The sequence below is a fragment of the Peromyscus leucopus genome, chromosome 15 (genome assembly GCF_004664715.2).
Source record: "Peromyscus leucopus breed LL Stock chromosome 15, UCI_PerLeu_2.1, whole genome shotgun sequence".
In the NCBI taxonomy this organism is placed as follows: Eukaryota; Metazoa; Chordata; class Mammalia; order Rodentia; family Cricetidae; genus Peromyscus; species Peromyscus leucopus.
This window is the reverse complement of record NC_051076.1, coordinates 56,786,950-56,857,137: the sequence shown is the minus strand read 5'-3', so window position 1 is coordinate 56,857,137 and position 70,188 is coordinate 56,786,950. Positions and strand designations below refer to the sequence as shown.

At 50.2% G+C, this 70,188-nt stretch overlaps 1 protein-coding gene and 1 long non-coding RNA gene across 3 annotated transcripts; both read left to right on the top strand.

Moving 5' to 3' along the window:
* The first annotated feature begins 10,536 nt into the window (after window positions 1-10,536).
* On the top strand, window positions 10,537-19,600 carry LOC119089163. The gene is made up of 2 exons (XR_005093029.1): window positions 10,537-10,667; window positions 14,362-19,600. It is a non-coding gene; the product is annotated as an uncharacterized LOC119089163 (long non-coding RNA).
* A 14,049-nt stretch (window positions 19,601-33,649) lies between these two features.
* Window positions 33,650-66,072, top strand: Lemd1 (LEM domain containing 1). Of its 2 annotated transcripts, XM_037211064.1 has the most exons (7): window positions 33,650-33,732; window positions 35,270-35,377; window positions 35,968-36,168; window positions 39,520-39,590; window positions 47,317-47,400; window positions 64,363-64,436; window positions 65,648-66,072. In XM_037211064.1, the coding sequence occupies exons 2-7, from the start codon at window positions 35,296-35,298 to the stop codon at window positions 65,880-65,882; spliced, it is 747 nt and encodes a 248-aa protein (XP_037066959.1). In that variant the 5' UTR covers window positions 33,650-33,732; window positions 35,270-35,295; the 3' UTR covers window positions 65,883-66,072. The 2 variants fall into 2 exon arrangements, with proteins under 2 accessions (XP_037066959.1, XP_037066960.1); XM_037211065.1 differs by lacking the exons at window positions 64,363-64,436; window positions 65,648-66,072 and adding an exon at window positions 47,726-47,968.
* The last annotated feature ends 4,116 nt before the right edge of the window (window positions 66,073-70,188 follow it).

Sequence of the window (70,188 nt, the reverse complement as noted above, 5' to 3'; positions counted from 1 at the left end):
ACACACACACACACACACACACACACATTTCCTGACAATTAGCGAGCACACCTTGGCCGCGCGGCCTCCGGCAGCGCCGCCGCTTTTGTCTCCCGCCCGCCGGGCGCAAAGTTGCCGCTGCGCCGCGCTGCTCCGGCTGCCAGCCGCCCGCCGCCGTCGGGGGGCGCGGAGGGCGGGTGGGCCGGGCGCCGGCCCGGGGCTAGGGGGCCGCAAAAGAGAAGCGGAAGAAAAGTAAGGCAGCGCTGGCCCCTTCCTTTGTTACAGCCTGAGTGTGAGCGGGCGTGAGCGCGCGCGGGAGTGCCGATGCGCGCCAGGCGGTGCGTGTTGAGTGTGCGTGTGTGCGCGCGCGTGTGCAAGGGCCGCGCGTGTGTGTATGTGTGTGTTTGTGTGTGCGTGCGTGTGCGCGCCCGCGGGTCGGGACCCAAAGGCGCGAGGCGGCCGCGCGGGCAGAGAGCGGACCCGCTTCGCGGTCTTTCTCGGCCGCGCAAGAACTCGGGCGGGCGTGCGGGCAGGTAGCCGGCCCGCTCCGGCTCTTCCCGGGACGGACGCAGCTCCCGGCTGCTCTCAGATGGAAACCCCACCCCGGCCGGGACCCGGCGGTCTGCCGGCCGAGGACTGGAGGGAGCGGCCCGCCAGGGTCTGCCCCGCCGCAGGGGGCGCCGGAGGTGCGGCGAGTTCCGGGAGGAGCCGGCGACGGTCCCTGCGAGCCCCGGAGGGCGCGGGGCTTGGGAGGTGGTTTGTGGGGCCAAGGTGCGAGCGGGAGGGGGGCGGGGGCGAGACGAAGTCTGTCTAAATGCCAGTTCCCTGAAGTTCAGCGCGTCGGTTGTCATTTCATCCCTTAATGCATATTTATGCCATGCCGAAATAGGCTTCATAATTAACTCCTGGAGTCATCCGCAGAGGTTAAAGGGACCCCGAAGATTTGTGCATTGATTGGGTACCCGGGCAGTGTGTGTGTGTGTGTGTGTGTGTGTGTGTGTGTGTGTGTGTGTGTACGCGCGCGCGCCCCGTGCGAACCCATTGAGAAGAATAATTATTTTTCTCCGCTGGAAGCTACAGCCGAGAATCAGACGAGGAGGGAAGAGAGAGGTTGGAGAGGGAGAGGGAAAGAGGGAGACAAAGGAAGTGAGTGCGAGAGAGGAGCCGGCTCAGCATCCGAACTGTGAGTACTGAGCAGAGAACAGGCAGAAAGTGCTGGGAGTCTGGCGACCCCTCTGCGGGCCGGGTTGGGGGGCCGGGAACCGCCGAGGACTGGCGCCTCTCTGCTTTGGGTTGGGCGGGCCCCCTCCACCTCCGGCAAGGCTCACCTGGAAGCCAGATCGGATCCGCTGCTGCCTGTGCCAACCCCTGCCCTGGCTAGGCAGAGAGGAAGCCCCCCACCCAGGCTCGGTGGCCTTTGTTCCTTCTAAAGGATTTCACAGTTAGTGGGCTTCAGGAGGGAATGTGAGGGAGCTCGCCCTCCCAAGCTGAGTCTACCTCCCCTGGCTGAGTGAAAGCCACTCGGAGTGAACGCTTCCCTCTGTCCTTCCGCTGCTGCTGCGTGGTGGAATGCGGTGAAGAAGGGGCTGTGACTGACTGAGGCAGGGACCAGGACTTTGCGGCACCTGTGCGTTTGTTTGGCACCTAGAAGGGGAGAAACAGCGGTGTCTGGTACCCCAAGAGCAGAAAGAGGTCCTGGAAGCCCTTGTGGAGGAGGCCGTGAGGAGCCATGTCCAGTGCAAAACCAACTCCAGCAAATGTGAGGCGAACATGCACCCGGGAGGAGGGAGATACAGCTGCTTCATTCTCCCTCCGACCCTCTCCAGTCACTGTGGTTTGGGGGTCTGGTAGGACCTCTGAGCCCTGAGCTTCCTCCCAGCCCTCGTCCCCTTTGAGGGCCCTTGCATACCTAACAAGGGCCGGAGAGAAGCCACCCAGGAACCCTGGCTGTGGTAGAGGCCCGGCTAGGCAGCCTTGAGAGGATACTCCCCTTCCTGAGAAAGGGTCCCTGAACACGCAGAGTGCCCCCAAAGGAAGGCCCCTGCCTCTCCAGAACTGATCAGGAGAGGGCGCCAGGGGGCCAGAGGGAGAGCCCTCCTTCCTAGCCAACATTCCACAGCCTCCCCTTGGAAGCACCCGGGGTTCAACCCTCAGTCTTCGTTAGCAGGAGTCTTCCCTCCTGATCTGATTTAATTTTTCCCTGCTGAATTTGCAAAGGTACTTTCCTCTGCCGGTGAACAACTTAGTTCAGGGCGAACTTAGCAGGGGACATCAGCTCCTTGGTGAGTGGGTTCGCCTTGAGAGAAGAGGATGGTCCTCCAAGAAGTCCCCATGGTGCCGGGTTGTGGACTTAGGCCTTCAAGGGTGCCCCAGCTGAGGCACAAGGCTGGACACAGCTTTTGCTTTTCAGATTGTCCAGTTCCATCAGGGCTGTCTCAGATGCAGGCTCTTAGACTCACCCCTTCTCGGGCTTCCTCCAAGGGGTTACTGAGCACTTCTTCCAGCCTCTGCCTTCTTACCACACATACAAAGATATGACTCTCCGGGATGCAGGCTTCAGAAGCAGGGTCATTCTCCTAAGAGCGTGCTGAGGACACGGAGACCTGAGAGTAGGTGTGGTCAAGTCTGGCCGGTCCCTTGGGAGTCATGTCACAAAACTGATTGGTGGAGGGACCTAGAGCAGCTCTGCCTTAAAGTCATGGTCAGTGGCTTGTCCTTCGCTGGTACAGCCATGAGTCCCATCCAAAGGTCTTACACGGTGTTTGGCTCATTGTATATACTTAACGAACATTCTCTGAAGGGGTAGCTGTCCCCATTCATCTCATCATCTTTGGAGGATTAGGGGACATGGTTAAAAGGGCAGCACTAGTCCTGGGCAGAGATGAGAACCATTTGATATTTACTCATGGTATTCTCAGGCAAACTGCATGCAGATTTGCCAGTGGATCCTTATCATGTTTTTCTCCAGCAGCGTGGCTGACTGGGAACCAAAACTGTAGCCTGCGTTCTGTGCTCGGGGAGCTTGAACTCCGGTGACGGAAGCCTCCTCCTTGTACTCTTCCTCCTATAACCCAGGCAACAGCTTAGTAAGGATGGCAGGCTGGTGGTACCAAGGTTGGGGAGACTTGTCCCCCATCTCCTCTACTATGATTCGCCTGAGACTACTATCAGGCTGCTGTTGCCTCCTCCTCCTTCTCCTCCTCTTCCTCTTCACCCTTCTTCAAGATCCCAAGGACCTGCTAGGTTAGAAATTGCCTCCCTTTGCCTGGAAATGTTCTAAAAGGTCAACTGGAGAAGCCCCTGGGCAAAAGAAAATTTATGCCTGACTTCACTGTGATTTCCTGTTCGATGGATGAGCATCCGCCTCCGCTGGGGGGTGGGGGGGGGCTCTCAAAGTGTTGGTGAGAGAGAACCTGAGCTGTTCAAGCTTTGGGGTAGAAATGGAGGGTGAGCATGTCAGACTCCAACCATGGGAAAGGCTTCCTAGTCTAGGCCTAGAGAGAGGGAGGCCATGCTGTCCTCTGTGGTAATTCCTGATCTGTTTCTGGTCTGGAGGACAGTGTATAGGAGCCTACAGGTCCTTCAGGACCTAGTCTGGGTCTGTGCTGGGCCAAGGCTGTACTCACAGATCCATCCCAAGCACAGTTCCAAATTGGGAGGTCTATTTGGAGCAGAGGCAACAGATTGAATCTCTTGAGGATCCTTTGAACCTTCAGCAATGCCTCCCACCATGGTGGGTGGAATCGGATTGCTATATTGCTCCTCATCACATCCCACAGCCTGGGACCTACAAGCATGCAGGCTGGTGACAGCAAGTGCCTTAGTATCGTCCCAATGTCCCCTTGCTCTGCCACCATGGGCGGAGGAGGCAGGTCTCCTGGGCCCCAAGTACCCCCAGAAGACACATAGGTTGAGAAGAACCTCTGAGAATCAGTTCCATTGTGGACTCTTGAATCTTGATGGGACCATAGGTTTGGTTAATTGAACTTATGAAAGACTTCCACACAAGCATCCCGTTTACTATGGGCCTATTGAGTGTCTCCAGTGTGGATCTGGAGAATGTTTATGCACATGTGCTTGGCTGTTTCTGGGAACACTGAGTCCCCACCCGCTGTGGGGAGGATGCCATTCTACTATCCTTGGGCTAAGCCCCGTCTGTCCCTGGCCCTTCTCTCTTGTGGAGAGTGGTGTTTTATTGGCATCTCCCCACCTCTCTCCTTTGAGAGGCCTGCTCTGCTTGGCTTATCTTTAGTTGGAACCATCAGTAAGTCCAAGACCCAGAAGTAACCTGAGGCCCTTGAAGGGAAGTGTTTTGAGAGGTAGTTCCTAAAGAGCTAAAGAGCTAGCAGGCTTTAGTTCTAGCTCGACCTGGGTTCTCCAGTATGTGCAGAGTTTGTGAGGAAAGGGCACCTCACTGGCGCTCAGTGTCTGCTTTCCCAACAGGCAGTGGGCTCCTGAGGGAATGGCCAGGGGTCAGGGACACTTGAGGCCTGTGTGCTGGGCCCTCTTCCTCAGTCTACGCAGGCTCCCTCACTCTTCTGCTTCCCTAGCTCTCTCTAGTGCCCTTCAGCTCTCAGCTTCAGCATCCCCTACTTCCACGTGTTTTCCTCTTTCCCCCTCACCCTCCATCCCCTTCCCCTCTTCCCCTACCACACACCCCTCTAGCAAAAGAGAAAAAAAAGTCTAGAAAGCCTCCGTTTTCTTAGCTGTAACTGTGATGTTAACATTACTGGGCGTAATTAATAGACGGTGGGCGGGTGCGCGCACGAGACTTTCCACTCAAAAAAAGGAGACGTTCCTTTTGCTGGTGGAAGATGTTCTAACTTTTCCATGTACCTTCCCCTCCATCCCCCGCAGTTTCCCTCAGTGATTCCACAGAACAGTGATTCTGTTCCCATGCTACCATTTCCTCCACCCATCCCGCCTCCTGCCCTTGGCCCCCATCTCTTTCCTCTTTCCTGCCTTCTTTCGGCCCCTGCCCGCCCTCCCCCAGCACCTGCCGCAGGCCACAGGGTTATCTGCCAAGGGCAGGGCAAAGCCGATGTCTCAGCTTCTCATCAGAGGCCCAAGAATGTGTGGAGTCATGAGGGACTGAGAGCCAGCCACAGGAAGAATGGGGCCTCTGTTGGGACAGCTTTCCCCAGGCCTGAGCTTAGCAGAGTAGCACACCTGAGAGCTCCCGCGGCGTAGACGCTCTCCGCCTAAGGTTGCAGAGAGGTGACGAGACAGGATGCAGAACTTCAAAAATTCCATTTATATTTTTGGTGAGCGTGTATGTGTGTGGGCATGTGATCCCTAGCGTACATGTGGAGGTCAGAGGACGGCCTGGAGACCAAACTCTAGACTTGGTGACGAACAGCTTTAACTACTGAGCCTTCTCCCCAGCCCGGGTTTGGGCTCTTGAGTCATTTCCCTGAAATTCTTAGAACGCTGGAGAGACAGACCAGAGGCTGTGATGGGACAGGGAGACGCTGCCGTGGCCCCGACAGAGGTCCCTAGGTACAAAGAATGTGCCTTTGGGAACCCAGGCTCAGGCCCCCACCACCAGCAGAGCCGTGGGTTTAGGACTGGATCAGAGGGTGGAAATGGCGTCTGTGTGAAAGGCTGACTCCTTGGGGTCTCACAGAACTGTGGTCTTGTACTGCCTTGGGGTCAGAAAACAGACTTGAGGACTCAGGGTTTTCCTGGCCAAGGGAAGTGGGACCCACTTGACCTGCGTGTTCTTCCTCCGTATTTCAGGTGAGGTCCAGCCGGGCCAGAGCCTGAGACCAAATGGCTGTTACCACCCCCCCCCTCCAGCCCTGCTAGGCCTTGGTCTTAGAAATAGCTTAGGGAGCACCCCCATTCTAGAGCTTTCTTGGTGGTTGTTGGATGTGCTGGGTCTGGCAGTCAGGACAGACTTCGATGGCCAGGAATTGGAGGCCACACTTGAGCTGTCTGAAGAAGGAACAGGGTTGACCTGTGCTGACCCGGGTTTTCTGAGGCAGGGGAATAAGTGGGAGCGGGGTGTATGGTGAGGAGTGAAAAGAGGCAGGGGGGTGGGGTGGGGTGGGGGGCTGCAGGGAGCTGCCTCAGGTCTCCTGCCAAAAATTAAACCATTAAAAAAAGAAAGAAAGCTGGAGAGGAGTGGCCGAGGAGGCAGGGACCGAACATCCCCTCCACACCAATAGCCCGGCAGGGGATGTGAGTAATACTCGGCTGGTTCTGAGGAGTGAGATCAAAAGCAGGGAGATACAAGAGGTTTGTGCTTCGCCGACCAGACAGCCAGAGGCTCAATGAGACCTTTGTTAACCCAGGCCCAAGTCGGAATTGAAGGAATACCTGACTGCCCGCCCACTGCCCGCCCGCCCCCACCAGTCGGCTAGGGGGAGAGGCGGGTCACCAGAGAGTCAAGGCAAGTTGGGCACAGCTAGGCCTGGCCAAGAGTGGGTGGAGGAGGGAGGAGGCCTGGGCCAGGCCCGGAGCTTGGAGTGAGCCGAGGAGTGAGTGAGTAGCTGCCTGGGAGGCCGGAAGTGGCTCTTCTGGAATTTATAAAGGGAACTGTGGGGGCCCACCCGGTGAACCTGCCATCCCAGCCCCTGGCCACTGTTCCTTGGAGGGGACTGTGGACATTTGGCCGGAGCATACAGCTTCCTGTCGGTCTCAGGGCTGGGGTTCTAGGGATCAGTCGAAAGGATTGAGATGAGAGGCTACCGAGCTGAGGGCTGGTGACTTCAGGTGTGAGGCTGGGTGACGCTTCATTAAGGTAGGCTGAGTTTGGTGTGCGTGTGTGTGTGTGTGTGTGTGTGTGTGTGTGTGTGTGTGTGTGTGTGTGGTGGTGGTGGTGCATGCTGGGAGTTCAGTTAAGAGGACTGCTTCACCATGCCTCCTGCAGAGAGCTACCCCAGCTTGCTTGCCCCCGGCACAGGTTGGGGTTGGGGCTAAAGGAGGGTGCAAGCTACTTCTTGAAAGAGTCAGGTTCTGATCTGGGCTGGCCTCCCCCCCATTGGGGGTCCCTGGGAGAGGTTCAGACTGAGTCTGGAGGTCTGAGTCCCCTGAGGCCTTCCTGGTTTTGGATGAGAAGGCGCCTTTGGGGGCCCACGCTTTCATGGCAGATGCCTACCGCGGACCCATAGTGGGAGAGAGAAGAGGAAATTAACTTGTATTTAGGACGACACACTTTCCCCAGGGTCCCCAGACCCCTCCCTCCAACTCACCGGATGGATTGCTCAGAGCTGGCTGCCCTCGGCTGATGGGGATTTCGGCCCAGACTTTTCCTCACCTGTCAGTCTAGAGCAGCAGTTCTCAACCTGTGGGTCTCGACCCCTTTGGGGAGGCTGCATATCAGATACCTAAATTACGGTTCATGACTAGCAGAGTTACGGTTATAAAGTGGCAACAAAATAGTTTTATGGCTGGGGGGCGGTCACCACGGTATGAGGAACTGTATTAAAGGGTCGCAGCGTTAGGAAGGTTGAGAACCCCTCGTTTAGGAGAATGGTGCAAGTCCCTGTACCAGTTTGGGAAGCATGAGACACCCCCAAACCGGGGGGAGCGCAACCCTTGCTCCTCCTCTAAACGAAGCACACTGCTGTATTGGAAAGGGTTAATTAAGCCTGACCAAAAAAAGAAAAAAAGAAAAAAAAAAAAAAAGGAGCCCACTATGGGGCCTGGACATCTTGAAAAGACTGCCCTTATTTGGAGGGAGAGGGTAGTTAGGGACCTGGGAAGGGGCTGGATGCTAATTAGGGGAATCTGAGGAGGTCCTTTATGGCCAGGAAGCCGCACCTCCCCATACCCACCACGAGGGCCATTGTGTGGGGCCTTTGAAGGGCTACCCTGGAAACTCATTACTGCCGTAGCTTTAGTATTCTTGGGGCCCACCAGGTGGTGGGGGGTGGTGAGAGAACGCAATGGTGGGGGTGGGGAGGAGGGAGGTGGGAGATTCCCCAGTTTCCTGCTCTTTGAGATGGCCGCCGCCGCCGCCGCCGGACCCCTCAGCTCTGCTGTGGCCTATGGCTTTTCATTCCTATGTGATTGCTGTTCCGAACTCATGTAGGGCTAAAAGCCATGGGCTACAGTGAGGGGCAAGCTCCTCCTGCACCACCACACTCCCTAAGGACCGGCCCCAGGGGGCCCCAGAGCGGGGAGCGGTCGGCACATTAGTAACTCTGGATTTGGGGCTAGGCTGTGTGACCTTGGCCACGTCACTTCCCCTCCTGAGTCCGGTCCCTTCGTTCTGAAGGGTTAGGCCCCGGGAAGAAGCGTCACGTTGCTCGAAGGCCTTACTGAGGAGTCGGTTCCCTCTTACGGAGCTACGGAGGCCTGGGTTAGTGGAGATGCGGGGGATGCCTTCAGCCTTAAGGTCTCGGGCCTGTTCCTCTGTCCAGCTGTGCTCTGCTTTGTAGTCTTGGTCTTTTATTTCTCCTCCAGCTTGACATCCTGAGCTGCTCTGTCCCGACGCTTAGGGCTCTTTTGAGGCTGAAATGGGAGCATTCGGGCCAGCTACGCTGCTGCTGCTGGTGGTGGTGGTGGTGGTGGTGGTGATAGCATGTTGCAGAATAAACCTGGGAAGGCCATAGCTCCCCAGGGTACCATGCTGGAACCCTGAGTCCCTAGCTTCTGGTTCTTCCTTTGCCCCTCTGCTGGGCTCCTAGAGGGCAACGCCTTCCCTGCTTCCTCCACCAAGCTGGTTCTATTCGCACTCTGAAAACTGGCTGATTAGAGCCTCCCATTCCCCAACTAGCATTTACCAAGTGCCTAGTTACCACAGTTCTAGCCGACTTACCTATATTAACCTGTTTGGTCTCCAAGACAGCCCTGTTTATTATTAGCCCATTTTATTGACGGGAAATCTAAAGGCTAAGGGAGCTGGAAAACTGGCCCAGGGCATGTGGCTAGTAAGGAACCGAGATGGGAATTGAACCCAGATTGTCGGGTGCCAAGAACCTTGATCTTACCCCCTGCTGGAGCTTTTGTGGGAGTCAAACCAGTACCAAGCACGCTATCACTTCGTTCCTGGCGGTCTCTAGGGGATGCATGGCCCTAAATTTCACTCCGTTCTCTCACTCTTGAGCAATCACTGACTTCCTTTATTCAGTGTGGGCAGAGGGCTAAATCAGAGCAACAGAGAGAAAGCGAAAGCCCAGCTGGAGTTCTGCTGTGGCTCAATCAAGCTCCTTGCCCTCTTGGCTAGGCTTAGCGGAAGGACTCAGGGGTGATGGCTAGCCTGAGCCAGTCCCCTCCCGGAGTCGCTGACCAGACGCCTGAGTTGGCCTGGTGTTTTGTTCAGCTCTAGGAACCTCCTCACTGGAAAGTTGGAGCAGAACAGTCAGCTCCCCGCTGCCCTCTGCCTCTGGGCCTGTCTCACGAACCCCCTTTTCCAGTTTGCCCAGGAAGACCCCAGCACCCAGGTAGGGGGCAAGTGAATAGCTTCAAGAGTTTCCTCTTGTAGACTGTACAATAAATATTAATGGAAGGAACGGTGAGCTGGGGAAAAGGTGAGGGATGGCCCCCTGTAGCCTGGGGCTGGGGGTTGGGCGCTGCCCTGGGATCACAACCTTGTCCTCCTTTGCTTGCAGCCTTGGTGCCTAGCCACTATGGGTGGGGCTGGCTTGGAGAAGATCTGCAATGGCGTATCTCCGTAATTGTTGAGATCTCTGAATAGGCAAGCTGGCCTCGTGCCCTCTTTCCCTGAGGATTCTACAGAGCAGCCCTGCGTCTGTCCTGTCCCTGCCTGCAGACAGCCGAAACCCAAAATATCATAACTGAGCAATCTAAGTCTCCGAGACAGTCATCAGCTCAACCCAGCATGAGGCTTCCCTAGGGAGACAGGTCCATGTTTAACTACATGGAGACAGGTCCATTTCTCTGGTGGTATTTGCCCGTGTCTAGTGGGAATGGAGCTTGATTGCTAAGCTTCACTTCTACATGCAAAGGAGATCGGGGACGGCTGCTGCTTCCCTCTTTCTAGGGGACAACACCTTCTGGTGGGAGTCGTCTGCCTCAGGTGCCTGGCTCCGCCCTGCCGGCAGTCAGGGGTAAGCTGCGGAGCCCCTTCCACAGGGTGCAAAGACATTGTTACTGAAGAGTATTGCCTGTCTCACTCTAGCTCCCAGCTACTGTTCCCTCCAAGTCCGTCAGAACCACTCTTAAATCCTTTGCTGTCCTTGTAGTCCTGAGGAGGGGGCTTTCCCTCTTTTTCTGTAGGTAGACAATCAAGGCACTTAAGGGGGGGCGGGGGGAAGGCACTGCGGCCTCTACAGGCCGTGGAAGGCAGAGAGGCTTCCAGGTCCACGGAGCTCCTTCCCGAACAGCCCAAGAAGGGGTTAACTTCCAAGGAGAACACAGACTTCTCCAGACGAGTGCCCTGTGCCCGGCTTGGCGGACGGCAGCCCCGGGAAGAGGCCCTGGGATCTGTAGTTTGTGCTCCCACCCACCCCGGGGCTGCCTGTTTATCAACACTGCCGCGCAGACTACAGTTCCCAGAAACCTGGAGGCCAGGCTTTGGGGGGAAGGGGTGGGTGTGAAGCTGGGAGATGGCTGGGGAGGGGAGAGGAGAGGGAGGAGGTGGGAGAAAACCCAGTTCACCCCCTTCCTTTTGAATTCTTTCTGGTGTGTCTGCTGCACCGCCCGAGCTAATCCCCAAATCCGGTCTCCTAAGCCGCAGCTGCTTCCCTTTGCAGGGATGAACGGCTCTGGGAGGGAAGGTGAATTCATATTTTAATTACTGAGGCTCGGGTGCGGAGGGCACAGGGGAGGGGTGGAGGGTTCGGCATTGTCTCCCCGGGGCTTAGGGCACCCTCCTCACTGAGTCACTTCTGCTGGTTACCTGGGGTGGGTCTTGCTGGATATGCCTCTTCTCCTGCCTCAGGGTTGGGGTGGAAGAAACAATTGTCAGAGATTCCTGGCTTGTCCCAACACTCAAGTCTCATATACCCCCCTTACCGCCCACTTTGGTGGAGGGCATTGCCAACATTCGAGAGACACTGAAGAATTTTAATTCTGCCAGCCTGAAGCCCCGGCTTCCTCCCTCCTCGTTTTAGAAGTGTTTTCTTGCCCCTTGGTTCCTGCACATGTTCAGATTGTCCCCTTGAGGTGGGAGGGTCCGAGGAGAGCGAGGTCAGACAGAGAATGTGGTGTGAGGGTCAAAGGCAGGCGGGGATGAGTCGTGAGGCTGGGGGGGCGGGGGTCTATCGTTGGCTTGGAAGGAAGGGTGTCTGTGACTTGGCATCTCTTCTGTTTGGCTCCCAGGAAGCAGGCTTGGCAGAGGGACATCTTGGTCATTAGACCCTAGACCATTCTAAACTGAGCTAAAAAAGCCAGGTGGAGCTGAGGGGGGCGGGGACAGGAGCATTGGCCAGTGTCAGCCCCCGTCTTCATTTGGGAGTTTTCGATGGCCGTTTGTCCATTGCTTACCCACTCTTGAACGGTGGCTTGGGTGAGGACGGGGTGGGGGTGGGGGTTCCCACCGGAGCATAGATGAAGCGGGGTATTCCAGGATCTATATGACCCAGTCGGTGGGGGGTCATGGGATCTGACTTCTCCAGGAGGCCTCCAGCCCATGTTGAAAGTAAAGCCTAACTACCAAGTGTGGAAGGATGCAGGCAGGGAAGGGCGTACATGCCTGCCAGGGCAGAACAGGGGTGCAGAGATTTGGCAGTGGGGATCTCAGGGCCCCTGCTGGTGGGGCCTGGGGGGGAGGAGGAATGAAGCCACAACACTCAGACACACCGATTGGAATTCTCTGCCCCATGCGTCACCCACTTTGGGGACTAAGTCCAGTGGCCTTCGTGCCCGGGCTTCCAGGGTTATACCCTGTATGAGACTCCTAGCAAGGATGAGAAGGAGAAGCTGCAGGACTTGAAGGCCAATATTTGGGCAGAGTAGCCTGGCTCTCTGCCTTGATCTCGCTGCCTTTGGGAGCAAAGAACCCAGGAGTCCCACTGAGCGGCCGTATGCAGCTCAGCTCCTGAGGGGCTCCCTCCCTGTGACCCATAAACCCTTGTTCCTCCTATACCTGCCCCGACTTTCTCCACAGGGGGTGGGTAAAAACTAGTGTTTTCATCATCCCCTAAGGACTCTGGGCAAGAACAGGCATTAAAGGGGAAGAGGAAAGAGGGTCCTGGTGTCCTGGGACTGAGAGACTCTAGACCGGCCTTGGGGCGGGGGCGACACGTGGTTTCAAGAGTGGGTTTCCTCCTTAGGCATCCTTGTGGTGTCCTCCATGGTGTGTGTCCGTTTCTGTTTTTTTTTTTTTTTTTTTTTTTTTTTTTTTTTTTTTTTTTGTTGTTGTTCTGGTGACTTGAGAGGCTTTCTGGATAATACCCTTCACCTGCACCCCAGCATGGAGTGTGTGCATTAGTTACCGATGACAAGGGACCCCACTGGCTCTCTCCCTCCCCTCCAGATCAAGGTAGGACTCCCAGGGCCCCACGTATTCCCTCAGGTTTGGGCTGTAAATGTCAAGCCTTGACTAGCCCCCCGGTATTCAGAAAGAAAAAAAAAAAGACTGGAGGCCCAGAGAGGTCTATGCCCACCTCAGCGTCAAGAATAGGACCTTGCGTGGACGGCCCCCACCCCTGCTTTGTCATGAGGGGGATCCGGAGATTGCCGCAGTCGGTAGATCTAGAAATATAGTAGTTGTGTCTCGGTTCTGTCTATATATATCCGAGAGACTTCTCTGCTCACTATATATACTCCGCCAGAGTGGGTGTGTAAGTGGTGCTGGAAAGCAGGTTATTAAATAGCAGGCTGCCTCCCTACCCATGCTGACTCAAGCTGGGCCTCCTGCCCATCCAGCTGGTCACTGGAAATGCAGTATCCCTATTAATTACAGCGATTGGATGTATTACCCGGGACTGGGGGTGGATCCTGACCGGACCAGCTCCACAGCAGACATTCCTCTGTGCAGGACAAGCACGTTGGAAGTCTGTCCTGAAGGAGTTCCCCAGGAACTGTCCAGACCGTCACCACAAGGGTCGGGACTGGTTGGTTCCTCAAGAGACCGACCGGAAAGCTACTCCACAGGTGTGCCTTGAGCGAGCAGGGTACCAACTGTACCATCTCTGCAGGAGATGAGGGGGAGGCCGGTGCCTTGAGCTTCCGCATTCCAAACGCTGTGTCCTCCTTCCTGCCCTCACTGGGTTTTGCTCTCGGGCTTTCTCCCGGTGTTCTTCCTAAGGAGAGAAGCCGTTCCCAGCAGGCCTGTGGTGCCGGCCTGACCTCTGGGTAGGATGCCTACCTTCCTGTTCCAAGCTGACTGGAAGGCATCTCTTTCCCCCTCACAGCAGGATTGTTTAGGGACAGGATGGGCAGAGCCGTGAAAGGGGGAGGGGGAGAAGAGGGGGGACGACGACCATGCGGATGAGTAACACAAGGAGAACTGAAATGAGTGGATAAAGAGTAGGCTTCCCCAGCCTGAGCCCATAACCCCGGCCAGACTCCTGTGTTCCACCTCAGGCCTCCCCAGCCTCCACCTTCACCTCAGACTGACCCTTTTATCTGGGGAAGGGAAGGTAGGCCACCCTCCCGGCCCTTTGTGTGGTGCAGGAACTAAATGCAATGCCTGTTAGTTGGAACACACACACACACACACACACACACACACACACACACACACACACACACCACTCTCTGCACCCCACACTGACCAGGACAGCATCAGAGGGATTGTTTGCTGCCTCCTGGCCCTTGTAGGGGTCTCTAAGAGTTTCAGACAACTTGGGATTGTTAGGGGAGGACAGAATCTGAGACTCCATTCTAGATCCGTAAGTAGAGGCTTCTTCGGCCTGTAAACTCCCGCACCTGGAGTGTTGGATGTGTGATCTCAAGAACCCAGTGGACATCCCACCCCCACCCCCATGTGATATTGGAACCTGCATGAAATGGCGTGTCCAGAGACTGTTTTAAGCCTGCTTGCTTCCTGTTCCCCAGCTGCAGCTGTGTGGGGATGAGGTGAGGCGGAAGGCCAGGGACAACACAGGTAGCAGCTGGCTGGCCTTCCTGGTTTGCTTTTTTTTCTTTTTTCTTTCTTTTTTTTTTTGGTTTTGGTTTTTTTTTTTTTCCCCCCCAAGGTTTCTGGGTTTCTCTGTGTAGTTTTGGTGCCTGTCCTGGATCTCACTCTGTAGACCAGGCTGGCCTTGAACTCACAGAGCTCTGCCTCCCGAGTGCTGGGATTAAAGGCGTGCGCCATCACTGCCCGGCTGGCCTTCCCCTGAAGGTGATGCCAGTTCCACGCGTAGCAGGAAATGAGAAGCTGTGGTTGGTGGCAGAGCTCCCTTACTTGATGACAGGACAGGCAGCAGCCTCAGGGAGCCCCAAGGGTTCTGGGAACGATAACCCCAGCTTGCTTCTCTTTCTTCTTGCCTCTCTCCTACTCTCCTACCCTGCCTTTCCCTACAGATATCTGGTGAGCATTCCCCTCCTGGCCCAGGGCATGCCCCAGTTCACTTTCGCCTGTTTCTGTGGTCTTCACGGCTTCTGCAAGATGAAGAGGAAGAAGGAAGACGTCCACAGAGAGCGGGAAACAGCGGTGTGAGCAGAACCAGGGCCTTTTGTCAGCTCCCAGTGACTCCAGGCCCGAGGCTGCTCACTGTTATGGAGCTCAGTGCCTGTGCCTTCGTCTTCATCCAACGGGAGTCTGCCTACCGTGAGGGCATCCGCCTCTTGAGCCTTCTTATGGCTACCCCTATTAGCTCCCAGTCTTCTGTGCTCCTGGAGTGAGGCCTCAGCTACACAGAGGGATTTCCAGGACCCACCACTTGCCTTCTTCACCAGACTGGGCAAGGAATGAGGTTCCCAGGCTCGTCTCAGGGCTGCGTCTCCCATGAGGCTAATGTGGCCTTGGGCGAGGGAAGTAGCTGTTCTTACAAACGCCTTGAAGAGTTTGATGTTTGAGACACTACCTCCAAGCACAAGATGGAGTCTCTGCTGGGGCCCCAAGGTCTCTGTCCCCTCCCTGCATCCTCTTGGGCCAGCTGGGCCAGGACGGAGGTTGGAGGCCAGAGTTAGACATTTGAGGGGCCAGGCAGTGGGTGACTCTTCTGTGTGTCACAGGCCAGTCTTCCCTCAGTTCTGGTTCTGGATCACCAGTTCCGTATAGTCCTCACTTCTTTTGGGAGCACATAGATGTGGGGAGACCTCTCCCCAGGTACTAAGCCCCTCAGGGACTGTCCCCAGATCTAGGCCGGACCACTGCCCCCATTTTGTTCATCCCTCCCCTCCTTATCCTCTCCTCTCCTTGGGAAGCTGGAGAAGGCATTATGCTGGCATGTGGCACCTTCAGAGGACTCTTGAATCAGGGAACCCTAGGATTTCCCTTGACTTTTCCCCTCATCTTCCCAGTGCGCTGTCAATCTCCTGCTTCAGGGTCTTGTGTCCCATATTCATCTCTAGGACTTCAGAAGCAAAGTCGAAAGCATTTCCTTTCTTCCCCTTCCTCTCTCCTCCCTTCTCCTTCCTCCCTGGCCTTGGCCTTGTGCCTGGATCTCTCAGGTGCTAGAGGGAGAGCTGGGACTTAAGAACGAACTCTAGCAGTAGACATCCTTTCTGTAGCTTCTGGTCCGCTAGCCGGCCGCTCTCCTGATGGGAACAGTTAGTTCAGCACAGAAAGGAGTCACATTCCCACCACCATCTGGGACAGAACAGATAAACAAAGGCCTGGCCGGAGGAGGAGGAGGGTCCGAGATGAAGGAAGGCCTGAACTCAGTGAGGGCCTCTGAGCAAATAGAGAAGGGCTGTTTCTTTGGCTTTGTGCATAATCACTGGCATCAAGGTTGTCTTGGTAGAGCCTGAGCATAGCCAAGAGGCTTCTCTCTCCTCCATCGACTTCTCACGTCTTCCTTCCCACCTGAGCCACCCTACTGTCTGTTATTTTCTGTCATATTCAAAGAATCCTGAACAAATCCTTCCCTCAGGGGAACAGCAAGCCTCTGCATCAAAGGCCAAGTGAGGTCACAAGGAACAAAGCAAAGATCCAGTTTCCTCTTAGACAGTGGAGTCCTTGGGTGAGGCAGAGATGGCGGAAAAGTTTTTGGAGGCATACTTTGCTATTGAAGCCACAGATCCCTCCCCGAGTGTTGCTAGCTGCGACCTGCCTTCCAGGCTGCAATCAGAGAAGCCTCTCTGGAACTGGAGGATGAAATCATATCCTCAGTACGAAGAGGCGTTGGGTGTTATGTCCCGACCACATAGGCTCACCCAGAGGACAGGTCAGAGAATGGAGAACTTAGGTCTGGGAAGGGTAAGGAGGGGGGCAGCTCTCTGGTGCTCGCTTCACAGCCCTTGGCCGGGAGGCAGCCCCAGGGGTTGGCAGAGAGCTGGCTCAGAGAGCTGCTTACCCCACAAAAGTGCCCTTGGTGTGGGAGAGACATTGGATATCTCGAGCCCTTACTATAGGACCCTGGGTGGTTCAAGGTTCTTGGAGTGTACGAGCCCTGCTGCTTGCAGACAGCTGGCTGTCCTTGCTCCCTACATGCCCGGTGAGGTGAGGGTAGGCATGCCGCAGAAGACGTGGCTTGAGGAGGCGGTGGTAGCAGCGTCTAGCAAACGCACACTTCTTATTTTGACCGTTTTCTCAGGGAGATGGGGAGTCTGTCCCTCTCAGCATCTGGGAAGCAGCCGGAAACCTGTTCCCAATTCAGCTTCTGGCTGGGCTCAGTCAATTTTGTGTTTTCTGCTTAATGTTTCCTTCGCTCTGCCTGAGGGAAGGCCAGCCCATGGGTCTTTTTAGACTCTACTGAGGTCCTCTGCTCTCAGGGTGAGGCACACCTTTCATTCCTACGGTGCGGTGCTCATCTTCCCTACAGGATGGGTTCTGCGTTCCCCCTCTTGGGCTATGGAACTAGTCAGTGGAAAGTGTGTGTATATAAATGGCTGTTGAGGATTTTAGGACTTGAATGCCCTCTGAGACCCTGGCCCAGGACCCCAAGGGCTTCTTGTCTTAGGTTCAAAATAGTTCATTAAAATGTTATTTCCATTCTCTGCTCCTAAGGGAGGTAGGCGTTTGAATGTAGTATATGGATCCATAGAAATATATAAAGAAGTTGTTCATTTTTAGATGAAAATAAAAAGCAATAATTTAACTGAAAAAGATATATGAGATGCAAAGAGCCCTGAGCCAAAAGCCGGTTTCCTGGGTTCTAGCCTTGCTTGAGTACCAGTGATCCTGTGACCTTGGATGAATGAGTCAGGCCTTATTTCCGGGACTGGTTCTTCAAGGATAGAAGGGATTGCACCGATGTATTCTGGAGTCCAGGCTTTGTGGGGTTTCAGGTGTCCTGTGCCCCAGGGGATGTGTTCTGAGGACAGCGTAGTGAAGAGGGCAGGCTGGAGTCCCAGGCAGATCTGAGAAGTGCTGGAGTGTGAGGGGAAGCCCCAGCCCCAGCTTCTTCTAGAATGTTCCTCCAGTGAGGGCTGGGACACCAGACCCTGTGTGGGCCACGACTGTTGCCATCTTTGTGCTCCTATGGCACACATGCTGAAGAGATTCAGAAGGGCCTAACATCTGCTTGAGTTCGCTTTGTGTAGCTGCCCATGGCCCATCTCTAAGACGACGGAGCCTTCCTCCCCACCCCACCCACCCCGTCCCTCAGGCCGGGTTTGTACAGCAGTGGGTAGGAGAGGAGGCACTGGTGCCCTTTGTGTGGGGAGTTACAGTTTTCCCGCTTCCCCTGGGGTTCCTCCACTGACTCCTGACCATAGAAACTGCTTCCTCTCTCCCACGGATGAGTCCCACACCTGCCTTCCCTACCCAACATGAAGAGCACCTTGTATTGGATGTAGCCAGACATGGCTGAAACTTGGAGATGGACCCTTGGTTCCCAGCTTCACCGGGAGAGGGAGTCCGAACGGATGCATTCAGTGGCCTCCTAGCTGCTGCTCTTCACTCATCCTGGAGGTTACAGCCCCCCAGGAACCAAGAAGTAGAGTCTTCCCTAGGAATGACCCTGCTGTATCTTTAACACACAGGAAGAGCAATCGTAGCCATCACCACCTGCTCACTCCCAAAAGCTTCAAAGTACATGTCGCTAAACAATCCAGGACCAGGGTGCCTGGCTTGTCAGAACACACCCTCTGGTCCCCTAGGCCAGCTCTGGAGTAGTTAGTGCCCACCATGCGGGAGTTGCGGCATAGGCCCCTTTTCTAGATTCCTGTGGGCTTAGAACCTCACGTGGAAAGCAGACTATCCACAGGGAGCTGCTCAGAACAGCCTTACACCAAAGAAGACATTTCAGTAGCAGGGGCCCTGTAACATGGGCAGTCTGGGCCCTGGCTGACGCACCCAGGCTCTGAAGTTTTCCCAGTGGGCTTCCAGTCAGCCCCCTTCCCTGCTGGGGCGGCCTCTCTCCTCCCTCCCTTCATTCCTGCATTCCATCTGAGGGGTGGGAGGGATGCCAGCGGGGGAGATGGCAGGACCTAGACACATCCTCAGGACTCTCCCAGCCTCCCTTGCCATGGCAACGCTGCTATTTTTATCCTGTTGTTCATGATGCTCAAAGCTCTGACTTTCTCTGTTCCAGAGAGCCCAGCTGCCTTCTGCCCTCACCCCTCAGCGTAGCACCTTCTCGAAGAGGCCCGAGGAGGGAAAGGAATGCTGAGGGGAGGGGGCACATCTAAGCCATCCCTTAACCAAGGGGACCTATTTGGCTTGCTGGCTTCAATAATCAGTTTTGTGTTTCCTGGGAGGTCAGAACTATGGTCAACCCGGGTGACCACCATCCAGATGTCTCCTCAGTGAGCCAAAACACACACTGCTGCCTCTGTTGGGGACACCCAGTCTCCTGAGGACTCTCCTGTTGGCACAAGCAATATATAAAGAACCCTGCTTGGCTGGTTACGGCAGTCAGATAACTTGATGTTGCTGTGGAATTTAAATGACTTCCCTTCTGTCCCTCTACCAAAGAGCTAGGACAAATGCATCTATGTCTTTGTCTAGTCATTTTGCCCAAAGCAAGACAGCATATACTCCCCAGGCTAGAAAAGCAGACTCCCTCTAATTTAGTCATATTCCCTTCAGGAAATCGAGGTCCCTCTTCCATACCCCTGCAAGGTGCTGGGGACGAAGCCCAAGGCCTCAGGACCACTGGACAAGTGTTCTCCTGATGAGCTGCATCTTTACCCTGTAGCGTAATGATGTTCTTGAAGGCAGCATTTAGTGAGAGGTGTTCTTAGCTGTTTCTTCTGCCTCTCCTCCAACGCCTCTGATTGTCTTCCTGTGTCCCGAATTTCACCACAGTGGCAGGGAATCCCTGAGAATCATTGGTGCTAATGGTCTCCATCTATATGCTCCTCTGTCAGTCGGTGAGATGTGAACTCAGCATGTGGGGTGGCTGGGTTATGGGGTACATTCTATGTATGTCCCCCAATACATTGATCCTGGAAACAGGTCCAGATCTTAATCCAACGGACCGCAATCTACATCTTGTTAACCTCTGCTTCATTTGAGTTGACTCCTGAACGGTTCTTCTTCCTAGGGTGACTGAGACCCATTTACCAAGTCTCGTTGAGTTTCGTTCTGGCCCTAGCTGCACGGTTTCCGACATCTCTGCATCTGGAGTAAGCACTTTTCTGGTTGCCCCTGGAAAGCATGCTGGCAGATTCTGCGCCGATAATTGCTGTAATAAACACACTTTATTACGTCCCTTTGCAGCGAGTGAATTATGTTGTCAAGGCATGTGGGGCATCCGCGTTGGCTTCACACTACAATACACAGCAGCAGAAGTCAAACGTGTCTCTGCTGATCGGAGAGGAGGGAGAACAGAGCTGGGTGGCAAAGTCGGGAAGGTATACACAGGGGATGAGAGCTGGGGGAGCACTGGGGGACACCCGAGGCGCTGAGCCTTTGTGCTATCTGTAAACTGAGGGAAAGCCAGCCTCCTGCCTCCTAGCGTCTCAGGGAACTAGTGGGTCACACTGACTGGTGCTGGAAAGGGCAAAGGGGCCGTGGTTTAGAATTGCACTAGGATCTCATGGCTTACAGCTACTTCAATATAAACTAAAGATCTTTACTTGGGCTTCTCAGAACTATTGACAGGATGCACGACTGTCAGTCTTGCAAGGAAAGAAAGATGGAGGCACATTCGTAACCAAGGTTACCAGGTGGTATGAATTGTGTGTCAATAGAGCTGTAAAAAAGAATTATTGCATCGAGAGTCCACTTGGATTGAGGGGCCAGTGCAGAGATTCTACTACTGTGAAGAAATGGGGCCCTAAGAAGGGACAGAGAGCCGGGGCCATCAGCCCTAACCTCAAAGCCCGTCTCCTGTAAGGAAGGAACAGCTGTAGTTGAATTGATTAACTCGGGTCTCCCGACAGCTGGGGATTACAGGCGATGTGCGGTTTTTGTACAGCAGTGTGCACTGACTGTTCATGGCCAGGGTGGCTCTCTTCTCCCAGGTCAGTTTCCTTAATGCCTGGCACAAACTATTCACAAAGTGTTCCTAGGCTTGCCAGGAACAGGCCTACATCCTGTGCTTTTGGTTCAGGCGTCTTCTTGCATGACGGCCCCAGCCCCTCCGTTATCTGCATCCCAGCTCTTACCCTGAGGAAATAAAGTGTGCTGTTGTCCCCTGAATTCATTAAGTCAGTATTGAGTCCTGACCCTGAGCAGAGCGCCGTGGGAGCCACTGCAGGAGGAACGGGAAGTCAGCCAGCGCCCCCACCCCTTAGGAGCTTCAATATGACAGAAAGCAACAGGACAAGGCTCAAAGAATGCAGGATCCTCTAGGCAGAGTTCAAGCAAAGTGCTTGAGAGCCCGGAGAGGCCTCTCGGAGGGGACGGATGGAGCTGAGCCTGGGAGGCCAGATGCACAGGCAAAAATCCAGCAGGATCTTGCCGTCAGGTGCTGTGGGGACCTCTAACATCACAGGTGGGTCCTGTTGTTCCCAAGTTCCTCTCCTCTCCCTAAGCCTGCCTCTTGGCCTCTCCTTAGTGCTTTCACACAAAGCTTTGACCCCATGGGGCTAGACTCCAGGAGGGAGGTGAATGCTGAATGGCTGACAGACATTTATTCCAGCATCAGTGACTGCATCAGAGGTTCTGGGACAGGGTTTGCTAGGAAGGAGAGAAAGAACCCGAGAGCAGGGCCGGGGAGATGGTGCAGTGGTTAAGAGCACCCATCGCTCTTGCAGAGGACCTGGGTTCAGTTCCCAGCCCCTGCAGGGGGCAGCTCATAACTGCCTGTAACTTCCAGGGGATCCAGCACCCCCTTCTGGCCTCTCGGGCACATGCATGCACACGGTGCTCATAAAGTACCTGAGAACATCAGTAGACACTTAGCCGAGGGTATAGGGCACTGTCTGCACAGGGAAGGGGGCACGGACCAGCTGGCTGGACTCTGAGCACGAACACGCTCTGAGAATTGTACCTGGCTGGGCCACTAACACCCGAACACAGGCGTGTTTACTCTCTAGTCCGCTTCCTCCTTGCTTTCACTCACCCCTCTTTGAAAGAGAGAGTTTGGAACTCTCTAGGACATCATACACTCCCCCCCCCTTACCCTCTATTGCCCGACAAGAAAGGGAGTAAGACAGCAGGTTGGCACACCAAAGTGTCCTTGATGGCCCTGGCTTTATCTTAGATGAAACACTGGTGTTCAGAGAGACAGACCTTGATGTTATCCGCCCCGTTCCCTACCTCTGGAGAGAGTGACTGCTGCTCTTCCCTTCACAAGGTTGGTGAGGACGAGGCTCCCCAGGTCCCGTCTGTCTCAGTGTTCGACTGGCCGTGGCAGCCCACTGAAGTCACTTCATGTCCCACACCTCTGCTACTCACCTGGAGAAGGAAGGCAGACAGTAACGCCAGCCCCTTGAGTGTTTGTGAGGACCATCAGGTTATGCGCGCGCGGGCGGGTGCTTCCTTAGCTTACAAATCTGTTCCGCTGCAGCTAGCACAGTGCTGGGTGTAGAGAGACTCAATGAGCACAGGCCAAACTGAGCGGAGGACAAATAGGTATGGGGGTGTGAGGACAGCTGTGCACCTCTCTTAATCCCAGCACTGGGGAGGCTGACACAGAAGGATTGTGAATTCAAGGGCAGCTTGTGGTAACTAGCAAGATCCATCTCAAAACAACAGCAAACGCAAGAGTAGCTAAACAACCTCCTTTGTCAGGTAATAGACAAAGACATAGTGTATAAACACATTTGCCTCCAACTGCAAGGTGATGGCGGTGTGCTAAGTTGAAAGGGAATTCTTCCGCTGCAGTGCGCCTAGTGCCCTGCAGGAGGCGCTCTCGTCATCTCAGCCTCCGCGGAGCAGGGGCTAGGATTGGCACCGAGGATGGGGGGAAGCACGTAGGAAAAACAGCCCCACGCGTCACTCACATATTTACATCCCAACTGTCAAAATAGTTATTTTTAAGTCGAGTTCCGTCTGCTACAAGTTTAAAATCAAGCTGTGCGGGGGCGGCCTAATGAGCGTGCGCAGAGCCTGGGACCAAGGAGGGTGGCGCCTGGGCTTTGGAGGGGTGTGTGCGTGCATGTAGCAGCTCTTCTTATGGCCACTTTAGTCTTGGCTCTGGAAGCTGCAGACACCCAGCTCCTGCATTTCCAAGATGATGGACAGGTCGCTCCTGTCCCAAAGGAACCAACCGCACACGCCTGCAAGGACAAGAGGAAAATCTACCCGGTCTTCACTCCCTCTGGTCTTGTCCATGCGGCCCTGGTCCCTGACAGCCCCCCCCCCACCCCCGTAAGATGTCCGCAACCCTACTCTTCGAGCTACAACGTGGGTCCATGTCCATCTCCAAGAAAGCCTCTTTGTCGGAGCCTGAAGGCGAGGACCAGGCATGGCCCACAACCACTGGCCCCATGAACCCTTCCTTGGAGGGCAAAGCTCCTCTCTGCATGAATTCTGTGTGGGCTGGTCAGCACTGGGGTGGGCCTGAAGCTAAGGACCCTTGGGTCCGCAAGGAGCAGAAAGAATGTCTTGCTCCTCAGTGTCAGGCCTGTCGAGAATTCGTTTTTCTCTGCAAAGAGAGGGGCCGGTGGGTGGGTTTGACACTCAGGATGCTTCTGTCTCTTGCTCACTCCTCGGGGGCCGTGGGATTTGAGACAGACGCTGGCTGGCCCTGCTGCCATCAATATGTGTCCCAGCCCTGTCCAATGTCTGCTCTGTAATGAGGAGTGCTTCGGAATGTCACCTCCACTAATGGGGAATCGACACCTGTGCACAGCCAGAGCCACCTCTCTGTCTTCATTAGGCGGTCCCCGGCCTAGCTGCAGGCTGCTCTGGCTGGGTGACAGATGACAGGCAGAGGAGCCAGAGCAGCACACTCCTGCTGTCCAGGATGCATTTGCAGACAATGACCCCAAATGCCCCCTCCCCCAACCAACACCAAAATAGACAGCTGAGAAAAATGTCCTTCAAGAACGAGGCGCGGCGACAAGGACAGCTAATGGCTGGAAAGCAGGCTAGAGAGAACAGAAGAGCCGATTCCTGGGACGGGCGCCTCTCCTTGCCACTGATCTTCCATTTGGGTTGTGTTGGGGGTGGGGAGGTGTCTCTGCCTCCTTATGGTCCCAGCTATCATCACAGGCCGCTTTTTTTTTTTTTTTTTTTTTTTTTTTTTGGCCTCTTCTAATAAATCTGTCTGCTACGCCAGTCACAGCATGAGCTGAGAACATGTTCTGATTCTAGACTTCTCTCCAGCCCAGGCCTACCCGTAGCCTCCCAGCAAAACCCTGCTCCCTTTAATTCTTGGCATTCTTGTCCTCCTGACATAATGGGACAGCAGCATAAGCCGTGACACAGAATGGCAGCAGACACTGGCCTGGCTTCAGAGTACCCCTTTCCTCTTGTAATCTGTCCTTTAAAAAAGGCCAGCAGGAAAAGACCAGTGTCGGGACTGGAGAGCTGGCTCAGCAGTTAAGTGCACTGGCTGCCCTTTCAGAGGACCCTGGTTCAATTCCCAGCACCCACAAGGCAGCTCACGGTTTGTCTGTAACTCCAGTCCCAGGGGATCCAACACCCTTCCCTCACACAGACACCAATGCACATAAAAAATATTGGAAGGAAGGAAGGAAGGGAGGGAGGGAGGGAGGGAGGGAGGGAGGGAGGAAGGAAAGGCCAGCATGTTGGCACCTGACTACAATGGGAGCACTCAGAAGTCTAAGCAAGATGATACAGAAGTCCCAGACAGCCTGGACTGTGTAGTGATACCCCTGTCTCAAAAAAAAACCAACAGGGATCTGGAGACCAGAATTTGAATCTCAGATTCCACATGGTGTCTCAACTGTCTGTGACTCCAATTGCAGATGATTTGATGTCCTCTTCTGGCAAGTTATACATGCAGGCAAAACACCATACCCATAAAATAAAAATAATTTAAAAAAATGAAGCAGGGCCTGAGCTGTGCAAGCCTAAGAACGTGAGTTGCATGCCCAGGGCCTGTGTAAAAGCCGCCTGTGTCCCAGCGCTGGGGAGGCATAGACAGGAAGGTACCTGGACCGCATTGACCATCACTCTAGCTGAATCGGTGGACTCCAGGTTCATTGAGAGACTGTCTCGAAAAATAAAGAGGGCTGGGGAGATGGCTGAGCAGCTGAGAGTACTCGACGCTCCTGCAGAGGACCTGGGTGTGACTCCCAGCACGTCCTGGCAGCATACAACCCTCTCAGACTCTGGTTCCATCCCCACCTGGCCTCCGTGGGAACAAGGCGACCATGCCGTACACACAGTATATTTACATAGATGCAGACAAAACAGTCATACGCATAAAATAAAAATAAATAGTTTAAAAAATAATGTGAAGAGGCAGGGCTTCTGATATGCTTTCCCAGAATCCCCGGAAGACCCCTGACATCGGCTGCTGACTTCTCACTCCACACACGTGAGCAGATGTGCATGTGTGCCTGCACTTACATGTGCACACACCCATCTGAATGCATGTATATATCATACAGAGAGAGAGATTACATGTGCACACACCCATATGAATTGTGAGCTTGAATGCAGCTGGGCTACCCTGTGGTTTTCAGGTTAGGCTAGGCTACAGTGTGAAACTCTGCCTAAGAAGAGGATTGCAAAGATAGTTTATGAGGAACTGAGTTTGATCTCCAGAATCCACATGTAAAAACTGGGAGTGGTGGTACATATGTGTGGTTGTGATCCCAGTGCTGGGAATACAGAGACTCTGGGGTTCCTTGGCCAGCCAGCCTAGTATAGCTGACCCTGACTCAAACCAGGTGATGGAGCATGCTTTTAATCCCAGCACTCGAGAGGCAGAGGCAGGCAGATCTTTGTGATTGAGGCCAGCCTGGTCTACAGAGTGAGTTCTAGGACAGCCAGGGCTATGAAGAGAAACCCTGTCTCACAAAAACAAACAAACAGGGGGCTGGAGAGATGGCTCAGAGGTTAAAAACACTGACTGCTCTTCCAGAGGTCCAGAGTTCCATTCCCAGCAACCACATGGTGTCTCACAATCATCTGTAATGAGATTTGGTGCCCTCTTCTGGCCTGCAGGGATATATGCAAGCAGATCACTGTAGACATAATAAATAAATAAAAATTTCAAAACAAAGGAGAAAAAGAGACCCTGACTCAAACATTGGGTGTGGTAGTGCACATCTGTAATTCCAGCACTTGGTAGGTAGAGGCAGGAGAATCTTTGTACATTTCAGGCCAACCTGGTCTATAGAGAGAGTCCTAGGACAGCCAGAGCTACATAAAAGACAAAAGACAATGTGGACAATAAGTGTGAGGTTGACCTCTGGCTTCCATACATGTGGACAGTGGGGGGTGGGGGGGACGGACAGACACAGGGACTAAGGAGTCTCAGGGGTAAAGCAATCTTCTATACAATTTTCATTAGAAACTGACTCAAGAAAATCTTTTTTTTAAAAAGTATCCTGATTACTCTAGGTGGTGGTGGAGAGGTACTCTTGTTGCAGCTGGCGGGGGGGGGGGGGGGGGCATCTGGAATTGCCTGTGGTAACTGCTGGTCCAGACGATGCGTGGCAGCTGGTTTCTTGACTGGGGACCTGGGGATAGAGGCAAGAGTGACTGACCTCCCTTGCCAGGACCTCACTGTGAAGGGTTAAGAAGAAGCCCTGTGGGAGTCTAAACCTCTCCATAGCCTCTCTTCCCTGTCGTGAGGAAAGGCACCCCCATCTACTGAGATATTCAAGCACACATCTGAGTCCATGCACCTCCCCACCCTGTCTTGGATCCATCACCAATTCCTCAAGGCTCTTTTTCCCACATCCCTTTCCGGGGACTGCTCCCACCTGCTGCTGCTTGAGTGTAAGGGTCCTTTCCCACCTGGCCTCTCCAGGACCCTCTGCTCCTTACTCTGTGCTGTCCTAGGCACCCTGACTTTCCCATCGATCCTGGACCACGGGCATCATCCTCCCAGGCCACCTCTTACTCTCCAACATCCTGTCTCCACATTGCTCTCTGAAACCTAGTTCACTCCATTTGCTTGCTGGTCTGCTTTCTCTTCCTGAGCCGAAAGCTCCAGGGGCAGGAACCTCAGACTTTCTTTACACTTGAATCCATAGCAACAAGAACAGCAGCAGGTATGTAGTAAAATTTAGGAAATATTTATTGAGCAAATGAATGACTGAAAAACAAATGAATGGACCACTATAGCCTAATGACGCCCATGTACCCGGCTCGGCAGCATCCTTATCATCCTTTCAAACGCAACTGTCATCACGTCATTCCTCTGTCCAAAGCCCTCTGGAGACAAGATGTTGACACCTGCTGAAGCAAGGCTACTTGTTGGCTTCATTACACGCGCGTGTCGTTTACGAACCCGAATATGCTTCAGTTGTTTTAAAATCATGGGAACAAACGAAAGCCCTCCATAAAACTGTCAGGAGCCCTCGCCATCTCAGAATAAAGAAAGCCACAGGACTCCTGGGTGTGCTCTGAGGCCTTTTGCAGACTGAGCCCTGCCAGTCAGGCTCGCGGGCTGTCCAGCCGCCGTCCACCCTTGCAGTGCTCAGGAAACATCCACGCTTCTCTGTCCCAGGGGCAGTTAGGATTCCTGGAACCGATGTCCCCTTTCCTTTGGTGACTGCAGAACTGACTAGGGTCGGTGTGCTTCTTGAGAACAGAGTCCCACTAGAGGCCCCTCACGCTACTCCAGGTCCAGAGACTTCATCCCTCCTTCTGTCCCTTGCTGCTACTTTCTGGTTTCTTTTGCCTCTGCTACTGCTGTCTTTCTGTGGCTGTGACAATCCTCACTTAAAGTCCCCCTTGCAGTTTAAAAGACAGGAGTAGATGTCCCACAATGCCATCAATACCTTGGTCTGTTTCTTACCAAATGGTGTTGTTTTCTCCAGGTGCTTCTGGGGGGTATGAACCCATTCCTCGAGTGTATTCTCTCTGATGTCACTCAGAGGAAGCGGCTCCCTGACTGGGCTGGCTTTTACAATGAGGAGGAGCAACTTTGAACTTCCTAGGCAGAGGAGAGGGCAGCGGCGTCCATCCTCTCTCACCAAGGGTCTAGTGCCATGGGATAGTCATGTGTCCCCGTGTCTCCGTCCCCCCCCCCCCCCCCCCCCCCCCCCCCCCCCCCCCCCCGTGAGCATTCGCTGATTGTGACAAGCACCTGAGACATGTTATCTCCTCGAGGAGTGACAGGGTGGGAGAGTGATACAAACAGAGACAGTGTTACAAAAGGTCCAGGTTGTAAACGAGGCCGTGTCACCCAAGGCTAAGTGCCTAACTTCTCCAAAGCAATGTCCTAGGGTCCTCTGGTGCCCCCTCCAGCAAAGGAGACCCTGGCAGTCCAGAGCCCTCTGCGATCCCTCCACCGCTGTTCGTGGAGTTACAAGAGATGAGGCGGGGGGACCCATAAATGTCCCTCTCTGCTGTCTGTCTGCTCTGTCCTACTGGGTATTGCCATCACTCATCCCAACTGTCACCAATGTGCCCTCTGGACATCTCCAGGTGCTTCCCATCATCAGTGGCCGGCCCCATAATAGAAAGGCCATAGTAACAGAAGAGGCCTGGCACTGTCCACCTCTCCAGAAATCTGAGTGTTCTGCAAACGATCACAACCGCATCCATTGGCCTTTCTAAAGCCACTTCCAGGGCCAACCCTGTATTCACAATGTGCCCTTACGTAGAATGCTCATCCCAGCCTGGCCTCCTCCAGACAGCTTCCTAATCACCCGAGCCGTAATCAGCGGCGATTTGGCTCTCCGACTAAGTGTATGTGAGCATGCACTGGGGGTGGAGCTGAGGACCTCAGGGTGGAAGCTTTTCCATTGAACTATGTACCCAGCCCATGAACTTTGACTTTTTACTTACATTTTTCCTTGTTTATTTGAACTAAAAAAAGAAAGAAAGAAAGAAAGAAGGAAGGAAGGAAGGAAGGAAGGAAGGAAGGAAGGAGGAAGGAAAGAAGGAAGGAAGGAAGGAAGGAAGGAAAGAAAGAAAGAAAGAAAGAAAGAAAGAAAGAGAGAAAGAAAGAAAGAAAGAAAGAAAGAAAGAAAGAAAGAAAGAAAGAAAGAAAGAAGGCCAGGCAGTGGTGGCGCATGCCTTTAATCCCAGCACATGGGAGTCAGAGCCAGGCGGATCTCTGTAAGTTTGAGGCCAGCCTGGTCTATAGAGCGAATCCAGGACAGGCACCAAAGCTACACAGAGAAACCCTGTCTCAAAAAACAAAACAAAACAAAACAAAAAAAAAAAAAAAAAAAAAAAAAAAAACAATAAGATCTAGAGTGTAATTTCTTTGGGGTCTAGAGCCCCATTGTAGATGGCCTTCTAATCACAGCTTCTCTAAAACGTCTTGCATGTGGCTTTGTGCCAAAAATCTCTGGCTGTGGGCTATGAACCCCCAAGACAATCACTTATCAGCATTAGAGTCTTGTCTCATTTGTCTTTCGACAGGCCAGGAGGCCAGAACCATTTCACTGTTAAGGAGTGGCTTTGGAAAGCAGGGTAGATGGGTAGCTTCCTATCTCTCTGTGGCAGGGGAATCTTTCCTCAGAGTGCACTATTTTCAGGGTTTCCCATAAACTCCCCAAGTATAGGCCATTGCCATTGCTCTTGGCTGTCCATCAGAACTTGCTGGAAAGACCCTATTGCTGAGGACACCATCCACTGTGGTCACAGAACGTGCAGAAATCAAGCTGGTATTGTCTAGGATGCTTTCTCCCTTTGGGCTAGCTTCCATAGTACTGGAAGGGGCTAGGCAGGTTGCTGGGGAGGATGGTAATCATGAACCTTACTCAGTTGTGCATCCTGTGAGCTACAATAACAAGAAGCCTGGCAAGATATGGCTGTGGGTGCAATAGTGGTAGGTGTGTTATGCGAATAACCAGCTAGCTGTCTTCTGATTGGATCTGTCTAATGTGTTTTGCCTGGTGCCCTCAGAGGTGAGAAGAGAGCATCGAATCCTCTGGGGCTGGAGTTACAGATGTCTGTAAGTCTCCATGTTGGTGCTGGGAGACACCCCTGGTCCTCTGTAAGAGCAACAAGCGCTCTTTGCCTGTGAGCCGGCCCTGAAGCTCCAGCACATGCTTTGTTAAAAACACATTTGCTTTTGCGTTTATACAGCGGCCATGATGTGACTTTCTCTTTGGTTTCACATATATTTGTTGGGAATTTTTCCTCCTCTCTCCACATCTCTTAACAGGAAGTCCTCCTCTGGCCTTCACCATTCTGGTCAACCATTTTTTCCCTTTCCCTGGTACAGGTAGCTCCCTGGGAGCAGACACCTCACCTTACTCCCCTTCTCACCTGCAGCCACACCCTGATGCCAGAGGCTTCGCTGCCTGGGGGCAGGAGTCTGGAACCTCAGGGACCCTGCCAGCACACAGTCCCCAGCACACAGTGATCCAGGGTGGCATGGATTTCAGTGGCATCCATCTCACCTTCTACCCCCCTCTCCCCCTCCCCTGCCCAGTTGGCAAGGGCTCCAAGACCATTAGTTAATTTTAACATTCGCCTAAGAAAGATTAATTAGGAAGGCAAATTTTTAAAAGGTGTAATTAATCCCAGAGCCAAACAAAAGGGAATATGGATTATTTGCGTCGCTGCAGCCTTCAAGTAGGGTGTAGCCAAGGTTGAATAGACTTATGCAGATTCACTTTTAAAGTGTATGACTCTGTGGGCCACACTGGGTATGGTGTCTTTTGAGACAAGAGACAGGGACAGGTGGAGCCTCTCTGAGAGAGCAGAGGAGACGTCTATTCGGGTGTCCTGTCCAGGATCATCCTTTCCAGGTGCCTGTGGTAGCCCCTCAAATAGCTTCTAGACTTTTCTACCCACTCGCCCTTCACTTACCATCATCCTGCTTAATCTAAATAGGACTCCAGAGCCACGCCCCACTTAGAAACTTCTAAACCCACCTAACGGCCAAGTCCCTCACTGTAGCCCACGAGATCCCCCACAGTTGGACCCCACACAGCTTGACTGGTTTTCCTTCTCACTCACCCCCCTCCTGACTGTCACCCAGGCTCCTTGTCACAGAGCACTCTGTTTCTGGAAGTCTCTGTCTGAATGACACTTTGTGGACTCTCCTGTTGACACTTATCTTATTTTCTTTCAATGGTCTGTATTCTTTTCTCTTAACGGAGATGCAGAGCTCTTCAATGATACTGTGATTTTTTTTGGGGGGGGGGTCTCCTTTCCCTTTCCTTGACTTAAGCCAAGCATCATGTGGGCTCTGCTATCAGAGATGGTCAATACTTGTTGAGAGAAATTCGTCGGTTCTGGCTTTTAGAGCTGACGGCAGTGGGCTTTGCTCCTGGAAAGTCACGCACACCCAGCCTTCCCGGAGGAGCGGCAAATTCAGTTTGGAATACCTGAGGTCATGGCGGCTCTAGCCCTTTGCCTTGTAGCTGAGGCTCTGAGGCAGGTGGCTTCAGAACGAAGCCCAGAGACAGTGACTGACTCGACCCGAGACTGACAGCTGCTGGTCTTCGCTTTGGCTGAGTTCCCCTTTGCAAAACTGGAACTGTGAGTCTACTAGCTACTCCCCTACGTAAATTGCATTTACATTTAAATTGTGTATTCTTCCGAAGGATGGGGTTAGTAAATAACTGGCAGATTAGGCTTGAGGAGAGGAAATTGTGCCCCGTATCAAATCTGAGACTGAAGAGACATCTGGCTTTTACTATTTCCATTATTTTGGTTTAATAACAGCATGTGGCATTAAGGGAAGAGAAAATTGGATCTACATTTTAATGAAAGGAGGAAACTCAGGATTTAGATACCTTATCATATTGAATACCTAGTCGATTGGCAATTAAGCTCACCTCAAAAAAAAAAAAATGGGACAAAATGTCTTCACAGCTATGGAGAGAATAAAAACAAAACAGGCCAGTGCCCAGAACCTCACGGGTAAGACTGACAGAAGGCTGTGCACACTGACGCCAACGATTTCAGGCTTTCACGGGGCACAGGAATTCTCTGATGGAACAGCGTCGACAATAGCGCCATGCATATGCATGAGGCGGTCTGTCTGAGGACCAACTACAGAACGGGAGCTCAACCCAGAGATGCTGCTCCAAGTCGGCTGAGTTTAACCCTACTGGTCTCAAATTCCAGGGTTTGTCCAGAGAATAACTCAGAAATGCCTGTCTCTTCCAAACGTCTCACTGTTTAAAATGGAAGTGATTCCACCTGCTGGCTGATTTTTGCTGAAAGCAATTCTGGGCCATGTAAACAAAATGCTTCCGCATCCTAATAAGGCAAGCCTATCATTTATTTGCTTTGATTGAAACGAATGTGTCAATTTTCTAAGTCTTTGTCTGGTGAATTCAGTGTTTGGATGTTGATAAATGATCACATCGTGTGTTTGGAAACTGGTGCTCTATTCAAAACTTTGGAGTCACAGTCTGGGAGCACTGAGACAGCGTTCCTAGCCCTCCACCCCAAGATGCTCCACTCTTTCCCAGGGCCTGGAAAAGGCTGGAGGCACAGGACCTTCATGAGAAGAGTAAAGGGATGGGCCCTCCAGGAGGAGGAGACTGGATATGGAAACTCTGAGGCCAGAGCTCAAAATAATTAAAATCATGGAAATCCTTAGGCTTTTACTGGGTGCCAAGTACTTCATGCGTTTTAATTCATGGAGGCCTCACGTCAGTCTCATGAGGAGAGTTCCAGCTGTCATTGCCTCTGCAGATAAAGGGGGAACTCAGTCATCTGCAGATGGTAAGGGATGGAGCTGGGGTTCGACTCTGGGCAGGCTGGCTCCTCTCTTTCCTCTAGCCCCTCTCAGATGGCTTCCTTTCCCCTGGTGTTTAATGAACACACTGTGTTTTCTCACAGTTACATTTTGTCTTGCATAATTGTTTTGAAAACCACAGCAGTTTTTCTTGAAAGGCTCCAGCTACTAGTATGACGGCTCTTTCCCTAAAATAAAGCAACAATAAGATCTCCTCTTTGCAATGTGATGGTGATATATGTCTCAGCTGTCTTGCGGGTATCCAGAGAATGGAATGAGACATGAACGTGTTTTAAAGAGGCCCAAACTATGAGACTTCTGTGTGGTCAGAACATGCCCTCCATCCCAATTCTTTTCTTTCTTTTAATTAAAAAGACAAACAAGTTTGAGGCCAGCCTGGTCTACAAAAACAAAAACAAACAAAACCACATTATCTATTGCATATGTATGTGTTGTACATTTGGACACTTGCATGCCACAGCGTGTGTGTGTGTGTGTGTGTGTGTGTGTGTGTGTGTGTGTGTATGTGTAGGTTGGAGGACAGACAACTTTCAGGTGTCAGTTCTTTCCATGTGAGTCCTAGGAATGAAACTCAAACCATCAGGCTTAGTGGCAAGTGTCTTTACCCAGTGAGCCAGCTTGCCAGCCCCTGATTTCTTCTGTTCTTTCCTTCTCTCTCTCTCTCTCTCTCTCTCTCTCTCTCTCTCTCTCTCTCTCTCTCTCTCTCCTCCCTCCCTCCCTCCCTCCTCCCTCTCTCTTTCTCTCTCTCTCTCTCTCTCTCTCTCTCTCTCTCTCTCTCCCTCTTTAAATTTTATTTATGTATTTTTATGTATGAGTGCTCTGTCTGCATGTACACCTTCAGGCCAGAAGGGAGCGTCAGATCCCATTATAGAAGGTTGTGAGCTACCATGTGGTTGCTGGGAATTGAACTCAGGACCTCTGGAAGAGCAGTCATTGCTCTTAACCACTGAGCCATCTCACCAGGCCCTCCTCCTCCTCTTCCTCTTCCTTCTTTTTCATTTTTTTTGGGGGGTGGAGGTGGGGTTCGAGACAGGGTTTTTCTATGTAATAGCCCTGGCCTGACTGTCCTGGAACTCTCTTTGTAGACCCTTGAACTCACAGAGATCCACCTGCCTCTGCCTCCCCAGTGCTGGGATTAAAGGCGTGCGCCACCATGCCTGGCTCTTAGTTTCTTAATTGAACAATCCTTCACGTGGACCGGAGTCTCTTCCGCTCTCCTATCTTCCTGCCAGTCTGCAGATGGCGGCCTGGCTGCTGGCATTCCTCTGACTTCTCATTTGTCCTCCGCATCTCTTGGCACCGTACAGCCGTGTGCTGCTCTTTACGCCCTGTGCACGATGGTAACTTGTAGCATCTTCAAATTTTTGCCGCCGCCGCCGCACCCCACCCGTGAGGCTGGCCAGTGCCTCCTTCTGTTTGAACTTAGCTTATGTCCATCATCTAATTTCCCCATCAGTGTGTGTGTGGGGGGGGTGTCACACTGCTGCTGATGTCACACTGTCATTGTGATTGCCACCATGTCTAACAGGCAAAGAGGGGACAGTTGTTCATGGCAACCCCTGGGTGAGCCTCACCCAGCTTAGGTAACCAGCTTGACTGCATAGACTTCAGACAACCATGTGAAGGGGTGAGTGGATTAATCATCCAGTTGGATTCCATTTGAATATTTGTCTTCCATATGTGTGTTCCCTCTGGGCGATTGTCTAATGTCACTTGAAATTGATGAGAGCTCTTTGGAAGGTTATTTTTGGGAAGCCAGGGAAACAGCAGACAGCTGTTTTCTGGAACAAATGTCACCAGATCTGCCTAAGTGTGCCTCCAGTACCAAATAAATAAATAAATAAATAATAAAAAAAATAAATAAAAATCTGAGCTGCTGAGCCACTGTGCCCTTTTCCTTTCCAACATTAGACTGATTTCTGGAAAGGTTCATCCAGCTTCCCAGACACACAGAGAAGGCGGAAACTAATGTTAACCAAGACCATGTTTGCAAAAAGAAGCATAGTTTGAAGCACAAAATCACCCAAGCAAGCGTTCCTGAGCACTCTGTCATAGGTCACAAGTCCCTGGCTTTTTCTAGCTTGTTTACGATGTGCTTCCTAATTGGACATTGACTGAGCACCAATAAAAGCAAAGTCATTTCTTAAAATGGGACTCTATCCTGCCATGCCGAGTGCTTAGCTTACTATCACGGCAATATTAAAATCCTTGGGACCTGTTAGAAATGAGGTGCAATAAACAAGTCCTGCACGGCAAGCCTCTGAGAGGGCTCCCCAGATGAGTGACTCTACCTTTCTCCACCTCATTTGGTGGGTGATGGGGTCAGTTTGGCTGTTGGAATCAAGAGATAAAGGGGATAAAACTAATTGACTTGAGGCTGTACAGGTTTAGACAGATCAAGACTTCACAAACCTATATAACTCAATCTGTACAAAGAATTAAGTGTTGACTTTTTCCAAACGCCAGTCCATCAACCACAGTGTTTTCTAGTGGCTAATTTAAAAAACAAAAAACAGAAAACACCATTAGGCTGACCACGGAGGTCAGTAGGTAAAGGTCCTTGCCTGTCGATCCACATGGTGGAGAAAGAGGTGATTCCCAAGCTGTCCTCTGACCTCCATATGTGCCCTGTGGTACCCACCCCTCCACACAAGTGCATGTGCACAAAATGCATGTAAGTAAAAAACCTTAATCCTTTGAAAACCGCATCTCGTTGTGCTCAGTGTTAAACAGCACACATGAAAACCACCACGGCTTGCAATCCTGGACGTCTCTGAGCACCCGGTAGTCTCAGGAAAAGAAGGGCAGCGATAAATAACGTTCCTAGCTCACTGAAAACAAATCTCTCTCACCTCTTTCGTATGTAATTAACAGCTTATCTTCGGGGGCGCTGGAGTCCTGAGCAGAATTCCAGAGCATCATGGAAATATGTTGCTCATTTTACCCACGTAAATTTTCTCACATTAGTTGAGTAGTAAAGTTAGAAATCACTGATCCTTAAGAACCTTGGGTAGAGTAGAAGAAGCCTCCCAAGCTCTGCCTCAAGACTGCCAGTCCCAGCAGGACTCTCTGCGGGAGAGCAGAGGGGTAAGGCGGTTCGCTCCTGTGCTGTAGTATTTATTTGTAAAATTGTCTCAATGAGTTTAATATTTTCCTACTTCAAGGAGTCAGAGGCCAAGTTTCCGTCACCATGGTGGATGTGCAGTGTCTGAGTGACTATGAGTTGCACAAACAACTGAAGAAGCTTGGATTTTCAACTGGCCCAATACTACGTATGTTTACAGTTCCTATCGGTGGGGGATTCATTCGTGGCTTAGAAACCACTTCCAAAGTTTAAATCCCAAGAGGAAAAGTAGGAGCAACATATGCAGCGAAATTCACTAAAAATACAAAAAGGAAAACAGCCATATGGAAGCAAGATGTCACAGACAGCCCCAGGTCCTTACAGATTGGGAAATACAAGGCCGGAGGCTGGGGGGGGGATTGTTTGTTTGTCTTGTTGTTGTTTTGTTTTTATTTTGTTTTGTTTCAATGCTGAAAATCCAACTATTCCATTAGTCACCTTGGGTTTTTAGATGTGCCCTGTATTTTCATTATCTCTATTCTCACAGACAACCACGTCCTGTTTGCTCTCAGATGTATCCAGTACCTGGTTATTGATAATCTGTAGACATTACCTGTTTGTATAATGGTAAAAGCGACTTGAGTGCCTGTCGGGGGGTGGGGGGGGGTCCGCTTCACTGCTAAAAGCCATAATTAGCCAGTAATGTCCGGTCCTAGAAGGAAGGTCTGGGTTATAAGATACCTTCTGAACCCTGTGCATACAACACGGAACAGTTTAATTCTCCTGGTTGTTTCTCAGCTTCCACCAGAAAAATGTACGAAAAAAAGTTAGTACAATTGTTGGTCTCGCCTCCCTGTGAATTACCTGTCATGAAGAGACCCCAAAAGCCTCCCTGTGAACTACTTGTCATAAAGAGACCCCAAAAGCCTCCCTGTGAACTACCTGTCATGAAGCGACCCAAAAAGCTGCATGGATTTGAGGACAGCGACGACAGTGAAGGTACCAATGTCTGTTGTGCCGCCAGATGGCAGCTTCCCATTTATTAATACCCTGTCCAGCGTGACTTACACACCGTCGATGATGTGCATGCTGACCTGTGAAATAGCCGTGTGGCCTCTTTTTTTCTCACAGAGCTTGCACAGAGCCTACAAAATAAGCCCTTGGGCTGCAGAAGAATCTGAACAGCAATGTCTGTATTCACACAGAAGACAGGGCTGGATAAGAGGTTGGGGGAGGACTGGCCAGTGTCCTTTACCTAACTAGAGTCGGCTTACATGTGTGCATTCCTTAAAATTAGCTCCTACAGGCAGGGTTCCAGCCTCTGTGAGGTCTCAAGACCTGCTTTGTCTTAAACTGATACATTTCACTGCGATTTTCTTTGGATTAGGTGATTTCACACCCAGAAAGAAGGATGAGTCAGCTTGCCCTTCCCTGAACTTCTTACATACAAATTGCTGACAGGCGTTTTGGAGACGAGTGAGTGGGTGGGAGGCTGTGGTCCCTGGAATCCCTTGGCTTTGCTTCCGGTGGCCTTGGCCCCAGCAGGCACACAGTGTAAAGCAGCATAAATCATACGCCCACAGCAGTTTCTGTCCCCAGGGCTCTCAGAGGATGGCCTTGGAGGTCCTCACTGTATATCCCACAAATATTTCCTAAGAGTCCCCCGTTAGCCCAAGGAAACAGCACCTGGTGTGGGCCACCCACGTCTTCCGGACTGGATGTCCATTAAGCCCTTTAGCTCTCACAGTGCTTAGCTGAAGTCAGAAAGCTGGAGTGATGTGGTGGTTTGAAGGAAAATGGCCCCAAAGGGAGTGGCACTCTTAGGAGGTGTGGCCTTGTTGGAGGAAGTGTGTCCCTGGGGGTGAGTGAGCTTTGAGGTCTCCTATGCTCAAGCTACACCCAGTGACACAGTTCACTTCCTGTTGCCTTTGGATCCAGATGTAGAACTCTCAGCTCCTTCTCCAGCACCATGTCTGCCTGCAGGCCAGCATGTTCCACCATGACGATTATGAACTAAACCTCTGAACTGTAACCCAGCCCCAACGAAATGTTTTCCTTGATAAGAATTGCCGTGGTCATGGTGTCTCTTCACAGCAATAGAAACGTTAACTAAGCCAAGGCAATGGTGATGCTTGCCTATAATCCCAGCACTCGCGAGGCAGAGGCAGGCAGATCTCTGTGAGTCTGAGGCCAGCCTGGTCTACAGAGCGAGTTCCAGGACAGTTAGGACTGTTACACAGAGAAACCCTGTCTTGAAAAAAAAAAGAAAAGAAAAAGAAAAAGAAAAGAAACCCTAACTAAGACAAGGACTAGCTCCAAATCTTATCACTGAGAAGTGGCCCTAGGAGATGAGTGCACACTGGGCTATGACATGAAGAGCCAGACCATTTAGCTTCACTACCACTCTCTGTCCGGCCTCACGCAGCGGGGATTCAATATATGTTTGAGGGTAAAAAGGCAGAATGGGCTGTGCTGGAGGTGTAGCTCAATATAGGGCACTTGTCTAGTGTGCACAGGGCCTTGAGGACCACCCGGGCTCACAAGCACATGTACACACACACACACACACATACACGCACACGCACACGCGCGCACACACACAAATAGTGACAGAACTGAGACTTGAACTCGGGACTGCCTCTTAAAATTGTGCTTTCTACCTCATAGCCTCTTCTTGATGAACATATTGTATTTTGGAGCATGTGAGATCTATACAAAAGGACAATTTTCCACACTTATTAACAGTTCAATTAAACAGTGCAAGTGCTTTCTGGGGAAAAAAAAAATCTTGATATCAGAGGGACACAGAGATTTCTCCAATGGGCACGGACAGCTCAGTTTGGAAAGGACAACAGAATTTAGGGATAGACCCCACAGGCCAGTAGGTAGACCAGTGTACAAGAAACTGTGGGACAAGTGGCTGTCTCAGACGGGGGTCTTCTCTGTTTCCTCCCCTCCAAAGAAGCTTAGGGAACTAGTCTGTCCACAGAAACTGTCCAGGGCTGCCCACAAAGTCAAAGCTGTAGAGCTAATCTGTGGCCAGCTCAAGCTAGTTTGAGCCAAGGGTCCCCACCCCTTGGCCCTGCAGTTCCCAGGACGCAGCCTCCATAGACATGTTTCTGCTGGGACTGAAGAAAATTGCTTTCCATTGGGGAGCGTGACTGTTTTCAGCTGGGTCTACCAGATGTCAACTTCCAGGGCAGAGGTGGAGACTCCACTCGTCATGAAGTCCTGGGTTATCAGCCACCAAAACTGCCCTCCATGGGAAGCCTTCTAGTGCCATTGGAATGATCCCGAGTTGATGCGGGATCATCCTGTCTCAGCCTGGACCCAGAAGGTCACAAAAGGCCCTGCTGGGATTGGGGTGGGACTGGGGAGAGAGAGCAAGGATAGGAAGTTCATTAGGTCACACAAACAACCAGTGACTAGATTTTTCTCCTTATCATTCATTGTCTTGAGCAAAGGATGTAGTTTTAATTGCCCAGCCTCTCTCGTTTTTTTTGAGAGGGTGGGTGGGAGATAGATTTTCACTATGTAGTCCAAGGTCTGGAATTCACCATATAGACCAGGATGGCCTTGGACTTGCAGTGACCTTCCTGCTTCAGTCTCAACTAGTGATGGAATCACAGGTGTGTGACAATACACCTGGCCACCAATCTCTTCTCGAAACTTCTCGGCTATCTCACTCGAAATGCCCATATTAGCCTGACGTGGTGGAGCATGTCTGTAATCCCATCACGGGGGAGGCTGAGACAGGAGGGCCTCGGCTGGGAGGTGGAGCCTGGAATAAATAGTGAATCCTTGCCTCAAAAGAGCCAAAGAAAAAGAAAGTGCCTCTATGAATAGCCAGGCTGAACGTGCGCGCATCAGCACGTGTCTTCCCTGCACCCCAAAGTGTCACTATGGGTTGCCTTCTGCTGCTGGCTGTCCCTCTGTTGGAAAGCCACTGGCTTCCCCTTCTTCAGGGTGCTGTTCTGGAGAGGAGGCAGAAAGTCTTTCTGTCCTGACACTCAGGGACACACAGGGCTCACAGCTGGCACTGGGACACATGGGGACGACGCTGGCTGTAAACAGTCGCCCAGAGAGCAGCCTGCTGGCTTCTGTCTCTCCGAGGCACACAAACATGACAGCCAGCCGCGTCCCCCAGGAGGCCTGGGTTCATCTCACTCTGCTCCTGCAGCTCTGGAAGGAAGGCTCTTTTCTCAATAAAGGGCACCGTGGATGTTCTCCCCCTCGTGAAAGCGCCCCACAGCTGAGAAAAAAAAAAAAAAAAAAAAAAAAAACCACTTAGTGTTTATCTCTTCTGCTCTCTTGTAGGTTCTCATGGCCTATTTTCCTTTCTTTCCCCAGATCCAGCGGTAAATATCGTTTTGAAAGGAAATATCAAATTCTCAAAAGACAAAGGCAAGGAATGTAAAAAAGTATGTACAATTCTAACTCACGAATGCTTCTACACATATGTTAAACAGAGGAATTTGCATTTTCAGATCTATAAAGAAGCTCACTGCATTTTGTTAGAGTCCTGAAGTCCTTGTCTAAAGCTGATCTTTTAATGAAAAACTTCTGCCTTTCGAAATGATTTTTTTTTTTTTTGTTCTAGCCAAGAACCCAGAGTATCAATGTTCCTTTTACCCCGTAGTGAAAGACTCACCATGGGCTCTGCCAGCCTCAGGCTTCCCCTACACGATTCCCTCAACATTCACATACTGAACGTGGGTCGGGGCCCACTATGAACACAGGATAAACGTGAATCTCTAGTCTCCTTTCCTTGCCAGCCAGATGCTGAGGTGTGGCCAAGCCCCCACCCCAGCGAGGCTGGAGGCCACGCATGTGAGGGGCTCCTTCAGGAGAGACCCAGCTGGTTCAGGGGCCCTGCCCACTGCTTGGCATGCCTTGGGGAAACCAGTTAGCTGCACCCAACAGACTCTGCCTGCTGGGGGATGTCAAGCAAGCAGTGGGCAGGCCTGTGCTCTGAGCACCTCACAGCGCGGCATTGGCACTGACTGAGGAGTTCTCACATTCTGACCCTCCTGGCTTCTTTTTCTGCCCTCTGTGGGTTTCTCTGTGGAGTTTTGGTGCCTGTCCCATTTCTTACTCTGTAGACCAGGCTGGCCTCGCACTCACAGAGATCCGCCTGCCTTTGCTTCCTGAGTGCTGGGATTAAAGGTGTGCACCACCACCACCCAGCTGTCCCTTAGTATTTTGAGGTCTGCCTGGCGCCTCTGCTTTTGCGATTCTCAGTTTTGCCCCTCCAAGGGTTTCCTTCCTGACAATCGTGTTGCCCTCTAAATGTCCTTATGCCCGAGACCTCTGGCTCCAGCCCTCTCTGTCTTTATGGGCTTCCCTGTCACTTCCTCCCGTGATGACTCCTCCAAGACCCTCCTCAGGCACTGGCCTGTGTCAGGTTGATTTATTCAGTCTCGAAACTTCCTTCCTCCCTGCATCCGCTCAACAAATGATCCCTCACAGTCATGAGTATTTGCAGGTTGGAGGGATGTGTTCATACCTTGCCACATGGCTGTTCCGCCAGCCATAGAGACAGGATAGGCGTGAGGAGCAAACACATTCCCACTCCCATCCAGCCACACAGGAGGCCTCTGCTTACTGCTCCCCACCACTGTCCAGGCTTAAGGCCCAGACCTCTGGTGGAATAGCCTCTCCTCATGGTTCTTACATATAGCCGGTTCCGAATGCCAGAGATTGGAATCAGGGTTTTTTTTTTTTTTTTTTAAAAAACTATTCCAGGCAGGGCCAGGTGGTTGGTAAGCTCCATGCTAGCCTGGGCTACACAGCAGGACCTTATCTCAAAAAAATACATACCAACCAACCAAGCAACCAACCAATCAATTAACCAACCAATCAATTAACCTGGGGCTTCTGATATAACTCAGCTGTAACCACTGACTAGTGTATACAAGCCCCGGGCTCCATCCCCAACCTCCGCCCCACAGAAACCTCTCTTCCTCTTCTTACTGCTGTCCTACCTCCCCTGGTATTGTTAGTTTTATTTGAACAACTGTGAGACCTCCCTAAGTGGTTCCTGCCCCTGACTTTCCCCAGTCCCAATCTACCCTCGAGGCTCAGTCTCAGTCAGAACCCTGCCCACTGGTTCTACCCCGTGGAAACACGTGGCTGCTTCCTGCAGCTTTTACCCTCCTCACCCAGCAGATGCACCTGGCATGTTTCCTGCAGCGGCTCCTGAGCTCCATGCCAGCTGGTCCTTGTGCCTCGAGTTCTTTTTCTCTCTTCTCATGCCCGGCTCTTTTTCTCCCCTGTTAAAATCCTGTGATTTTGTAAGAGATGCTTCAAAGGCCACTCGTGTGGATCCCTTTGAAACGGCACTTTACCCCATTCATTAGCTGAGCCATCCCAGGGTCCTACACCTGCCAGGGGCCTAAAGTGTGCTCGCTAAGCCTATCACACAGTCTTAGCAACAAATAGGTTAGTCGCGATTGGATTCTGGTATTTAAACTACCTGCCGGATTTGAATAAGTGAAAAAGAAACCCCAGGTAAACACGGCTGTAGCGCCGCCTCCCATTCAGAAACATTTCGGATTTGATGAAGGGATTTTGAGTGAGCATGGCATTTTCTAAAAGGATTTTTAAAAGTCTACTAAATGGCTCTCTAAAGGAATCCTTCCTATTCACTAATCCCCAGTTCCTCAGAAAACCCTTTTGTCTAGATCTTACAAGGATGGAAACAGCACAAAAAGCAGCCTTCTTACTTGAAACACCTAAAAGTGGAAGCAGCGGCCCGCCGTCTTCGCTTTACATAAACCCGAGACAAAGCGCCATCGATATTTTCAACTGGCAATAGAATTACAGGGAAAGCTGGTGATGGCACAGAATCTTTCAATGGGAAGGATTTATATAAGGCATTTTGATTGTTCAGAAGGCCCCCACGACATCTGTTCCACTTTATAGCTGGAAGGAAATGTAAATAAGCATTTGGGTTTCCTCGAAAAGGTGATAGAAAGTGTGTTTATGTAGACACTGCTGTATGCACTATTTGGAGCAGTGGCCTGCACCAAATAATCTTGTCAGTGCCTAGGAAGGGAGGCTTTGTGTTTGTTCAATACACTCGTCTTTCATTTTCGTAGGTCCCTAGTGAAGTGCAGCCATCTTGAGACGTGGACTTTGACCGCGGCAACACCCCACTTAACAGAGTGAACATGTATTTTGTCAAACCACTTACGTAGCCTGCAGATTTGGTCATTAAGACCACCCACAAAGCCAGTTCAGTAGTAAAGCACATGCCTAGCAAAGAAGACAAGCTAACCAGGTCTCTGTGTAGAAGTCCGTAGCACTTTTCATCAGACGGGGACGGGACACGGCTCATCTCTCTAGTGTTGGGGCGAGAGCTATGTTTGCATGTATAACTCAGCCCTCCCTCCTTCTTCAAAGGGATTTATCGTTGATTGTAACAGCGCTAACCGTCTCCACTGGCGGCTTGTATAAAGTGGGACTTGAGTAAGGTGCCTGTGTGATTTATCACCCCAAACAGGATGAGAAAGAATGGAGGTTCCTAGTCCGGGAGACTGGAACAAGAGTAAGACAGGACTGTCTTGGTCAGAACAGGCACGTGGTCATCTGGGGTCAGTCCCAAGGACTGAAGTATTTGTGTGTGTACACCTCACCTGGAGAGGGGTGCTATAGCCAAAAGCCAGAGGGCCGCTGGCAAGCTGGTAGGGAGTGGGTCTGTCTGTCTGTCTGTCTGTCTGTCTGTCTGTCTGTCTCTCTCTCTCTCTCTCCTCTCTCTCTCTCTCTCTCTCGTGTGTGTGTGTGTGTGTGTGTGTGTGTGTGTGTATGTGAGAGAGAGAGACAGAGACAGAGACAGAGACAGAGAGACAGAGCGATGCTGCCCCTTCAAAGACTTCCTTTCTTCTGTCCAGAGATAACTTGTCTTTGTGGCCAGAACCCCAGTGTCTCTGGCCTTCAGCCCGGGCGGTTTCCTCTCATTTGCCACTTTCCTACACACCCCACCCCAAGCTTCTCACACGCACCCCGTGCCTAGGAATCCGCTTTTCCCGTCAGCCTCCCCCAACCGTTTGCCAAAGAGCTTTCTCTCTAGGTCATAAAATGTTGGAGATAGAAAGGTTCGTCTTTGCTCTGAGCTCAGTTCAACTCCAGGCATATGAAGAAGGTCTTCCTAGTCCCTACTGGCCTCTTTGGAAGGAACCTTGGTCCTACACTGAAGTATGGCCTCTTTCTCTCATTTCCTATCCCACGCCTGTTATTTTGCCCCTTAGACAGACAGTACAACTTTGAGAGACTGTGCTTATGTCTAGTGAACGGACAACAGTTCAGAAGACAGACAGAGCTTCCGCCCAGGCTCAGCTTATCAGCTAAGGGTCACTTCTGGGCACAGGACATTATCTTAAATCTGCTTGAAGAAGAGTGTGGGCACAGAGAGAGGCATGGTTTCTATGCCGAAGAAACCTTTTGGTTTTTGAGACAGCATCTCACTATAACAGCCCTGGTTGGCCTGGCATTAACTGTGTGGATTAGGCTGGCCTTGAACTCACAGAGATCCCCTTGCCTTTGCCTCCTAAGTGCAGGGATTAAAGGTGTATGCCACCATGCCCAGCTATGAAAAAACTTTAAAATGTGCTCTAGATACAAAAAGACATATCAAAAAGTATGGGTGCTAGAGACAGACTGCCAGGGCTCAGTCCCAGCTCTGCCTCTCACTTGGCTAGGTCCCACCCTTGCTGTGTGTGAGCTCCCCACCTGTAAGTAGGCTAAGAATGGTTTCTGCCTTGTAGTGAGGTGTGGAGGTGGAGTTCAGACATATAAGTCAGGCTGGGGATATAGCTCGGAGCAGAGTAGTTATGCCATCTAATAAAAGATACTTAGCTACAAATGAGGGCTATTGTTTTTGTTAGCGGGATTGTTCCATAAAAAGCACAGTATTTAATTAGCCACAATACACAGCGACACAGTGAAAAACTAAAGTAATGGAAATAAGATCTTCAGCGCTGAGCCCAGAGTGCTGCAGAATATGACTTACCAGAGCGCCCGGAGGAATATTTATATAAGTAAATACTCAGGCCTAATTAAAGACTGCTTTCTGTATGCAAGGGAGGCAGGCCGAACCTTTAACAGTCTAGTGTGTATAAGCAGAGCGTGGTGGCACACATCTGTAAACCAGAAGCACTCCAAGTTCAAGGCCACCCTGAGCTACATACTGAGACACCCTGAGCTACATACTGAGACACCGACTCACAAAAATTAGAACAACACACAAAAGCTTTTGTGCCCCCGGGGAATGAGGGCTCCTCCTCCATCTTCTACCTATATCCTCTTCCATTTCTTTGGAACATTTTAAAATTAAGTTACTTGGCAATAATTTTACAGCTCCAGAGTGGCGAGAGCTGTAGAAAGTCCTCTGCATTCTTTCACCGGACTCCGTTGTTGTTACGTTGTTACCAAGTATCATTTTGGGGTGGCTTGTGTCTCTGAACCCTCTTGAGAACACACTGCAGACAAGAAGCCTCCAGCCCTTGGGCAGGCACTCTGCTGACCTCAAGGCAAATCATCCTCTAACACTCCAGAGATCCCCCCCCGGGGCCGAGTCCACCTCCAGTGCCCAGACCCGGCCGGCTGCAACGATTGTCTCAGCAGCATCCTTTTGCTTTCTGGTCTACTGTCCCGTTCCAGAAACACCTCTCATATCTAGTTGTCTTGCTTCAATGTCCTTCATCCTGGCAAAACAATGCCTCAGTCTCTCCCTATAAATCATGCCCGGGCCAGTTTTGGAGATCAGTGCTTTCATTCCGTTGGGTTAGTATGCTCTACTTTAATTGCGGACTATTCTTGACACCAGATGTGTGTGTGTGTGTGTGTGTGTGTGTGTGTGTGTGTGTGTGTGTGAGAGAGAGAGAGAGAGAGAGAGAGAGAGAGAGAGAGAGAGAGAGAGAGAGAGAGAGAGAGAGGCGCAGAGGCAGAGGCAGAGGCAGAGACAGAGACAGAGGCAGAGAGATACAAGCCCATATTCCAATTCTTCCTACAGAAATGGACAATTCAATTCGACAGCTACCTGGAGTTAGTATCAGGTCCCACAGGTTGAGAGCTCAGTCTCCCAAACTGCTTTCATTGAAGGTTCCAATCCCACTCCTTGGCTCTCCTGTGCTTTTGATGAGCCAACTTTAAGTCTGGGTTTCTATGACCCCTTTCTCGGGCCTGATAATTTGTGACAATGCCTCACAGATCCCAGGGATAGTGTGCTGGGTAGTTTTATGTCAACTTGGCACAAGCTGAAGTCATCCGGGGAGGTGGAGCTCAAACAGGAAAAGGCCTCCATAGGACTGAGTCGTAGGCAAGCCTGTGGGGTGTTTTCTTAATTAGCGGTTGATGGATGGGGGCCCAGTCCATTGTGGCCGTCCCTGGGCTGGTGGTCCTGGGTTCTGTAAGAAAGCAGGCTGAGCAAGCCATGGGGAGCAAGCCAGCTGGCTGCACCCCTCCATGGCCTCTGCATCAGCTCCTACGTCCAGGTTCCTACCCTGTGTGAGTTCCTGTCCCGACTTCCCTAGAAGTGTAAGCCAAATAAACCCTTTCCTCACCAACTTGCTTTTGGTCATGATGTTTCATTACAGCAGCAGAAACCCTAAGACAGGTAGTTTACTTGCTGTGTGTGTACAAATATACACGAGTCCCTGCTAGGGATCGACCCTCCAGCATGTTAAGCACACACCTCACCATGGAGCTACATCTGAAACCTTCTAAGTATCTGGTTTTGTTTTTCAAGACAGTGTCTCTCTGTGTTGCCCTGGCTGTCCTAGAACTCGCTCTGTAGACCAGGCTGGCTTCAAACGCACAGAGATCCACCTGCCTCTGCATCTTAGTGTCACTTTAATGCTTGACTTATCCCAGATTTGGCCAGAGGCAGACTTGTGAAGATGGATGTGGTATGCTTTTTGACAAGTCTATATCATTTCTTAGTTTCCAGCTCAGAAGACACTTCAAACTTACCTTGCTCTTCCCCTGTCCCAGAAATCCCTTTACTTCAGGCCTTGTAGGCCAGCAGGGTGGTACTTAGAAATCAAGACTGAGGTAGCATCACTACTGGCCTGTTCAGAATGCTCGTATGTATTGTTCTGTATATAATGCATGTATTTATGTATGGATGCATTGGTCTCTGACTATTTATGTACGTGTGTCTAAAATTAACACTGGTCTCCAACTGCAATCAACACTTCAGTGGTCTGTTCTTTCTAGCAATTTCTCTTAGAGGGTCACTTCTCCAACCTGAATTCCACTGGCCTCTGATAGTGGATTCTATTATCATCAACGTATTTATATTTTTGCTCCATTTTCCGTTTTTCTCAGGTGTAGATAATCGCCCCGTCACAGTAGCATCCTCCTCAGCATCCCTCTCTTGCCGCCTTCTTGGCCTCTGCGGGTAGCAACATTCCTGTGTCGCTCCTCTCCCCGCCCCTTTCGTGACTCCAGAGCACATGCCACCCCAGTTCCTCTGCTCTGTCATCTCAACCTCTAGACACTCGGAACCCCCTACCGCCTCGCTGCTCCATTCTTCTGCTCACACACCCGTGTCCCTGTCCCCTCTCCCCACTTCCTTAATGTACAGGGTACGTGGATACTCGGGAGAAAAACCTTCAAATTCTTAGGTTATTCCAAGATTAAAGTGGAATAGGATTTTTAATAGGATTTTAATTCTCTGTGCCTTAATGCCTGTTTTGCCTTGTAGATACCTAAGAGACCTTGTAGGCCCACAGTTAGCATGTGTAGGGTTAAATGTTGCTATCAGAAGGCCCAATGAGACAAGGGATGTAAATGGCTTCCGTTAAGTGTGTGGATCAAGTAGTGTGTTCTAGAAGACCTGATGTTAAACATCACTATAATAGTTTGTTAATTAACTGATAAACATTCTTAGTCCCAATAGGAGCCGTATAGTGTAGCTGGGCTCAAGTGAAGTGTAAACTGCACACTCTGTAACTACTTAATAAGCCTCCTCTCTTCTCCCCTCTGACATACGCTAATGGGAGCTAACTGCCATCCTGGCAAGGAACGTTATTTCACCTCAACAGCCTACCTTAAAAACGCTGGCCTCCCAGGAGAGGGGATTTCATGTGACCGTGGTGTGTCGTGAGTTATCTGCTAACCTGTGGATTTCTTTCTATGTAAAAGAAACCGGTCAGTGAGACGACATGGCAGCAGGCAGACACGGGGAGGCCGAACTCTGACTGTAAAAACTGGAAGATGCTAATCAAGGTAAACCCATCCATGTTCCTAAAACTGAACAAATCGTGGGGTCTTCTGCCATTAGGAGCACACGGCCTAGGGTGTCTCTCCCGTCCCTTCCTTCCAGGAATATAGCCACACTGACTTTACTATCATTTCCCTTCTGAGAACATCCATCCATCTTCATTTTATCGGAAGGAATTTTCTGCTGCCCTCCCCATAGGGCACTCACGGGGACAGCTTCATGGGCACTCGACACCATTCATCATAGCTCATGAGCCCAGATGTGATTTATTGAAGATAATTATTGATGGTGGACTTTCCTCCCTGACAAGCTTCTTGGCTCTCTTTACAGATGAGGAAGTGTACAGGAAGGAGATGGTGTGCCCAAGAATACATAGAAAGCTAAAAGAAAAACTGGAAATAGAATTTCTATTCCCTACTTCCACCCAGTTCTCTTAAGTGACCAAGAGGGAAGAAAGGTGGCCTTAGTGATGAAATCGCTCCCCCTGGTGTCTGTTTTTAGGCATTGACAGAGGATTTGTGTCGGGGAGCAAAGGCCTTTTCCGGAGGATTGATTGCTTTGATGGGTGGACCAAGGTACACCATGGTACACAGGTCCACACAGCTAATATATGCAAATGAATGGATGGAATTTGCCTAAAAAGGCTGAATCTGAGTATCTTTTGATACTTGGTTATAAAATGTCTTATGATTTGAAAAGGGACCCTCCATCTGTGGTCCTAGCAGCCACACATTAAATTCTGCTAAGCTGGGTGTGGTGGCACACACTTCCGGCCCAGCTCTTAGGAGAGCCCAGGGCTGCATAGTGAAGCCTTGTCTCAAAACAGATCAACAATACCATTCTAAATCTTCAAACTTCAGCATTGCTAGATTTAATTTAATTTTATTTTTAGGCTTTCAAGACAGGGTTTCTCTGTGCAGCCCTGGCTGTCCTGGAACTGAATCTGTAGACCAGGCTGGCTGGCCTTGAACTCACAGAGATCTGCCTGCCTCTGCCTCCTGAGTGCTGGGATTAAAGTTGTGCGCTGCCACTACCTGACTGCTAGACTTAACTTTGATTAGCTGTGGTGGTGGGGTGTGTTATTCATGATTACAAATGGGATTTCTCTTATTGCTAATATTTTCTCATATTAATTGGTCATTTGTATTTTCCCATTTATGAAATGCCTGTTCATGTCTTTTGCTCATTTTTATTAGATTGTTTACTTTATTGGTTTATAGGCATTGTAGATACCGGTCGTTGTCAGTGATGGATGTAGCACATACCTTCTACTCACTTTGGTTTGTCTTTTCGCTCTTTTAAAAATGTTTTTATGCCGTGCAGTGGTGGCGCACGCCTTTAATCCCAGCACTCGGGAGGCAGAGGCAGGTGGATCTCTGTGAATTTGAGGCCAGCCTGGTCTACTGAGTCAGTTCCAGGACAGCCAGGGCTGTTACACAGAGAAACCCTGTCTTGGAACCTGCCTCCCCCCAGAAAAAGTTTTGTTTTGAAATTACTTCAAATTTACAGAATGTCCCCCAAAAGAAAAACCTATATGATCCTCATCCAGATTTACCCATTGTTTGTTTATTTGTGGTGTGTGTGTGTGTGTGTGTGTGTGTGTGTGTGTGTAATGGGTGGGGGGTACCAGTTTTGGGGGCCAGTGAGCATGGGCCAGCCAGAGGTTGATGGTGAGCGTCTTCCTCAGTTGTTCTGGGCCCTGAGTTTTTGAGACAGGGTCTCGCTGAACCTGGCGCTCACCATTTGGCTGCAGTAGCTGCCCCAGAGCTCCAGGGATCTGCTTGTCTCTCTGCCCCCTTCAAGTGCTGGGGTTAAAGCTGGGCCATGGCTTTTTATATGAGTGCTGGGGATCTGAACTCAGGTCCTTGTGCTTGTCTGGCAAGCGCTTTACCCACTGTGGTGATCTGAACGAGGCTCCTGTAGGTTCATAGATTTGAATACTTGTTCCTGGTTGGCAAACCTGCTTGGAAAGGATCAGGAGGTGTGGCCTCGCTGGGGGGCGGAGCCTGTCATTGGAGACAGGTTTTAGGGTTTCCAAAGCTCACGCCATTGCTGCTCTTTCTCTCTGCCTTGTGCTTGTGGATGAAGTGGTAGCCCTCAGCTACGGCTCCACTTCCGCGCCTACCGGCCGCTGCCATGCTTCCCACCATGATGGCCACGAGTTCTAACCTTTTGAAACCGAGTCGTGGTGCAATCGGAAAGCCACCAAGACACCCACTGAGCATCTCCCCAGCCCCCAACAGGAAGTGATTGGTGGTGAGGAAACCCAAACACCACAGTGCACAGTCATGGGCGGTGAAATAAGCTCCCTTGGGCATCAGAGCCTGCTCTGCCATCTCCCCTGCACCCCAGTCTCCCCTGCACCCCCAGTCTCCCCTGCACCCCAGTCTCCCTGCACCCCAGTCTCCCCTGCACTCCCCCAGTCTCCCTGCACTCCCCAGTCTCCCCTGCACTCCCCAGTCTCCCCCTGCACTGCCCATCTCCCCTGCACCCCCAGTCTCCCCTGCACTCCCAGCCTCCCCCTGCACCCCAGCTCCCCCTGCAACCCCCCAGTTCCCCCTGGACCCCCCAGTCTTTTAACCTTACACAGGATTTTTGTGATCCACCCACATGCTGCAAGCATTTCCCTTAGCACCTCCTTGCTTGGAATATTCTGTTCCGTGTCTAAGCCACAGTTTACTATTGGGCACTTGTGTGGGGACCTTTAGGTGACTTGGAGTTTGGGGTGTTGCAAACTGCGCTGCTGTGAACATTCTCACCCACCCCTTTGAACACCTGGCTGCAGTGTTTTGGGACCCGGGCCGGGGACTTGCCGGGCCACACGGTAGTTGGGTGTTTAAAGGAGTCACCAGGCTCCGTTCTCTGGCTGCTGCTGCCCTGGTTCGCATTCCCAGCAGCAACAGGTGAGCTACCGACGACCCCACCGTCTTCACTAATACTTGTTCTTTCCCCTGCTGTTGTTCATGTTGTAAAGATGTTATCATTGCTGATGTATGTTAATTGTTCGCTTTCCTGGCTTTATTGCTGCATTTCCACACACGTGTGCATCGTTTGTTGATACTATCCATCTCCTTTTCTTCTGCCTCCTCCTCTCTTCCCCTTTGAGTGCCTTGTGCTTTTTGGTTCATTTGTGTTTTTGTTTTTGTTTTGTTTTGTTTTGAGACAGGGTCTCATACTCTAGTCCAGGCTGGCCTCGAACTCAGGAAAGCTTCCTGCCGCAGCCTTTCAAGTGCTGGTATTGCAGGCGTGTGCCACCACACCCAGTCCCTCTTCTCTTCTTGTCTTGTTTCCGGTTTGTTTGCTTTTAAAGACAGAGTCTCAGGTATCTAAGTCTGGCCTTTTACTGGCTGAGGATGGCCTTGAACTTCTGACCCTCCTATCTCCGTCCCTGTGTGCTGGCAGATGTGTGCCAATGTGCCTGGCTTTGGATTGAACCTGACTTTGTGTATGCTGGGTAAGCATTTTACACACACCCCCATACACACACACACACACACACACACACACACACACACACACATTCTGGTGGTGAGGTCATTTGGTTTGAATTTCCCTTATGACTAATGATACTGAGTGTATTTTCACGGGTTTATTGTCTGTTTCAGTATCTTCCTCCAGAGAAAGAAAGTCTTTCCAAATCCTTTGCTCATCTTTTTGTTTTGTTTGTTTGTTTGTTTTGTTTTTCAAGACAGGGTTTCTCTGTGTAGCCCTGCCTGGCCTACAACTTACTGTGTAGAACAGGCTGGCCTTGAACTCAGCCTGCCTCTGCCTCCCAAGTGCTGGGATCAAAGGTGTGTGCCGCCATCACCACCATCCAGCTTCCTTTGCTCATCTTTAAAAGGGGATTTTATTCTTGTGTGTTGTTGGAATGTAAAAACTCTTTACATATTGTGAGTTTTTATCAGAATATGACTTGAAGTATTCTCACCCTGCAGTCTTCCACCTCACCTTCTCCATGATGCCCTGTGCAGAAGTCTTCAGAAATCACGTGATCATTCTTGACTGGATTTCTCCAGGCCTTTCCCCTCTGTGATTCCCTTGGCCTCTCAAATCTCAATGTCATTTTATCGAGTTTGGGTCATTTTCAACCATTATTTATTTGACTCCTTCTTCCAGGCTCACTCTGCCCTTCTCTCTCAGGGATTCTGTTGAGATGAGTGTTAGATATTTTCTTAAGGCCCCCCATGACTCTGAGACCCAGCTCATGTGTCTTGGTCCGTTCTGTCTGTTATTTGGTGATTTTTATCTCTCTGTCTTGGAATTCATTGATTCATCTAGTGAGGCTTTCTTTTCTTGTAATTCATTTCTAAAATTCACACTTGGCTGTCTCCCATACATTCTGTTTCTCCGAAGAGAATCTTTTTCTATCTGTCTCAGATATGTTCAGCGAAGCATGTTGTGGTGGCTGCTTTAAATCCCTGGGGAGATAATGGCAGTGTCTGTGCCATCTCGGTGCTGACGGCTATTTAGTCCATGTTTACGGGCTTCTGGAGCCCAGGCCAGGAAATCTGAGTTCTCCCGCTGAGCCACCTGCCTGGCTGACTCAGAATCTCCTATAAACCTTCTGCTTGGCGGACCTCACTGACTCTTGGAGGTGGCTGGGCTGCCAGATGTGGGTAAAAGTCCAGCTTCACCTCTGGGGACCCCTGGTGTGTGTGTGTGTGTGTGTGTGTGTGTGTGTGTGTGTGTGTGTATGTGTGTATAGAAGGTCCCACACACAGGTTGAAGTTCCGGGCTCTTTTCACATGACTGACGGACTGTTCGGCCTCAGTGGGGCAATTACTAGCAGAACGTTTTCTATCTTACGAGACTGTCTCTTCACGGCTTTTCTGAGGGCTCCTTGGGAGGATTGCATCAATTGCCATTTCTAAGGCTACAACTTCTCCTGCACTCTATGCTGAATATGTAAGGTAAAGAAGCCCACAGATCCGTCAGCGCTCTGCTCCTGCGATCTGCCTTCCAACAACTTTTCTCCACAAAGACTTTTGTGTGCCTGTTTCATGTGTATCTGAAGGTGTGGCCTGGACCTGGCCAAGACATCCATCTACCCCACCATGGAATAGTTTGTCCCTGTCCGTCTGTAGTGTTGTGCCTGTCGCATGTCAATCTTCCATAGATATACTTGTTTGTTTGATTGCTTTTAAAAAAAAATATTTATTTATTATGTATACAGTGTTCTGCCTGCATGTATGTCTGCACGCCAGAAGAGGGCACCAGATCTCATTACAGATGGTTGTGAGGCACCATGTTGGTGCTGGGAATTGAACTCAGGACCTCCGGAAGAGCAGCCAGTGCTCTTAACCTCTGAGCCATCTCTTCAGCCCTGTTTGACTGCTTTGACAGATTTGTATTGACAGCCACTATTAGTTCTCATCCACACCGATTATAGATTTTTTTTTTTAACCATGGTAGCAGGTTACCACAGTGTAGAGCTTCTTTGTTGAATACTCATCCTTATGATGTTGCTTGGACAAATAAACACAGATATGATATGGGACATTCTTTGTTTCTTTGTCCCAGACAACTTTGTTGAGCCTGGTATAAATGCACACATTTGGAAACCCTGTATGTTTCATGGAAAATGACTGGATTTCTTCTGTGCCTGAGGGGCACACTTCTGGAAGCTCACTCCATGGGTATTTCGGGTCGCCATCTCCTTGATGGCAGAACGGCCCTATGCTCCTGGCTCAATCCTGACTTCAGCACAGATGAAATGACAGCTTGTGTCACTAGGCCTTGCTGAGAAGGATGGTTTGGAAAAAGAGGATTTGAATTGCTCCGTGCTGATGCATAGAAGTGAAACTTATTGCTCTTGTAAAACTGAGTTGTAATTTTAATATTTTTGAATTTTGTTTATTGTTTTATGTGTACGAGTGTTTGGCTACATGCTGACTGGTTTTATGTCAACTTGACACAAGCTATAATCATCTGAGAGGGGGGAATCTCAGTTGAGAAAATGCCTCAATGAAATCTAGCTGTAGGCAAGGCTGTAGGACATTTTCTTAGTTAGTGATTGGTGGGGGAGGGCCCAGACCATGGTGGGTGATGCCATCCCTGGGCAGGTGGACCTGGGTTTGATAAGGAAGCAAGGTGAACAAACTATGAGGAGCAAGCCAGTAAGCAACACCCCTCCGTGGCCTCTGCATCAGCTCCCGACTCTTAGGTTTCTGCCCTGTTTGAGTTCCTGCCCTGACTTCCTCAGCAAGGGACTGTTAACTGGGCGTGTAAACTGAGATAAATCCTTTGCCCCTTAAGTTGATTTTGGTCCTAGTATTTTACCAGAGCAATAGAGACCCCTAGCTAAAGCAGCCTCTGTGTGTGTGTGTGTGTGTGTGTGTGTGTGTGTGTGTGTGTGTGTGTGTACCATATACGTTCTTGATACCTGCAGAGGCCAGAAGAGGCATTGGATTCCCCGGACCGGGAGCTTTTGTGTAGGCACTGGGAATTGAACCCAGGTCCTCTGGAAGAACAGCCAGTGCTCTTAGCTGCTAAGCCACCTCTCTGACCTCCATACTTGTATTTTTTTTCTGTAGATTCTTTTGTAATCTAGTTCTGCACCTTGGATTTCTGTTTCTCTTTGTTGCACTGCACTGGTTAAGACCTCTTTATTACAACATTGACTAGAAATGAGAGCCGTGAGCACTTTTTCCTTGCTCCTGATAATCGTGATAGGTCACTTTGGAGCATGAGTTCTCATGTAGGTTTTAGGAGACACCTTTGGTCAAGCTAAGGCAGACCTCATCAGAATCACTTGGAATGGTGATGTCATCAGGATTTCATGCTGACGACACTGCAGTTATTTTTAAAGCTTTTAAAGTCATTCAGAAACCACTGCTTGGGGGCTGGAGAGATGGCTCAGTGGTTAAGAGCACTGGCTGCCCTTCCAGAGGACCTGGATTCAATTCCCAGCACCCACATGGCAGCTCACAACTGTCTATAACTCTCGTTCTAGGGGATCCAACACCCTCACACAGACATACATTCAGGCAAAACAATGTACATAAAATACAAATAAATAATTTAAGACATCACTGTTTAAATTAAAAGAATACAGTATAGGTGCTTTGTTTTGATTTTAAGTTTTTAAATTGATATGTTTGTGTATATGGATGCTCATGGAGGCCAGAGAAGGAATCCCCTGGAGCTAGAATTGCGGGTGGTTGTGAGCTGCCCAGCATGGGTGCTGAGACCTGAGCTCGTGTCCTGTGCTCTTAACTGCTAAGCCATCTCTCCAGTCATGTTCTGCTTTTGTTTTTTTTTTATCATGTGTATGGATGTTTTGTCTGCATGTATGTCTGTGTACCATGTGCATATACCTGGTGCCTGCAGAGGCCAGAAAAAGGTATCAGATCCCCTGAAACTGGAGTTTCACGACTGTAGATGGTTGTGAGCATCTACGTGGGTGCTGATGTGGGTGCTGGAATCAAACTGGGTGCTCCTAACCACTGGGCCATTTCTCCAGCCCCTGTCTTGGTTTTCTGATAGAAGAGTCTCGTGTGGCCCTGACTGGTATCTTCCTTGCTGTGCAGCCCACCTTGGCTTTGAACTCCTGATCCTCTTGCCTCTACCTCCCAAATGCTGCCAGCACAAGCGTAGCTTTATCTTCTAAATGAAACTTGATTCTAAAAAGATTCAGGTAAAACCAGTAAAGTAAAAGTGGAATGTCATTATGAGAACTGGGCTATAATCATTTAAGTGAATAAGGGATTTGGGATTAACCCAAATTTGTTTTTTTTTTTTTTTGTTTTTGTTTTTTTTTTTTTTTTTTTTTTTTTTTGAGACAGAGTCTCATGACGTAGTTCTGGCTGTCCTGCAACTCTCTGTAGACCAGGCTGGCCTCAGACTCACAAAGATCCTCCTGCCTCTGCTCCTGGGTGCTAGGATTAAAGGCATGGGCCACCAGCGCCTGGTTTGAGATTAACCCAACTTTAGGGTGCTCTAAGTCAGACGAATTTTTTGCTGTTGTTGTATTTCCTGAGAACCGGTCATAACTTCAGATTTGCTACATCATCCATGTAAATGTCCAATTCTACCTATAGACCATATGCATACATAGCATTAACAAACTAGAGTGGCTAGGGACTCTGTCATGTTAGAGAGACTGCCATGTCCAAGCCCTAGAGCATCCTGACTCTACCAAGGGCAAGGGCAAGACGTCCCTAGAAGAACAGGAACAAGGAAGGGCAGGATTTTGTCCAGCCCCTTTCTTCACTTCAGTAACTGGAGGTGTCGGCCCACGAAATTTTGACTAGCTTTGCATGCAAGGTATAAAGAGCATTTCAAAATGCAGCCTTGTGCTTCCCTATGGACAATTAGTGGTGGCTTTTGTCAAGTTAGGCCATTTTCAAAAATCAAGTATAATCTCGGTGCGGTGGCGCACGCCTTTAATCCCAGCACTCGGGAGGCACCGGCAGGCAGATCTCTGTGAGTTCGAGGCCAGCCTGGTCTACAGAGCAAGTTCCAGGACAGTCAGGGCTACACAGAAAAACCCTGTCTCAAGAAAACAAAACAAAACAAGTGTAATTTTTAAGAGTTCCTTTATTTTAATTATGTGCTTGGGGGTGAGGGGGTTGTGTGTGTGGAGCCCTTGGAGGCCAGAGACTTTGGCTCTGGAGTTATTGATAGCTGGGACATGAGTGCTGGGAGGCAAACTCCGGCCCTCTGGGAGAGCAGTTTCTGCTCACAATCACTGAGCCATCTCTCCAACCCCAAATGTGAGTCAGGGCAGAATGACTTAATGAGAATACAGGCTGATTATTGTTCACAGCTGGCCCTAGACGGTAACCCAGTGTTTTGTAGTTAATTAGAATATAACACAGGGTGATTCAGTATCTCATATATAATCCACTTTCAGAGTCAATATGATGTGCTTAAGTAGGCCAGAATTAGGGCGAGATAGTCCACCTGGAAAAGTCTTCAGAAAAAGGCTACTTCTCAGAAATTTCAGAAATGCCCAGGAACAGAACAAATGGCTGTAAACATTGCTTCCACTGGGAAATAATGATTTGATAATTTATTAATTAACAGAAAGTTTAAAGAGATGTTTTGGTGTGTTTTCAATGACAAATTTTCTAATAGGGGGAAAAAATCTTCAAGGTTTGAAGGCATAATATCTGGGTTTAAGATGTATCAGAGCGACTGCTGAGTTCAGTCAGAAAGTTTTTCCCAGCATGCTTGAGGCTATGGCTTCTAGCCTTAGTGCCACAGAAGGCAAAAACAAAAAAAGAAAGAACAAAACCAAGCTTTAAAAAATCTAACTATTCCTTTACTGATTGAGTTCAGGCAAATCATTTAACGTCTTGAGTTTCTATTTCTCCACCTACAAAATAGTGCCCATAATTACTTCCTGGGATCTTAGAGGGACTAAGGGACTCCGAGGTACACCGAATCTCGAAGATAATAGATGTTCAGAACGTACTGTTTCCAACCGCCTAATGGAGCCGCACTGCCGCACTGTCTGGTACGGTGATGCTGAGCGAGGACTCGGCTGTGCCGCTGGGGCGGCCTCCTGGCACCATCCCCTCACCAGCCCCGGAGCCAGAGCGAGCTGCTGACATGCTCCCTGCTTCCCTCTGTTTCCTCATCTGTGGACGAGCTTCACAGAAGCCCCTTCCTCACAGGCTAGCGTCGAGATTGAGCTCATTTCCGTAGTAGCTAGTATTACAGAAAGAATGCATGGCTTACTGCCTTGGCAAATCTCTGACATCTTGTATTTTTCATGACGGCCATGGCCAGCACTGGGCTCCTGATGAGCAGGATTCTCTGACTTGCTTTCAGGGTGAAGTAAAGAGAATCAAGAAGCAAAGGAGAACACACCTTCCCCCTCCTCTGCAATCCTTTTAATGCTTGCTTCACTCAATCTCCAGCAAGATAGATGTCCCACACCTTTAAACACAGCACTTCGGAGACAGAGGCAGGTAGATATCTGTGAGTTCTAGCCAGCCTGGAATTCATAGAGCAAGTCCTAGGACAGCCAGGGCTACAAAGAGAGAAAAAAAAAAGTTCTCTGTCTGTAGTCCAGTCTGGTCTTACACTTGAAGGGATCCTCCTGCCTCAGCCTCCTGTGTACCACCATGCCCAGGTCAGCACTGGGCTCTGAATGTTTTATAGATTCCAGCTTTGGACCCAGGTGTAGCTGGAGTTTTCTCCAGTCCTGCCCAGCACCACGGACCCTGCAACCACTTATAAAATAATCACTCAGAAACTTACATTAATTAAACTGCTGGGCCATTAGCTCAGGCCTACCACTGACTAGCTCTTGCACTTAACTCAGTCCATTTCTGTTCATCTATATGTCGCCATGTGTTCCGTGGCTTTACCTGTTGCCTTTACATGTTGCTCCCTGGGCGGCAGGCTGGCGTCTCCCCTAGGCTTCCACCTCCCAGCCTCTCTTCCCGCTTATCCTATACTTCCTGCCTGGCTACTGGCCAATCAGTGTTTTATTTATCAATCAATCATAGCAACATATATTCACAACATACAGGACATCCCACAGCACGTGGGGAAAAAATAGATATGCTGGGCAGGGTGGTGCATGTATTTAACAGCAGCACTCTCTGAGTTTGAGGCCAGCCTGGCCTACATAGTGTGTTCCAGGCCAGCCAAGGATATGTCTCAAACACGGGACCACATCTCTGCTTATCAGGAACCTGCTTATCAGGAGCCCAGTGCAGGCCATGGCTGTCGTGATAAATACGAGACGTCAGAGATGTGCCGATACCATAAGCCATGCATTCTCTTTGTAATACTAGCTACGGAAATAAGCTCAATCTCAAAGCTAGCTTATGAGGAAGGGGCTTCTATTAAGCTTGTCCACAGATGTGGAAATGGAAGCAGAGACATATGGGACCTTGTCTCAAACAAAAATAAAAATTGCAAAGGAAGCGAGGACATTCCATCTTGCCGGGGTGTCTATCCTGGCTCGGTCATTATTATAATGAACTCCAGTATGTTTTTGTTTCATTGTAAATGGTGTTTATGGAGGAGATCAGATTATAACATTAAATGAATTTTTAAAAAGATGAAATATAAAGCTGGGTGGTGGTAGTGGTGCATGTCTTTAATCCCAGTACTCAGGAGGCAGAGGCAGGTGGATCTCTGAGTTCCAGGACAGTCTGGTCTACAGAGTGAGTTCCAGAACAGCCAGGGTTGTACAAAGAAACCTTGTCTTAGGGGGAAAAGAAAAGATGAAATATAAATCATCCACAGATACCAATTGTTGCAAAACCTTGTTTGGTTTTGCTTTTGTTGTTTCCTTCTAGATTTATTTGTGTGAAGATCCAGTGTGTGGACAGCTGATATTGCTGTGTGTATAAGATTTTTTATTTGCCAGTTGACATATTGGTAACCCTTTTCCTGAGATACAGTCTTTATAACATTATTGGTATTTTAGTAGTTCTGATGATACACATTCAAGTGGACAGGCCATAATTATTCTATATTGGAAAAAAAGTTCACCCTTTATATATTACACAAGAACTCTATATGTGAATGAGGTACATATATATACACACATATATCTGTATAAACAATGTATTTAAAAATAGGGTAGACCAGTACTCAGGAGGCAGAGTCAGGAGAATCTCTATGAATTCAAGGACATGATGAGTTTCAGGATAGCCAGGGCTACATAAAGAGGCCCTGTCTCAAAACAAACAAAAACTAGGGTAGACAAGTGCATGTTCCACACCTGTAGCCCAGCTTGTCAGATATTTTAAGGAACAAGAATGGCTCAAGCCCAGGGATTCAGCCATCCTGGGCAACACGGCAGGATGTCGTCTCCACAAAAAGGGAAAGAAAAAAAAAAAAGGAATAAAGGAGCTAAAACTACTTAGGACAGGAAGAAAGAGGAGGGAGTATTTGATTGCTTAAGAGCCGTGAAATCCTGTAATTTTATTTTGCAATAGACTTCTATCTTAAGTGCTTTATTTAACATTCCTATTTCTATCTTCAAGAAAAAAAGCGGTGTACGACAGACGTGCGGAGGCTCGCTACACTATTGTCTACTTTTGTGTATGTTTAAATTTTCCTCTAAGTCAAAGGCTTTTAAAGATGGAATTTGCTCAACAAAAAGATCTTCCGGTATCCTTGAGACCAGCACAAATGCTCTGGCTGAGCAGACATGGCTGTGGGGACCCTGGAGGAGGACTGTGCCTGAGAACCTGTGTTTAGGAGGTGGCTGGGACCAGCAGGCCCGTGAGCAGAGAAGGGACACAGTTGCAGGCCTTTCGGGAAGGCAGGGACAGACAGACCGCAGCCTTCCCATGGCTCTGGTCAGAAATAGGTGGGTGTTCATACCTTTTTGCTCTACTAGGCCAAATCCCTTGGATCTGCCGATGGGTCCGTGACAGTCCAGTCACCAGGTTTGGTGTTCCAGTGAGCATCATGAGAGCATTCAGAGGCCGGAGTTTTGCTCTGGAAACCTCAAGATGCCACTGTCCTCTGTGTTGTCCCATGTGCCACACATACCTAGGTCCAGCCTCTCTGGTTTTGTGGTTAGATGTCCCCTTGGTTAGCCTTGGCTATTGTTCTATTGAGGCAGCCAGTCCTCTCTTCAGTGATTGGCTGTTTGCCCTGTCAAGTCCCAGGACTCCAGGGGGACAAGAGAAACTGGACATAATGCTGTGAGAGCCAGTTGACCAAGATCCAATTAATGGAGTGCTTACACAGTGACTTTCCATGCTTAGCTGTCTGTGGCTTGGCGAGTGTGTGGTCTCAGTATCCACAGACCTCCTGACATGTCAGCAAACCAGAACAGATAGGTGGGTAAGAGCACTTGCTTCTCTTCCAGGAGACCTGGGTTCAGTTCCAAGTACCCACATGGTGGCTAACAACTGTCTCTAGTTCCAGAGGATCCAACACCTTCTTCTGGCCTCCCTGGGCAAGGCACAAACATGGTGTGTATTCATACACTCAGGAATGAATATATACACATTAAATGAATGGGAAGATAAAGAAATAAATCTTCTTAAAAACACAGTAAATGTTTTCTGAGTAGATAAATAAAATGTCCAGTTAAGTACACTGTAATGTATATAGGTTATGGCCACAAAACACAGAGCCAAGGAGGGATGTGCAAGCATGAGAGTGATTAAGATTCCTACAGAAATTCATTTTAGAAAGCGAGAGGTACAGAGGAGGCTGCTGCAGGGTTTGAACACAGGATTCTCCGTTAATGATGCTGTGTGACTCTAGTCAAGGTTCTTAACTTTTCTGTGTCTCAGTCTCCAAAATGGACCAACAGCCTTACCAGGAAAAGGGGGCGTGGTCCTTCTTCTAGACCTCTGTGAGTTAGTGGTGTTTGGGGCTTAGGGCTTGGTGAATGGCAGTTAATGAGAGACCTGGACATCCTTTGAGGACTGGATAATAAGTATGAATGGACGACTGAGGAAAACTAGAGTTTGATCCCCAGCACCACATGGGGAGGGAAAAGAAAAAGAAAAAAAGAAAACCAGTAATGTGAAATCATTACAGTGAAAACAGATGTTAAGGTTTGAAAAGTCAGTTTGGGCCGGGCGGTGGTGGCGCACGCCTTTAATCCCAGCACTCAGGAGGCAGAGCCAGGAGGATCTCTGTGAGTTCGAGGCCAGGCTGGGCTACAGAGTGAGATCCAGGACAGGCTCCAAAAACTACACAGAGACACCCTGTCTCGAAAAAAAAAAAAAAAAAAAAAATTTAAAAAAAAGAAAAGAAAACAGTTAGGATAACAAATAAAAGGGTTTGCAGCTGAGTAGGAGGTGACTTAGGTGGCCAGTAAGAGGAAGCCAGAACTCAGACCAAGCAAAGACGGTGTCTGCAGGTCACCAGCTCTCACTATGTCCCACAGGGAACACGTGGAGGAGTCCGCTGCCTTTTCACGTACTCTTAACTGTAGGTGAAACGACTTGGGAAAAGCCTCCGACTATTACTGCAGGAAGGAGGCTGCCCCAGACCCCTAGACAAGGAGCCAACTATGAGCTCACCCAGAAGAGCGGCAGCTACATCTCAGTGAGCTGATGGCTGGCAGACCCTGGCAAGGGCAGGGACTGGCAACGCTGGCCACGGCTAGCAGCTAGCAGGCCAGCCGAGGTCAATGCCTGCTGAGCAGGGACCTCAAGGTGTGACCACTCTCCTGTGGTGAGCAGTGTGTGAGCCACTTGTCATCACCTTGCTGGTTGGGTGAGGGAGCCGCGCCCCGAGGGAAAGCCCCTGCACAGCTGAGTGACAGCTCCATTCAGGGCCCCCTCCCGTAGGGTGCTCACCCGACTTTGCTGGTGTCCTTTCTTGAGCTCCTCTTTCTGCAGCAAACTCTGCTCTTAAATTTTTACTTTTTTAAAATTAAAATATAATGGCGGTTCTTTTCTCCTTCCCTTTTCTTCCTCCAGTCCCTCCCAAGTCCTTTCTCTCCAGCCCCTCTGTGTCTCCCCACCACTTTCCAATCGGTAGCCTCTTCTTCCCTAATTATTATTGTTACAAATATACATATATGTATATGTGTGGGAAAATATATAAGCGCAGCCTGCTAAGTCCATTTGTGTTGTTGTGTGTATGTGGTTTGGGGACTTACTTTGATTGGATAACCAATTGGGGTGCTCACCATGAGCTAGGCTAAGTCTTCCTTCCTCAGCCCTCAGCTGCTGTCTATAGCTCCTGGTCCAGGGGTGGGACCCGTAGGATTTTCCCTCCTGCGTGTTAGGATGCCCTGTTAATGTCCGTATGTTCCGGTCTTGTTTTTTGTGGCCATTTCTACGAGAGACGGTTTCACGGCAGACTTCCTGGTGTTCTGGCCCTTGCCAGCCTTTCACCCACCTCTTCTGAGATGTCGTCCCTTCAGCCATTGATGCAGGAACTGTGGTACAGGTGTATCTGATGAGGTTGGGCTCCCCGCAGTCTGTTGATCTCTGTGTCGTGTCCGGGTTGGTTTTCTGTGATGTCTCCATTTGCTGTTAAGAGAACTTTTGATGAGGGAGGTAGCTACACTTACCTGTGGCTATAAGGATAAGATTTAGGATGTAGTAAGGAATTATGCTGATCTTTAAGCTCTCTCTATAATCAAAGATTTTAGAAATTCACCCTTTGTTGTATTGTATTTCACTCTTTGAATTTTATCAACAAGGACCTGGAACCTGCCTCAGTGGAGGCTTTAGTGAACATCCAGAAACTTCAGTCCCTGAATTATGCACACCTGAGATGAGACCGTCTCTGTTGCTCCCAAGGACCTCTGTGTATTTCTGTTTCAGAATTAATAGTAACTAACACAGTCGTTACTATGAATATTTATTGAATGTTTTCTCCATGCCAGGAGGGGTTTTAGTCATTGTGTATGTTAACACCTTCATCTTGACAGCTCTGTGTCACCAACAAGAAACCAAAGGCTATGGCTTTTCACTTTATTGAACAATATGGGCTGAAAAGAGGGCTTAGTGGGGAATGCATTTGCAATAACAGTGTGAGGACCAGAGTCGGATCTCTGGCACCCACATAAATAGTGGACACTGGGAGGGTGTGCTGGCATGTACCTGAAACCTCAGCTCCTAGGAAGCAGAGACCCGGGATCCCTGGAGTAAACTGCCTGGCCAGAGAGCTGAGTCGGTGAGCTGTGGGCTCAAGTGAGAGACTGGACCTCAATGCACAAGGTGGAGAGCAGCTGAGGAAGGCAGCTGATGTCAGCTCCAGGCAGCATCAGCCTCTAACACGCATGTGCATGTGCATCTCCACACAGGCATCCAAATATGGAAATACAGGAATTTACTCCACACAGACAGACACCCAAAAATACAACGCCATAAAAGATGGATTTTTAACTTTTTTTTTTTTTTTTTTTTTTTTTTTTTTGGTTTTTCGAGACAGGGTTTCTCTGTGTAGCTTTGCGCCTTTCCTGGAACTCACTTGGTAGCCCAGGTTGGCCTCGAACTCACAGAGATCTGTCTGCCTCTGCCTCCGAGTGCTGGGATTAAAGGCCTGCGCCACCACCACCCGGCCAGATTTTTAACTTTGAAAACGACTTACTTTTTGCTTATTTTTATTTACGTGTGTGTGTGTGTGTGTGTGTGTGTGTGTGTGTGTGTGTGGTGTGTGTGTGCGTGCACGCCTATGTAAGTTTATGAGCACCTCATGTGGGTGCTAGGAACCTAACTCAGGTTCTCTGCAAGAGCAGCAAGTGCTCCTAACTGCTGAGCCAGCTCTCCAGTCCCCAAAGGTTTGTTTTATTATTATTATTTCTTTTATTAAAAGAAAAGACAGGGGCTGAAAAGATGGCTCAGCATTTAAGAGTGCATCTTGATCTTACAGAGACCCTGAGTTCCATAGCCAGAGCCCTATGTCTGGTAGCTCATAACCACCTGTAACTCCAGCTCCAGGGCATCTGTCACCCTCTTCAAGCCTCCCTGGGCACCTGTATAAACAAGACAGACAGACATGCAGATAGACAGACAGACAGATGCACACACACACACACACACACACACACACACACACACACACACACACAAATAGAAATACAGTAAGTCTTTGAAAAAAGAAAACACAGTTGTTCCAAGTTATGTTCTCGTAAAGAGAAATGGTTCATTTCCTACATTTTCTAGTACTTTGTTCACAGACAACATTTATTTGAACAACTATTATTTACATGGAAATGACACGTTTATTTTTTAAGTGGAAGAAAGAAAGAGAAAACGATTTCCAAGTAAAAAATTAGTTAAAAAAAAAAGACAAAATGGAGTTCATGCTTAGTAACAGAACGCTGTTTTCACCACGTGACCTCAGCCATCCAGGTGTCTGTCGTCCCCCTGCCAGTCACTGGAGTAAAATATCACTTCATGGTACTGGGTGCTTTTGCTGACCACTGAGGAAAGGCAAACTCGAGTATTAAACTACCTGGTGTGCCTCAAACTTGGGCCAGTTTTCAGTTGATTTTTTTTTTCCAGAACAAAAACCAAGTTATAAGACATTGTAAATAAATTGTTGTTGGCATTTTCTTTTTATAACAGAAACCCGAGGCTTCTCCTAGTAAAAGAGGGACCTTAGACATCTACCTGAGCCAGAAACCCACCAAGGGAGTCAGGTAAAGCCTGAGATTCCTGTGTCCTAGGGTCTTGGGCATGCTAGCCAAGAGCTCTACCCTGAACTGCACTCCCAGCCTCAGGTAAAACCTTCGGTAGCATAATAAGACCTAGATACTATTGGAGGGTGGGATTCATTATCCAGAGGTCTGTGAAGGGTTTGAACCTGAAGAGAACCCGCTGAGAGAGAAGACACATTTGAGACCGCATAATTTCAAAGTCTTTATCTCATCATCATTCATATTTGGAGATTAAAAAAAAAAAAAAACAAAACAGGTGTTGGAAGAGGGAGGGTGTCGATGGGATATCAAAAGTCTCAAGGACCCAGACCAGAACCCAAGCTCGTTTGTGCTCATCTGGAGAGATTTGTTGCTGGTTGTGTTTTGGAAACTGGATAAGAGCTCCTATTTTAAAAGGGCCATGGCTGTGATAAAAGTCAGACCACAGGTGAGTTTATAGCTCAGAAGTGGGGTCTAAGGTGTGGCTCAGTGGGAGAGCATGAGGCCCTGGGTTCAACCTCCAAATACCAACCAGTGACTCAACCACAGAACTCCCCTAATGGTCTACAAAATCCCATAACTCTTTTATGGGGGGCTAGGGGGTCTTTAAGACATGGTCACATGTATCTCAGACTGCTTTGAATTTGCTCTTTAGCAAAGGGTGACTTCTGACTTCTGACCTTTCCGCCTTCCCCGGCTGAGGTTCTCTAACTTCTGAGAAAACGTTAGCTGGTCTTGCAGGACTAGAGTAGCCGGAATGTAAGGTCCAAGGTCACACAGGTGGTCCAGCAGGTACTTAACGCTGAACCCTCTCGCTGCTTTAAATGTCGAGTTTAAGGAAGATTGGAAAGCACTTTTGTGTGCACCCGGGAAGGTGGTGCTGAGTCTGTGCAGAGAGGAGGTCAGGGCCTGTTATGACTCCCCGTCATGTGTACAGCTTCCCATTGGGGGATTCAGAGTCCCTCAGTTCCTGGAGCCAGACTTTGCCAGCACGGAGTAATTCAAAGGCCAGGGAAAGTGGAAGGAAATGCCCTGTAGCACTGAGAGCCCGCCTCTGGGCCGACACTGCTGGCTTGATAGATGCGGACATTAGCACAGGTTTTCAGTGGGTCGAGGGCTGTTCCCGTGGGCCACCGGGTTGCACACATTTACCCTAAAAGACGATCAAGAAGCACCTGATTACAATCCTAGGAGCCTCTGCAATGTTTCCACAGGTATGCTGCAAGACTAATCCCGAGGATCCAGCATGGGTGCTTTAACAAAGAGGACTCTTGTCAAGGGAACCAGAGCCCAGGGAGCAGGTTCCTGTGCCGGAACCCTGGGAATAGCATCCCGTGCCGGAACCCTGAGAACAGCATCCCGTGGAGCTTGAAGCTGGCCATCCTTGGCATTTTCATCATCGTGTTGTTCGTCTATATAACCGTGGAAAAGAAGCCGCTCTTGCGTTAAACCCTTTAGGGGCAAAGCCGAAGGGCCGTGGCTACAGCTGGGCAGCCCCCCACCCCCTGCCCCGTGCGCTCCCTGCCCTGTACTGGCTCTCCAGGCTGCATCTGGGTTCAGCTAGGTAGAGGAGCAAGGGCTATGTGCATGATGGTCTGTAAGTCAAGTAAGCCATCATTAAATGTGCTAACACATCAGAGCAGAGAGCTCTTCTGTAAAGTGCCTGGGCCTCCCTCCCTCCCTCCTCCCTCCTTCCCTCCCTCCCTCCCTCTCTCTCTCCTTACCCTGTTTCCTCCCCGGCCCCCCCCCCCCCCCCGTTTTCCTCAAACAAAGAGGCTTCACATTCTTATATCAGATCACTTGTTAGTACAGAACATAGAAACAAAGAGAAAATTATATTCTCAATAAAATGTGTCCAACTCTCCAGTCAGCGGTGACATTTCCAGTTTGGCATGGTGATGACAGTGACCTTGAGAGGCACAGGTCTGCCCCTCCTCACTGCGATCCCTCAGACTCACATGGGTTCTTGCTCTGTGACGGCACCTGACTTTATCTCTGTTTTTCATCCTTTGGGGAAGAGGATGATTTTTGCAATTTCTTTTGGTACTCTGTGACTTTTCCTGGGAAGATGTAAACAAGTGTCTGTTTGCCCCAGATAGGACACTGAAGACAGACGGAAAAGAAAAAAAAAAAAAATGTAGGACTCCAGTCCAGCTTGGTGAACCTCCAGGTTTATTGTGATCATTTCTGGGTGCAGGAGTGAAGCGCTCCTTTCCGGAGCAGGGGGGAGGGCTGGGGAAAGCTGTGCTTCTGGGCTTCCTGAAGAGCATGCGGGCAGCTCCACCAGAGAGGTGCCCCTCTCCAGCGACTGTTCCTTCTGTGAGCTCAGAGAGGAGCCCCATAAGCCTGTTGGGGAATATGACTTTAAGATGTGTTGCTTTTGTTGATGTTGCTGTCTGTGAAGCTGTGTTACTGTGCCTGTCTAAAACACTTGATGGTCTAATAAAGAGGTGAACGGCCAATAGCAAGGCAGGAGAAAGGATAGGCGGGGCTGGCAGGCAGAGAGAATAGATAGAAGGAGAAATCTGGGAGGAGAGATCATGGAGCAAGAGAAGAAGGAGGACATCAGGGGCCAGCCACCCAGATACACAACCAGCCATGGAGTAAGAAAGAAAGGTATACAGAAATAGAGAAAGGTAAAAGCCCAGATGCAAAAGACAGGTTAGTTCAAGTTAAGAAAAGCTGGCAAGAAAAAAGCCAGGCTAAGGCCGGGCATTCATAATTGAGAATAAGCCTCTGTGTGCAATTTATTTGGGAGCTGGGTGGCGGGCCCCCCAAAGCAGTAAAATAACAACATAAGCCTTGTAAGTTTCCTGAGCTATTGAAAATGTCTTGTGAGCTTTATGAATCTTCCCCTGGTTCCTCCAGGAGGGAATGTTTCCATCTGGAGGCAGAAGTAGCTGGCACAACTGTTCATTGACCAGGAATCATCTGACCCTCAGAATCTGTGAAAACGGGGCAAGTGACAGAGGTAAGCCCATGTGGTGCTGGAGGATGAGGATGAGACACAGATCACATTTCAGTCAGCTGCTGGGAACCACGCCTGGGTCCTTCGCAAGAGCAACAAGTGCTCTTAGCCCCTAAGCCATCTCTCCTTTGAAAATAGGATTATCAAAAGCTACACTAACCAGGTGTGTGCGGTGTGCCTGCAGTCTCAGCTACTAGGCCAACCTGGGCAACACAGTGAGATGCTGTCCCCTACTCCCTTAGCTGGCTTTCTATTGCTGTGGTAAAACACCGACCAAAACCAATCCGGGGAGGAGAGAGTTAATTTGGCTCACATTTCCCCCATCACAGTCCATCACTGAGGGAAGTCAGGGCAGGAACTCAAGCAGGAACCTGGAGGCAGGAACTGCAGCAGAGGCCATGGAGGAGTGCTGTTCACTGGCTTGCTCGGTCTGCTTTCTTATTTAACCCAGGGTCACCTGCATTGGGATGGTCCTGGCCACACTGTGCTGAGCCCTCCCACATCAATCATAAACCAAGAAAATGTCCCACAGATATGCCCATGGGCCAATCTGATGGAGGCAGTTCCTCAGCTGAGGGTCCTGCTTCACAGGTGATTCTAGTCCGTGTCAAGTTGACAAAAACTAACCGGCACACGCCCCAGTGTGTGTGTGTGTGTGTGTGTGTGTGTGTGTGTGTGTGTGTGTGTGTGTATAGTTTGTTTTGTTTTTGTTTTTCGAGACAGGGTTTCTCTGTGTAGCTTTGGAGCCCATCCTGGAACTCACTCTGTAAATCAGACTGGCCTCAAACTCACAGAGATCTGCCTGCCTCTGCCTCCCTAGTGCTAGGATCAAAGGCGTGCGCTGCCACCACCACCGCCCGACCCACAAAAATATTACATACTGTGTATACTGTGCAAATTGCAAGGAACAGCAAACTCTACTAAGGCTTGCTTAAACAGTTTTATTCTTATCCTAAAAAGTCTAGAGTTTAAAATACGTAAGATTATGGGAAACAAGTAAATAGGATCTTATTCAAATGAATCCACCATCAAAAGTAATGTTGTCATCCACCAGCTAGCAACGTCTGCTCTGCCTGGAGAGAAATCTTGGGTAGATGGGAAGAAAGCCATTCAGATGCTGGCTGCTAGAAGTTTCTGCCTCCTCCGGCAGCAGGTGGAAGCAGGCGCTGATGTGCTAGCCTCGGGTATCAGGTCCCTGGCCCTGGGCAGCAGCCAGTGTTACAGCTTAGTCCAAGACTCTTAGCTCGGAAGACTTCACAGCTCTCTGGAACTCATCCTGCAGCTGGAGCCTGCAGGTTCTCCTGCCGGGTTCCTTCACAGCTTTCATCATCTGCCACCTCCTTATAACCTCTCTTCCACTCCCCTCTTTCTTTCTCCTTTCCTCTCCTCTCCTCTCCCCTCCTCTCCCCTCCCCTCCCCTCCCCTCCCCTCCCTCTCCTCTCCTTTCCTTTCCCACTGTTGAACTTTTCAGCTCCACCCTTCAGTTGTCCATGGCTGCCAGCAGGATGGCTAACTCAGTACTTGCCTTTGTTAGGACAGCATTTGGGAGCCAAATACCTAGAGGGTCATTCAGGAGCTGGGCCTTGGTGTAGCTAGGATCCCTCAGACCAGGACATTGCAGATGTGGGTGCCTACGAGCAGATGGGCTCTCTGGGTGGATCAGCAGGGGGTCCCAGCCACATTGCCATACTAGCACCACCTGAGGGGTCCCAGGCTCCTGCAGGCAAACACCTCTTCAGCTGTCAGGTGGTCCTGTCAAGGCCTCCCCAACCCTTCTTACACAATCAGATGGGCCTTTGGGGCTGTGAAACCAAGGCCCAGAGCTCCAGAATCAGGTTCTTATGGTAGCAGCAGGTTGTTTCCAAGCCTTGTGGCCAGTATCAGAAACAGCTGCTAGGGGCTATGGCTGCCTCTGAGGCTCCCAGACTCTGTTAAGCTGTTCAGCAGCTGTGCCTGGAAGTCTGGGACTCAGGGGCAGTGCCAGGTGAGGTTGGCTCACACGGCACTGGGCAGTGTCCGAGTCCCCTTGTGGATCTTCAGTGTTTTTTTTTTCTTCCTAATTTAACTTTTGATTCTTTGCAGATTTCACATCATGCATCCTGGTCCCATTTCTCTCCCTGTCCCTTCGTATCTGCCCTCTGCCCTTGCAACCTCCCCGCCAAGATAAAATAAAATAAAATTTAAAAGAAAAGAAAAGAGAGAGAGAGAGAAATCTCATCATGGAAGCTGTAGTGTGTCACAGTGTGCCACATGGTATAACCTTTAGTCCATACATTTTTGCATGCAAGTGTTCTTGCAATGAGTCATTTGGTCTGGTACAAGGCCTCTAGCTTCTGCTACACTCTCAGTATGGGGCCCTCACTGGACTCCTCTTGGATATCCTGTTGTTGTCCTGTGTTATGGAGATCCTGCAGCTTTGGGTCTTCAAGACCAGCTCCTTCATGTGCTCCAGCAGATCGTAGATGGGGTGGATGTTGGGATGGTCCCACACATAGCCCTGGTTCTGGGCCTGGGTGGTTGCTGGGTCGGTCAGCCCACCAGCTCTCCCTTGTCCTCACGACAGGGTGAGCTCTCCTGCACTGCCCCAGCTAGTTCACCTCTCACAGTAGTGGATGAGCAAGGGGCGGGACCTGTTCTGCTTTCATGCTCTCAAGGTCCGCTCTCCCACACCTACACCATCAGGGCCGGCTCTATTATGTTGCCAGTCCAGGTTCAGGGGCCACTCTCCCAAGTGCTGCAGCTGATGAGGGGCAGGGACAGCTCTCCTGCTCTTATGGCCGTGAGGGG

Bases quoted from the DNA above. Each gene is read 5' to 3' on its own strand.
- Lemd1 (XM_037211064.1), top strand. From the start codon at position 35,296: ATGGTGGATGTGCAGTGTCTGAGTGACTATGAGTTGCACAAACAACTG. The intron at 39,591-47,316 runs GTATGTACAATT...TCTATGTAAAAG, and splicing joins AAGGCAAGGAATGTAAAAAA to AAACCGGTCAGTGAGACGAC. The intron at 47,401-64,362 runs GTAAACCCATCC...TTTTTATAACAG, and splicing joins ACTGGAAGATGCTAATCAAG to AAACCCGAGGCTTCTCCTAG.